Source organism: Glycine soja, chromosome 20, assembly GCF_004193775.1.
Source record: "Glycine soja cultivar W05 chromosome 20, ASM419377v2, whole genome shotgun sequence".
Lineage (NCBI taxonomy): Eukaryota > Viridiplantae > Streptophyta > Magnoliopsida > Fabales > Fabaceae > Glycine > Glycine soja.
The window spans coordinates 26,844,241-26,916,329 of record NC_041021.1 but is presented as its reverse complement, the minus strand read 5'-3'; the positions used below and the strand labels follow the sequence as shown (position 1 = coordinate 26,916,329).

The 72,089-nt window shown below is 32.4% G+C and overlaps 4 protein-coding genes and 1 pseudogene across 8 annotated transcripts; 2 read left to right on the top strand and 3 right to left on the bottom strand.

The window, feature by feature from the left end:
- Positions 1 to 6,936: 6,936 nt before the first annotated feature.
- Positions 6,937 to 12,475, top strand: LOC114402833. 3 transcript variants are annotated; one of them, XM_028365523.1, is made up of 3 exons: positions 6,937 to 7,312; positions 10,919 to 11,517; positions 11,912 to 12,475. In XM_028365523.1, the coding sequence occupies exons 2-3, from the start codon at positions 10,923 to 10,925 to the stop codon at positions 12,298 to 12,300; spliced, it is 984 nt and encodes a 327-aa protein (XP_028221324.1). In that variant the 5' UTR covers positions 6,937 to 7,312; positions 10,919 to 10,922; the 3' UTR covers positions 12,301 to 12,475. The 3 variants fall into 3 exon arrangements, with proteins under 3 accessions (XP_028221324.1, XP_028221322.1, XP_028221323.1); XM_028365521.1 differs by having other exon boundaries at positions 6,951 to 7,312; positions 11,894 to 12,475; XM_028365522.1 differs by lacking the exon at positions 6,937 to 7,312 and adding an exon at positions 8,370 to 10,754 and having other exon boundaries at positions 11,894 to 12,475.
- A 19,500-nt stretch (positions 12,476 to 31,975) lies between these two features.
- On the bottom strand, positions 31,976 to 33,057 carry LOC114401942. Its single transcript, XM_028364511.1, has 3 exons — positions 32,984 to 33,057; positions 32,483 to 32,882; positions 31,976 to 32,380 (listed from the first exon to the last, which is right to left on the bottom strand). The coding sequence occupies exons 1-3, from the start codon at positions 33,055 to 33,057 to the stop codon at positions 31,976 to 31,978; spliced, it is 879 nt and encodes a 292-aa protein (XP_028220312.1).
- A 27-nt stretch (positions 33,058 to 33,084) lies between these two features.
- On the bottom strand, positions 33,085 to 34,476 carry LOC114401941. The gene is made up of 2 exons (XM_028364510.1): positions 33,935 to 34,476; positions 33,085 to 33,673 (listed from the first exon to the last, which is right to left on the bottom strand). Exons 1-2 carry the CDS (start codon positions 34,474 to 34,476, stop codon positions 33,085 to 33,087), a joined length of 1,131 nt encoding a protein of 376 aa, XP_028220311.1.
- An 8,071-nt stretch (positions 34,477 to 42,547) lies between these two features.
- LOC114402679 lies at positions 42,548 to 51,729 on the top strand. 3 transcript variants are annotated; one of them, XM_028365328.1, is made up of 4 exons: positions 42,554 to 42,810; positions 45,331 to 45,397; positions 50,186 to 50,705; positions 51,268 to 51,729. In XM_028365328.1, the coding sequence occupies exons 3-4, from the start codon at positions 50,193 to 50,195 to the stop codon at positions 51,349 to 51,351; spliced, it is 597 nt and encodes a 198-aa protein (XP_028221129.1). In that variant the 5' UTR covers positions 42,554 to 42,810; positions 45,331 to 45,397; positions 50,186 to 50,192; the 3' UTR covers positions 51,352 to 51,729. The 3 variants fall into 3 exon arrangements, 2 of the variants coding, with proteins under 2 accessions (XP_028221129.1, XP_028221128.1); XM_028365327.1 differs by having other exon boundaries at positions 50,080 to 50,705; XR_003664496.1 differs by lacking the exon at positions 50,186 to 50,705 and having other exon boundaries at positions 42,548 to 42,810.
- Positions 51,730 to 64,452: 12,723 nt separating this feature from the next.
- On the bottom strand, positions 64,453 to 65,757 carry LOC114401939 (annotated as a pseudogene).
- Positions 65,758 to 72,089: the final 6,332 nt, after the last annotated feature.

Genomic DNA, 72,089 nt, shown 5'->3' with positions numbered 1-72,089 from the left:
TTATCCATGGATTTTGTTTTGGGGCTGCCAAAAACAAGCAATGGTAGAGATTCCATTTTTGTGGTTGTTGATAGGTTTTCTAAAATGGCTCATTTTATTCCATGTAAAAAAGTTGATGATGCTTCCCATGTGGCTGATTTGTTTTTCAAGGAGATTGTGAGACTCCATGGTTTGCCAAGGAGCATTGTTAGTGATAGGGACTCTAAGTTCCTAAGTCATTTTTGGAGGACTTTGTGGAGCAAGTTGGGCACTAAATTGTTATTTTCAACCACTTGTCACCCACAAACCGATGGGCAAACGGAAGTTGTTAATAGGACTTTGGGAACTTTGCTTAGGACAGTTTTGAGGAAGAACTTAAAAACTTGGGAAGTTTGTTTACCCCATGTTGAATTTGCTTACAATAGAGCTGTTCATAGCACCACTAATTGTTCTCCTTTTGAAGTTGTTTATGGTTTTAACCCATTAACTCCTCTTGATCTTTTGCCTATGCCTAATGTTTCTGTTTTTAAGCTTAAAGAAGGTCAAGCAAAGGCGGACTATGTGAAGAAGCTTCATGAGAGAGTCAAAGATCAAATTGAGAGGAAAAATAAAAGCTATGCTAAACAAGCCAACAAAGGGAGAAAGAAGGTTGTCTTCGAACCCGGAGATTGGGTTTGGGTGCACATGAGAAAAGAAAGGTTTCCGGAACAAAGGAAATCAAAGCTTCAACCAAGGGGAGATGGACCATTTCAAGTGCTTGAAAGAATCAATGACAATGCTTACAAAGTTGAGCTGCCCGGTGAGTATAATGTTAGTTCCACCTTCAATGTCTCTGATTTATCTCTTTTTGATGCAGATGGAGAATCCGATTTGAGGACAAATCCTTCTCAAGAGGGAGAGAATGATGAGGACATGACCAAGAGCAAGGGCAATGATCCACTTGAAGGACTTAGAGGACCTATGACAAGGGCTAGAGCAAGGAAAGCCAAGGAAGCTCTTCAACAAGTGCTATCCATACTATTTGAATACAAGCCCAAGTTTCAAGGAGAAAAGTCCAAGGTTGTGAGTTGTATCATGGCCCAAATGGAGGAGGACTAAATGACACCACTTTGTTTCAATTTTTAGAGTGTTTAGTTTGTCTAAATAATGGCCCAATCCTTGTAAAGTTGGCTGACCAAAAATATGTTTTGGGTTAATCAACTAAAAGGGCTTTAGTTAGGTTTAGTTCAAGTTGTAATAAGGGCCCAATTGGCAACCTAGGCATCAGCCTTTTGGGAGACCAAATGGTGGCTGACTTGTTGGCTGTTGGGGGTGACTTTTGGTTGCCACAATTTCAGTTACACTCAGCCATTAAGTTTTTTTTTAATTCCCTAGGTTAATGGCATTAAGTTATTTTAATTCTAGGTTAGTGGATCATTACTAAAATTTGTTGTAAAGCTTCTATATAAGCTGAACCATTTTATCAATAAACACAAGTTGAGTTTTATTCAGAAAATTAGAGTTTATCTCTTTTATCTTAGTGAGAGTGATTCTTCTAAATTCTTGAGTGATTCAAGAACACCCTGGCTGTATCAAAGGACTTTCACAACCTTTGTGTGTTGCCCTCACTGGAAAGAGTGATTCTTTGCTTCCTTTCATCTTCACCCTTGTTCTTTCAAACCACAATTCCAGAAAATCCACCTCTGCCCAGAATTATCTCGTGGCCATAACTCCCATTTTACGCACTCAAATTAAGTGATTCTTGAGCCTAAATTGACTTTCAAAATGAGACCTTTCACCTCGTTTTGGAATCACCTCATTTGGAGCCCTGTAGCTTCAATTATTGCCATTTCTATATTTCTGTCCAGCCACCACTTAACCTACATTTTACCATCCCATTCATTCATTTTATGCCAAGAACCATCTTATTTTCCATCCTTTCCTTAATCAATTTCCACATTTTCCATCAAGGTTTAATCCTAGACGATCCTAAGTCAGCCCTTGTGCCATGAGGGTTCATATCACAATCAAAATATATTAGACTACTGTTTTATAAACCAACTATATCCTTTTACCCAACATCAAACATGCCTGAACCATATCTATGATATAATTCTATAAACTATCTCCTATATTAAATATGATTCCTTTGTCTACCCAAATCTAAAGCAAGTGCATCATTTCAATTGCACCATATCTACCTAAACAAATTGACAGCAAAAACATCTGTGAACTTCAAAACCTGCCTTTGTATAATTCAAAGTAACCCAAAATCCGATTTTCCTTATTGTTCCCCCAATATGTGAATTCATTGTAGCTTAAACTTCAGACCACTAATTGTTCAAATAGCACAGAAACATAAACCCAAATTAACTATACACTACGTGAAAGAATAATTCAGGACTACGACGTGAATAGAATGTCTTGCAACATTTTTTATTTATCAAAAGACCCTCTTGTGAACATGCAATAATTCATGTGTCTCCATATATACACCACACAATATTCCATAAGGGGAACATCTCATCATGTTGGCTTCCCATTTGCAAATTGTGTAGTACCCTATACATAGAGTTGATAGTAAATTTCTTGGTAGAGTCTTCAAGCCAAAGCCATTTATTTAGTTGCAACTTTTAATACTTAACATTTGTCAACAAATTTTCCTGGTTATCCACCAAGTTACTTTCCCACTAAAACCACCTCATGTGTCACGTAAAGTCCTACATCCAATTTTCACCAACCCAATTCCTTATGTTTTCAATCATTTCATTTTGCTATTATGAATTAATAAACAATCTAGAATGAGTGTTAGCTAAGGACTCTTCTCCTAACCAGTTATCTAACCAAAATCTCTTATGTCCACCTTCTCCTAATTTCCAAGACATCATCTTGTCATACCATTTCAATTGATTATCTCCTTCGCAAACCCTTCTCAAATCTCTTCACCATAGAGAATACATTTTACTAACCTTCTACCCTATAAAGCTCTTCCACCCACCATATTTGACTCCAAGACATCACCTTATAAATTACCCTTTTGGTGAAGTAGACTCCACCTCTACTTAGCAAGAAGAGCAAAATCAAACATACTTATATCTTTAATTTTCCAACTCACCTAAGGTATTTCATTTTTTCAATCCTCACAACCCCATACAAAAAACCTCTTTGAATACTCACTATTTTCCAAACAACAACTTATGACATTTTGAAGAACGGTAAGAAGAACAAGGGTAAAAAAGCTTACACAGATTTTGTAAGACACATCCTTCTAGCAAATAAGAATATTCTATGCTTCCATGAAGAAAATTTCTTTGAGAATTTACAAATGATGGTCTTCCATGTTTCCCCCTGTCTTAGGTTGGCCCCAATTTGGATGCCTAGATACATGAACGACAAGGACAACAACCTACAATTCAACAAGTCAACATATCTTTCTATTGTGTTTCCTTCCACCTCGATAACACCAAATATACTCTTAAAGAAATTTACTTGGAGCCCAAATGCAAGTTCAAAACACCACATGATACTCTTAAATAAAACGTTTCTCAAAGTCTCGTCCCCTATAAAAGTTGTACAATCAGCATATTATGGTAAATTTACTATAACTTTTTGCTTTTCCAATAAGAGAACCTAAAAATAGATTCTTTGAAACAACTTTCATGATGCCGCTAAGACCTTCCACCCCAATTGTGCATAGGAATTAAGCCAAATGATTCCCTTGCCTAAGACCTTTCTGTACCTTAAAATCATTAGTTGGGCTTCCATTCACAAGAATTGAAACATTACTCGAAGTCAAACACCCTTTTATCCATTATACCATATTCTCATAGAGTCCCAATCTTTGGGGCATGTAAGTAAGAAATTCTAGTAAAGGAAATCATATGATTTTTTCTTAGTCTACTTTGAATATCATTGTAACACTCTAATTTTCATAATGCTTGATTAAGTGTTTTAATTAGATTGCAAGAGTGATTAAACTTAATTTAAATGTCTATAATTAATTTATTAATTATGAGATGCTAATTTATGGCGATTATATCTGTGTTTATATTTATGTTAACGCTTAAATCATGTTGAATGTGTGATTAGTTGGTTCATAGTGTGTTTGAACCTAGGTGAGTAAGCCTTGAGTGATGGGAATGGGGTGAGTGAGTTTAGTGAGTTGTAACCTTCCCGAAACCCTTGCATAATTTGAATGAACCTCATAAACACACCTTCTTGCTTCTTTCTTTCTTTCTTTCTTCTTTCTTCTTTCTTTCTTCTTTACCTTGTTCAAAGAACATGTTTGGACCAAGTGGGAGAATGTGATAATTTTAGTTTGTACGATTTGAAAAATCAAATGCTCCATCAGTTTTGAAGTTGAAAAGTAAAATATTGAATGGTTACTAATGGGTGATAATGACTACTAATGAGTGGTAATGGCTACTAATTGGTGGTAATGACTACTAAATGCATTTTTTATCATAGAATGCCTATATATAGCACATGTATTTGGTTTCTGAGCTCACCTCTTTTCAATTTTGTCTGATGCACCATCTATAGAGACAGAGTGAGAGCTTGGAAGAACCAAAACAAGACAATTTTTTCATGACAATGGCTGGAGGTATATTTTGATTTTTGTTTTTTTGCATTTGTTAATGACCTGTGTTTCGTTTTGTAGTTTGTAACATCACAAGTTAAATATTTTAGTCTAACATTGAAAGCATAACAATTTAGCAAATAGGTATGGTCAAATGATATCAACATATTTATAAAATCACTTTTTCAAAACAAAATAAAATTCAAATCCTTGATCAGTTAAAGCAAGAGACATAGAAATATAAGACACAAAGAGTTTTATATTGGTTCGTCTCTACCACTAAGACCATGTCCAGTTCTTGGCATCCCACTAGTTCCACTAACTTTAACAAAGTTAAAAGTATTCTTCATGACCACTTATGACTCTTACAAAACTAAGTTTATCTCCAAGCTTAAAGTACACCTAAAATTTTTTGTTCTACCAAGCCACTATTAGTTTTAAACAAATTAGAAAATTTGTTGGTGCTTGTTTGCTCACTAACTAATTCTTAACGTCTCATAGATGATTATACAAATGAAGTACTTAGTCTTTTCTCTTAGAATATACAAAGAGTTTTGAGAGCTTTATAAATTTTTAAATTTACATAGAAATGACTTAGAATAAAAAGGAAAAACCTATTTGAATTCTTAGCACATTGATTCATCACTTGAACTCTTCAAAGCTTCTCGTATTTATAGACAATCTTCAACAAGTATTTGTTGTCTCTAAATGGCTTCATTTTCTTTGTTGAAGGCTTGTGTCTGAAGAAGTGTTTGTTGGAGTATTTAATGCTTGCATTAAATTCACATCCTTTACATTCTAAAACACCACTCCTTTTAGCTTTCTTGAAGCACACTTCAACATAAGTCAATGTGCTTTTGCTAATAGCATGTTTGTCACAGATGTAGTAGACACATCTTTTAAGATGTTGAACTTTTAAAATATTGATTGTTCTCTTACTTCTTTGGACTTTAACAGATCTTAGGAAGAATATTTCTAAGACATTTTTTACAAAACGAATCTCAGACACAAGAGTATTAAATGAAGTCTTCAATGTTTTATCATAACTTAATTACATTTGGCTTCCTTCGCCTAATCTATCAAGCAAAGATACAATGTGTTTGTTTGATTGCATGCAAGACTTAACTTTTAAACTTCGTAATTATTTGCATCTAATCAAAATTATTGAGAATCTTAATTCTTCTTATGACTTAACAATGGTGATAAGATTTCCTTGTTTGGATAACACGAAACCTCAAGATTAGAAGTCAAAGGGATATCAAGCCTTGAACTAGTGAAGATACTAGTTCAAGATTTAATGGTTCAACCGTAATTGAACCAGTTTTATATATAAACTAATATAAAATTATTAAATTAGGATCTTAGAAATTATAAATTAATATAAATGACTAATTATATGTTTCATGAGATAAAAATAAATAATAGTTGACAAAATATTAGAATGTGGGTTTGAGCCTAACTCAACCCTAAAAATTAGCTCATAGTGTGAGTGTTGTCCCTCACTTATACACTTTATATTGGCCTTATCTCTAGCCTATATGGGACATGGATTTTTCTCAATATGCCCCCTCACATTCAGCACATTTAGGTTTGGTGCATGGATAATATGATGGGTGACCCTTTTAATGGATTTAGGATAAACTTTGATACTACTTAGAATGTGGATTTTGTCCTAACTCAACCCCAAAAGTTAGCTCATAAGGTGTGGGGTATATTGATACTTATGTAAAATATTTAAGTATGTATTTTATTTATCTTAAAAGTATTTTAGATTACATAAAAAAATAAAATACAAAAAAAATTGAAAAAGACTGATTTAACACCAATTCTCTCTAGTGGTACAACATTGGTTTTCACCAGGTCTGGACTAGTTTGATTGATTCTCACCTGTTTTTTTTTTTTTTTTTTGGAGTGTTTGGACCCATCACCAAAATGATTCCCGGTTCAACCATTTGAATAGACAAGTCCGTTCCAATTTTCAAAATATTGGTTGTTAGTCACTCAAATATGGAATATGTTTTTTTAGTCGTTGAAGAAAACAAAAGTGTATTTTTAATCCTTCGAAATCGTTAAATGTTTTTTTGTCATCCTTTAGTTAAGACATCGTCAAGTGGCAAACAATTTGTCAATCAAGTTATCAACGCGTTATAGATATGTTTACTTATGTGGATTTTATTTTTAAATATGTTTTTTAGATTCCCAACTTGTGTTGAAAATGACTGAACCATATTTTCCATATCTCACTTGTTTCCAAAAGTACAAATGCCATTAGCTTCTCCTCTGGACTATGCAAAATAAGTTTTTGGAGAAAACAATGAAGTGGGGGTGCCTTAAAGATGTTTGTTTAACCATAGAAGGATTTTTTGGTGTTGGAGGGAAGATTTGTGTTTGTGAAAACCCAATTTTATCCATGTGTATTTTTATCTTTTAAATAATAAAGTATTTAAAATATTTTTGAACAAAAAAGAAAAAGAAAAAATTATAGAAGATGTGGCAGTCACAAGACTTGGTCATCAAAAGATATTTCAGTTACACTGGAATAACAGTCATTCATAAGAGAAAAAACAAAGCTGTTTCTAAAAGATAAGGTCATGAAACCGCAAATCTAAAAATAAGGAGATTATGATATAGTGGAATCAGTTGATTGCTTGAAGATCAAGTTGTGCTTGGTCTACACAAAAGGAGACTCACAATCTCAACAGGGGAAAAAAAAGAAGAGAGAATTCGATGAAGGACACGGAGAAAAAGACGGTTTCTTCACAATTGTTCCAAAAGGTGATTATGTTGCTATAATCAATAGCCTCACACTTGCAACATAGTTCGATAGCACCTTATTCCCAATTCTGGATCAATTCCAAGCCCTCAACTTTCTTTTGCTGTTACGTGTTTTAGATCAAGTCCTTTTTTTTTTTTTTTCTTTTCTCTCGGTCATTTAATTTGTTATTATGTTTGGCTTCTTCATTTAATTTTTGGTTTCATGAATTCATGTATGTATGCAACCAAAATGTTATTTTCTGAACAAAATACGTACATACGTTGTGACGACATGCTTTCCTTCCTACCGTGGGTTAAAAAGCACCATTTCTTTTTTATTTTAAGATTAGGAAATTAAAAGATGTTGTTTTGGCGGATAAAAAGAAAGTTCAACTTTTATAGGATAAAGAAATAATGATAGCTCTAGGATACAAGAGGCACGGACGGTTTTTTTCATTCATTAAGTTTATTTTTACTTTTGTTATTTTATTTTTGAAGTTAAAAATACTAAAATAATAGTAACAAAAGGTAAGGTTGTGTCCTTTGCACTATGTGCCTTCTTTGTATATGATAGTTTAGTGTTAGTTTTCTTTCTTTAAAAAAAAAAAAAACATGAGTAAAAGGTCATCGTTTAGTTTCAAGGGACTTGTATTTGTTTTGTTCCATTTTCCTTGATAGAAGGTGATGAATAATTTTTCTTGTAGTATAAAAATTCTGAGTTTACGTTCTTTGTTAATTCATATTGCTTGTATTTTCAAATAAAAATAACGTTATTTTAAGTTTGTGACAATAGATTAGCACTCCTACCTTTTGATGTTGCTTAATCATAAAAGTTTATTGAATAGTTATTTGCTATCCAAAACTTTAGTGCATAGAGTTGTTATTTTTTTTTTTTTTAAATTCATTCAAGTATCAATCAATAGCATTAAGGAATAGCAATTCTATCTTCAATGTTATTGGATTGTGAGGGTTTAATGACTAGTCATTTTGCTAGCTTAAATCCTTGTGCTATTTTTTCTTTTAATGAAAAAATAAATAAAATTTCTTAAAAAAACTCAAATGTGTTCTTTTAAAAAAAAAATAGTTTTTGGGGTAAAATAAGTATTTATAAGATTATATAGATTTTGTGCAATTAATTAGAGGTGCCATTTTTAACGGGTGTTGTAGGATGCTCAGACCTTTCCTACATGTAATTGACTCTTGAACCTATTTTTGGTTTCATTGACCATTCATTTTTTAAGAATTTTTCATTTTTTTTCCTCAAGATAAAAATATTAGTGGCGACTCCATGTTTTAATAAATTCATTTGTCGTCCTCGTCATGATCCCAATTGTGACATATGACGACTTCACCTAGAACTTTGAGAGTCAGGCCTTACAAATTGCGCAAAATTATAATTTTATAAATATATTTTTTACCCTTTTTTGTTGAATTTATTTTGTTGTAAACATTTTCCCTTTTGTTTATTATTTTTCCTTTTTGTAAATATGGTTTGTGTTAACCCTAGGGTAGGAGATTATTATTTTTATATATAATTGTATTTTGTTTTGTTCTTTATGTTTAGATTTGGGTAGTTGTTAGGGTCACAGGTTTGTATGTTCCCACACACACTTACATCACACTTTTTTTGGGCTCCATACCTAAGTCTATGCGAGTCTTGGAGTAGAAGGTACCTCAATAATTGTTATTGAGGGGTTTGATGCCTACTTGACAGTTGTTGAGTTACCACTAAGATCGTTATCGATATCATGGGTCTCTCAGATTAAAAGGACATTTTCCCTTCTTTTGGTTGATTCATGGGTTGGATCCTTGTTTGTGTGATAAGGGCAATCATAGAGCCAATAAATCTTTAGGAATCTAGATCCACCCTTGAAACTTTACATAAATACATTGACTTAGTGATCTCCCAAAGATTATGCCCATGACCTTTTATTAATATCCTATCCTAGGTTTTCACCTTAAGTAGTCACAAGGGGAACATATCCTTCCTCATTTTTGTACCTATTCATCATAACATGCATTTAGCAATAACAAGATATTAATATTCTATGCATAACATGCATTTTCCCTCTGCATCTAATGTCTTAACCATTAGTTAGTCATGCTAAGAAGAAGAATCATGAATACATGCATACTAGGAGCATGTAGATTACATCAGTTTATATATATCTCATCTTACTATTTATTTTTGTTAGGAATAGATAGTTGATAGTGTTCAAAATGGAGGATTCAAAGTCATACTAGCAAAAGCATGAGAATTGATGTATTGAAAAACGACATCAGTTCGTTTTTGCTAGCTTGTTTTTTTTTTATTGTATCACATCGATTTTGGAGAAAACTGATATTGTATAGTTGTTATAAATATCATTTTTGTAACTGATGTTAAAAGTAACTTACTTTAACGATGATATGTGATTTTAATATCATTTTAAAATTGATGTTCAATGTCTAAAATAACCGATATTAAATATCAATTTTCGAATAGTGAAGTCTCCCACCAAACAAACAATGCCTAAGTTTTAAGGGTTTGAATATGTCATTATAGAGATGCATCAATTCTCAAAGTATGATACCGAGGAAACAACCAAATTATTCTTCAAGAACATAGTGAAATCTTGGGGGATACAAAAGGAGCTATCATAAGTGACAAGGATATTCGCTTCACATAGAGAAGCTATAGACTAAACAATTTATCAAGTTACTGGAGATAAAGTTAGTTGCATTTGTCTACGAGCTTTCACCCATAAACTAATGGGCACAACGAACAAGTGAATGCATACTGCTACCTTATGGACTCTATTTATGAGAGTCTTCAAAAATGGGAATTTCGTTTTTTTTACTACTTTCAGCATTCGGCCTAGAGTTTTTTTTTTTTTCACTTAGTCTCCTCCTTTTTTTTCATTTTCATAGTACTCTATATTGCCCTTATGACAGAACTATATATGCCTGCAATTTCACAACCAGTAACATTATTTTCATTATTTTAAGTAGCTCAATCAATTAATTTTTTTACTTGAATTAATAACATCTCTTTGTCAATTATTCGAAGAAGAAAAACAAGAACCTTTCTTTTATGATTTTCTTTGAACTGTTTCGTTTTGTTTCTTAATACGATTTCATTTCATTTTTTTCTCGAAGAGTTTCCTCGAGTGGTTTCTTTTTTCCCATTATCTTCCGTCGCAATATTCAGAGGTTAGTTAGATTCTTTTTCTCATTAATTATCAATTAAGTTTCTCAATTAGACTGGTAAATTGAATAGCAGTACTCTTATCCTTAATCATACAATAAGGCTATTCCGATAATAATAATAATAATAACTACTCTACTAATTAATATTTCTTTACTTGTTTTTCTTGTGGGTACGTGTGTTTTCTGTTTCCAAGTTTTTTGAAGATGGTATCATTATGCATAAGGTAGCCACAATAGTTTTTCTTCTTGCAGTTTATGGCATGGCACATTGAAAGTAAGTCTCTTAATTACGTTGATAAAATATAGCCCTACTCTTATCCTTAATCATACAACAATAATTATATACTATTAATAACTACATTACTAATATTTCTTTACTTGCTTGTTTTAATTCTTGTTTTTCTTGGGGGTGTTTTTATTTTTCCTTTCTTCTTGCAGTCACATGGCAAGTGGTAGTTCAAGTGCGTTGAACTCAAATTCAAAGGTGGCGGAGGGTATATGGAAAGCAGCGGCATCACTAAGGTGCAGGAAACTATTGTGGCGTGCGTGCAGGGAAGGATTACCCGTGAGATCTTTGTTGTTACAAAAGGGCATCATCAAAGACGATGACACGTGTCCATGTTGTGGCACGTGCAAGGAAACAACCACACACGCTTTGTTGCTATGTGAAGGGGTTAAGCCCTTTTGGTTAGGGTCTCCATTGGGGCTTAGAGTGGACTCCTGGCACAATGTGGCCAATATCACCATGTTACAATGGGTTGATCAGTGTGTGGATGTTTTGGACAAGAGAGGAATGGGCATGTTATGTGCCATGGTGTGGGGTTTGTGGAACAAACGCAATGCTTGGGTTCTAAAAAAGAAGAAATTGGATTTCGCACAGGTTATGGCCAAGGCCTTGTCTGTCTTTGTTACTGATGAGTGGGTCCCACCTTTGGATTCCAAAATTAAGGCCAACTTTGCTGCTTCTGTGATAGAGGATGTTGGGACCGGATTGGGAGTGGTTTTTAGAAACTCTAAAGGTGAACCTATGGCATCAGGTACAATTTCTTTTCTTTTCTTTATTTTTTGGTACAAATCATATTTATCTCACATAGAGAACCAATTCTGTTTGAGTAAATATGATTAAAACTCTTTCTTTGAATATGTTAAGTATGGTTGAATTACAATTTTGATTGTTTATCTTTGTTATTTCAAACTAGTTTGCCCAGAAGGTTTTCATGTTAATTATGTCAATTTTGAATGTAACGAAAACTTTTTAAACTTGAATTTTATTTATCAAAATGGTATTTTTTGTTTGTAATTTTTTCATATAAGCCACCAAACTGAAACCTAAATATAAATAAAGGATCAAAATTCTAAATTAATTTCAACTCTTTCTTCGACTATTAGGCGTATTTACATTAAATGCTGCAGGTACATATTTTATGGCAGATGAATGTTATGATTCCGAAATTGCTGATACACTCTGCTACAAGTGGGCTATTGAGAAAGCAGAGGAGCTCTGGTTTCCTGAAGTTATTTTCGAAACCGATTGCCAACAGTTGTACACTCAGTGGAACATATTAACACAAGGAAACAACAACACTAGTGATTACACTTCCTACCTGAATGAAATTCTAGATGAGTGCATAAACATGATGCAGGGCACAGAATCATCTCTGACATTGGTGGTTCACAATGCCAATAAAGTGGCACAGTGTTTAGCAGCAGTGGCTTATGATTATGGTGAGAGAATTTGGGTTGAGGATGTGCCTAATGAGGCATCAGAATGCTTGCAATCTGATGCTGCAGAAATAGCCAATGTTTCTTCCAATCAATAAAAAGTGAACATTGTTTTGCAGGACTAGAAACTTAATTCTGCAATTGATTTTTCTCTTAATAAAGAAAATTTTACATGTACAATTTTAGGTATGATATGTTGTTGCATTGAGATATAATTGGAGTTTGACCATGTTTTGACCACACAAGTTTCTTTTCTACATGATTTTATCGTTATTTACGTTTTACATTATATTGGTGACATAGTTATTGTGGCAGTGACATGTGGACTGTGGTAGTGCCATAGTGGAGAGTTGTAACCATTTTTATCAAGGGTTTGCTAACCAATGTGTGTAACGTTAAGCACGGATTTATGTGCAAAATAATGGGGATAATTGTCCCACAAAATATTTTTTTTACTTGAATATATTGAAAATATTATTTTTGTCTTCATAAAATAGGTGTTGTCTCAAGACAATTATTTTAAAAAGATGAATGTAAAATGTTGTAAAAGACAAAAAATTGGTATTAATTTTATACAGTTTATCTTTTTAATTTTTAATGTTTTCAATTTCTCTAATACTATTCACAAAATAAAATTTTTGGATCCATCCTTACCTTAGTACATTGGTTAAAAAATTAAAAAAAGAAAGTATTTATTGTGGAGATCACAAGAAAAAATAACAAAAGTTTCTAACGGAACAATTTTACACATTTCAATAATAATCTCTTTTTTCAATTCCTTAACCAATGTTCCAGGGACATAGATTAAAATTTTCCTTTTCTTAATCACATATCTACCGGATAGTAATAATTAATTGAGGTTGGTCCTAATAAAATAGATTATCATATTGTTTTGTATGGAGGAAACATACTAATGGAGGGGAGGGAGGAATTCTCTTAATCTTTAGTTATTTGGATTAATTTTAGGAGCACATGGATGGGGAATTAAGGAAAGAAATATTTTTTTTATCTAAATTTTGTTCATCTCCAATATTGGGAGGATATGAAGAGGAGGAAAAGGGAATTTAAAATATTTTATTAGAGATAAACATTAGTTTAGTTGATTAGAAGTTAGTTATTAGTTTAGTTTGTTACAATTTAGTTTGTTAGTTACAAATTAGTTTAGTTAGTTGCAAATTAATTACAAGTTTTGTTATATAAGACTCAATGTATTCATGTAAAAATTGATTTGCTCATTTTGAGTATTATCCAAAGTGATATTCAATCTCTCTTTTCTCTTTTTTCCATCTCTCTACCATGAACTTTATCATGGTATCAAAGCAATATCAACCTCCACCCATATTTTTTTTTCGCTGCTTCGTTTATTTTTTTTTTTCATTCAAAGAAATGGTCTTGACAACTATTTCTGCTTATTCTGGTTTGTTCCCAAGGCATTGAAGAATTTGGACTTAGCATTCAACTAGGCCCTTTCCATCAAAAGATGTAGGATCTATGTTTTTAATGCATTTGTTTCCATTATATTCGACTACTTCTGGTGGCCGAATTGTTGTTCCTCCTGCCAACAGGAAGTCAGAGGCTAACCCTTTGAAGCAGGTACCATTTGAAAAACCTTAGTTTAGTCTCAGCTAGATTAAGAAGAAGGCAATTCCACCTCACTGTTTCCAGCGCTCTATTCTCTGCTCATTCTCCTATGTTGTTTATGACCTCACCATAGCCTTCTGCCTCTATTATGTTTCCACCCATTACTTCATCTAGTGAGTACCCTTCCTCAACAATATTGACTAGTTGAAATTTGGTAACAACAATAGCTTTCTCATTTAGTAAGGATGTGTTCTCAGAATTGATAGTTCTTGACTCCAAATGAAGTTTGTGTAAGTTTCTCCATGTCTAGCAGTGCCCCCTCCCCCCCCCCCCCCCATTTTTTTGCCTACAAGGTGTTTGATTAAATGCTTTTGAAGATCTTGGCTTATTGCTTGTTTTGATGATTTTAGCTTCTGTCATGAGTGGTTAAGCCTTGGTTATTGTTGATTCACAAAGTGTTTGTGAAAAGTCCTCATAGAAGACAGATTTTATGATTCTTCTATTTTGTTGATGTAAGCTTTTGTCCATGGTGATTAAGCATTATTTAAGCTTTTGCCATAGATGGTTAAGCATTGAATTGCTGTTTTGCTTTTGCTCTTGATGGTTAAGCCTCATTGCTTCTACCTAGTAGTGGTTAAACTTTGAGGTATAGTTTCTGCTTGGTGGTTAAGATTTGATAGTTTCATTGATTAATAATGATTTAACCTTCTGTCAAATGGTCTTGTTATTGATTTCGCTTGATAGTTAAACTTTGATGCTTGTTTTGGAATCTTGGAAGAAGATTGAGAAAGCTGAAGTCGGTCAAAGATTTCAAGAAGTTTCTGTTTTGGCCAATGTCTTTCCGACATGTTTAGCTATATTCAAAGTTTTCAAACTTTATTTTCATTTCTTTTGATGTTGATGTATTGTCTTCTCTAAGCTGGAAGTGTTTTCAACACCTTCAAGCTGATGCTTTTGTTATTCATAATAAGGGTAATATACAAAGCATACCACAACTGTTCTAATGGACTTTAACTACCCGATTACAATGAATTGTCCCATTTACCCCTATTTATAGAATTGTGCATATCAGTACCCTCCCCTCAACACCATGCTTGTCCTCAAGGGTGAGCTAGCTTAAACAAGTTAGGAAAGTTCTTCTTCAGTTCATACCAAGTCTCTCACACTACTAAAAAATTACTTTTTTATGACGTGCATTCTAAGACAGTTATATGTAATCGTCTTAGAATGTCACGCGGTGACAGTTTTGTAATTAAGAAGAATTTTTTTTATGACACACATTCTAAGATGATTTTACGGAACCACCTTAGAATGTACTAGGGGGAACGATAACGATGACGAGTTTATATGTAAAAACGTCGTTGTTTTCGGCCCATGTAGTTTGGACCTGGCTTATAATAAAACGACATGTGTTGTTGGTGTTTTAAAAGATAGAAACCCTAGCCTAGTGCTTATCACCATTGCTAGGGGAGAAAGGGAGAGGCGGGAAAATGAGCGGAGCGGAGGGCAAGAAGGGGCGAGCTTCGTGATCAATTGCGTGAAGCTGGTGGAGGATAAGAAGGGGAAGAAGAAGAAGGTTTTCTCTGGAGAAGTTCCTTCAGGAGAGGATTAAGGTCGGCAGCAAGGCCGGTTCACTCGGCGATTCCATTACCATCACCAGGGACAGGAGCAAGATCACCGTCACCTCCGACAACAACTTCTCTAAACAATACTCTCTTCGCCATGCTTCTCTTGTATGATGCCATTTTTGTTTCTCATAGGAGGGGATTTTCTTATTATTATTATTATTATTATTATTATTATTATTATTATTATTATTATTATTATTATTATTATTATTATTATTATCGATTATAGCATTTCTCAAAAATCAGGGTGATTTACTTTTTCCGTATGATTATTCATCGTTAATTGATGTTATTTTTTCTGTTGGTTGAGATATTTCGGAGAATAGATCTAGGACCCTGTTACTGACACTGAGATCAACATGATAGAAAGCAGTTTGAAAACTTAAGCTAAAGCTCTTCTAGTCTTGTAGGGTTTTCTACAAAGTTATCTAACATATTCGTGAATAATTTTGTACTATTGGATTGGTTGATAGGTATAAGATTAAATTTGGTTATCTAACTTGGTATAGCTTTTCTATTCACATTGTCTCAAGGCTACATATAATTATTTTACTCTTACATTTTGAGTTGAGTTGGTCTTATTTCATTTCATTCTGCTTGTAAATTGCATGTGCGTGCTCATTAAGTACCCACCTTGATAATCATTATGTATTGAGACTTGAGAAATGCTAGCTCAAGGAATTCATTGTAGTATCTATCTTATTTTTTATTTTAACTTTGTTAATTGTTTTCTACCCATTATTTTCCATTGTGCATGTCACTAATGCAAAAATTGTGTCATCTTCAGTGGATTCTCATTCAACACAGAAGCCATAAATTTGTTTCCAGTTGATCTACAAACAGAAGTATGTATCTGAACCTCTCTCTGTGTTATGTTTTTGTTAATGATTATTTAAAAACTATACCAAGTTTTGCCTATTTGTTATTTATTATTCATGCAACTGCCTCAAAATGTAGTTATTATATTTTTCTTTTAATTAGATCCTACATTTAAAAGTGGCAAATAGTTCTAAGATTTAATTAAAAAAATTATCAACATTTGCACATAATATTCTTACTCTCACTTGTACATGTTCTAACTCTAATATTTTCTTAGATTCTTCAACTAGTTTAGAGCTTACAAATGTGACATAGATTAACAAATTTTTAATTAGATATATATGAATTATTTGTATTTTTAAATAAGTAAAAAATGATGAATTCTTAAATTTGATGTAGCATGATAGATTCCACGAAAGTAAATTAGGCAGCTCCAGGTTCAGGCACTTGGCTCTAGTTTAGTTGCTCCTCTTAAAAATAATAGAATCTAAGTGTAATAATTAATTGTTTATAAACTTAAATTAAAAAATAGGTTTTATTATTTTTTATTTTGAAGTTATAGAAAAAACAGTGAATTAAGCTCTATGTCCAGGCACTAGGCTCCAATTTAGTGGACTGAAAATTGGGTAGGCTGGTGCGTCTAATATTCTTAACTCGGGTATTTAAATTTTTAATATTAAAACAAAAAACAATTTTATCTTCATATTTTTTATTAACAAATATTAAATTTGAGCCTTTATTTTAATAAGATTTACAGATAAACTTATTAAAATAAGTTTTTTTTAACTTATCTCAATAATTTTGTTAATTTTATGAACATATTTTTATTTGGTAGGAGTATATTAAATAAGTTCTGAATGAAATTCTTTATTTAAATGCATCCTTAGTTTCTTTCCAAAGAATAAAAAAATGCATCCTTAGTTTATAATTTTTAAGGATCCTTCAGTTGGATAGACATTTATAATTTTAGGTGAATGGCGGTATACTGTAAGGCCAATGGAGGAAGTTCAAGTTTTTTAATATTTTTTTTATTTTTTTAACAAATACATTCTAAAACGGTTTTATGAGAAAATCGTTTTAGAATGTCTACATTCTAAGACGGTTTTCTCATAAAACAGTCTTAGAATCCTCCATATTTTTTATTTTTTTAAAAAAGAAATACATTCTAAGAAGTTTAATGTCTACATTCTAAGGCGGTCTTTTTTGAAAAATCATCTTAGAATTTTAAATTTATTTTATTTTAAAAAAAAAAATTATATTTTAAGACGATTCTTGAAAAACTGTCTTAGAAAAGCTGTACGTTCTAAGACGGTCTTTTTTGGAAAATAGTCTTAGAATCCTAACTAAATTTATTTTATTTTTTTTTAAAAAAATTATATTTTGAGACGGTTCCTGAGAACCGTCTTAGAATGTATAGCTTTTCTAAGATAGTTTTTCAAGAACCGCCGTAGAAAATTTTAACTTTCTATGGCGTTGACTACAAAGACGATTTGAAACCGTCATTAAAAGTGACTTAGAACCGATGTAGAATCATCTTTTTGTAGTAGTGCAAGTGGATTCTTCTTCTTACTTCCATTTCCATTATGTGGCTGCTCTATGCTTCTTTTGTATAATCCTTCTATCCAGTATTCTTTCAGGATCTTTTGGCAATTCTAGATGTCCCTACTCATCCAGTAGTTGTTGCAAAGATATGCTTGAATTGGGACAAGGCTTAAGTAATGATACATGGAATGTGGGATGAATTCTAAATGAGGCTTAGGGTGTAAACATCTAGTCCTACTCTTTGTAATATATCATAAGGTCCAAAGTATCATGGTGACAATTTTAACATAACCCAATGTCCAACTATAAATTCTCTATCGATCCTATGTTTATCAGCCAAGGTCTTTATTCTTTGAGTAGCCTTCTCTAAATTACCTTTTAATTTCTATAATATCCTTTCCCTTGCTACAAAACTCCTATCAATGGTTTCCACTTGACAACTTTGTGGAAAATAAGGAAAGTGTCAGTATTACAAAAAAAGTTTTTAACATCATCAATTTAACTTTGGTTGTGTAAATAAAATGTCATCATTAACATTGGTTTTACAGAAACCAATGTTAAAGACCGATTTTAATATCAATTTTTTTAAAAACCAATGTTAAGATTCCCATTTCAACATTAATTTTTTAAAAACCAATGTTGTGAATGCTAAGATAATATCGGTTTTAAAAAAACTGATGTTGACGTTTTTACAAAAGTCCCTCGCAAGCTCATTTCTCGATACCCCCCTCTCTCTCTCTCAAAACCCTAAGCCTCACCATCACCCCCCATTTCTCTCTCACCTTCCCAGCATCGTTCTAGTGCCTGTGCGACTAATTCATGTTCAAGCTTCAAGGTATGTTCTCTAGAACTAGAATAGGGTCAAGTCATCCCTCTTCACTACCTCAAAAAGAAATGCAAACACCCGCGCCTCAAGGTCAAAGCCCAAACCTTTCTCGACCAAAACCCCGAGTTGTTTGACGTCTACTACAACCACATCAAGCCCAAAACCGAACCAGTCCACTTCCTCCGCACCACCAACCACATCCACCGGTTCCTCGAAGAAGAGTAACACGTTTTTCGCGACAACAAGCCCTTCATCTCCACTCCTTTATTTTGATTTTGAATGAATCTGCTTTTGTTGTCTCAAAAAAGAGAAACTCATTTTTTCTTACCATTTTTTCGGCCTCTTCCCATCCGCTTTGGCAACTCAATTGGACCAATTTGATTGCAATTGAATTTTAGGTTTCCCTTTCTTCCACTTTGTTAAATTTTTTTTCCTCTTTTGAGTTGTTTATTTTCTAGTGTGTTGTGTATGACATGAGATGGCTTGTAATTGTTCGTAGGAAGATACATAGATTCTCACTACTTCTGGGGATCAAACAGTATGTTTGTGTTATTTATGCACGTAACAGTGACTTATTATTAGCATAGGACTTCATCACATAATTTTTTTGATGAGATTAGTTGAATCAAGTCTATATAGATAATGATTTGATGTGACTGAGTTAGAATCGAATAGGCTTTTGTGATCTTTATGTAAATGGATGTAGTATTTAATAAGTAGTTTTTATTCTGAGATGGTTTTGGTTTTGAATGTTCTTATGACATATGTTTACAGATGAAATTATGGGATGTTCAAGAGCAAAAGTGTCTTAGAGTGTTGACTGGGCACACAAGAAGTGTGAAATCCATGTGTTCTCATCCAACTAATTCTAGTGATGTTTCATTTTACCCGCGTTTTTGCTTAAACTACATAATTTTTTTCCTATACTTGTAGTGTGATGTATTTAGCTATTTAATATTCATTTTATCTCCAAATTTTCAAATATTATTGTCTCTAGTTCTAGAGATGGATCCTTTCGTATTAGGGACCTGAGATGCAAGTCCACTACTAAGAGTAGGCATGGAGAAGTTAGCATATGGTAAGTGACTGCTTTTTTATTTGTAAAACTCATGTAATGATTGTTTTCCTAATTTGTTAATGATTATTTTGTAATTATATTTTTTTATTTACCAATTGTTTTCCTACTTTTTTTTTATCAATTGTTTACTTCACTAATTCAATGAGTGGTGTCAAGCACATATTTCATCTCAAGCAAGACGAACTAGGACCAGGTTCAATGAGCATTACGTCTATTCTTTATCTTTAGGACCAGGTTTCTATAGCCACTGTTGGGGCGGTGGATAGGTTAGTTGGAAAAATTACCTATTGAAGTAAACATCTAATTTTTTGATATTTTTACTTCAATTAATTTATTTTACTAAGCAATTGGTTTATTTCAGTGTGTTGAAGTTTTGGGATACCAGAAATTTGAAAAGTACTGTCAGTCAGACATCTCCTAGTCCTTGATCAACTGAAAAGGTGGGTTGAAACTATGTTGTGAAGTGATAGTATCTTCTTTGAAAAATAGTTCAAATGTAACATCCCATTTTTCATAAAATAAATTAAAAATGATTTTATTTAAAATAAATAGAATTTTAGAAAAATAATGAGTTTTGTAATTAAATAAATAAGATAAATAATTTTATTAATTAAACTAATATTTTTTAGGTAAATAAAATAAATATGTTTTTATAAAAAATATTTTATTTATTCAGTTGAGAAGGGTTAAAATAGATTTTCTTTATCTAAAATGATAAAATAAATAAAAATATAATAAATAATAAGTTCAGAGTACCCTGACTATAAATAGAGACGTAGTAGGTCACTTTTTACATTTAGACACATATCTAGGCTCACTCTTCTTCTCAAATCCGTTTTTCCTACTTCCTTTCCCAAAACCATTTTTTTTCATGTATACACTCAAAATTGTCTCAATAAAATGACAATCCCAAACTGGTTAACCATTGGATCATCGTGAAATTTGAACGCGAGGTTCTAAACTTTATTATTAACACACCCACCGTTGGGATTTGCGAGTTAGTGTCTGTGATGGAATAAATGTCCTTCACACTGAACTTTTTTTTTCCCGCATACACTCAAACTTGTCCCAGTAAAACTACAATGGCGAACTCGTTAATTGTTGGATCATCATGAAATTTGGACACCATCTTTGGAAATCATTTTAACATATTATCACCATTGAGATTTATGACATATTGTTTTTGCAGAGAGAAATTAGTCTCGCACATTGATAGTGAAATGAAGGCTACAATCTCTTTTACTTCTCTATAGCGCTTGGAAATCCTAGCAGAACAATCAGAGAAAAAGCTTGAGGAATCTTAGACAACCGCTAGAGATGCCACTATCATTGCCAAACTAGACACGTGAGCCCACTTCGAGGTAAGGGATTAGTTTATCGCAATTAGGGTTAGAATGAACATGTGTAAGGATCCTTAGAGGATAAAATTGGGGTTTATTTAGGGATGTTTATTGTATTGAAATTCTTCCTATATGATTATGTGAAATTGTTTGAGGGGTTTTACTCCCCATGTTGTCAGAAAAATTTCGTATAATTTTTTTGTATTTTGGACAAGAAGTATTGGATTAACGTGATAAATTGTCATAATGAGATTATAACATTGTTGTTGAGATTAAGCATAAGTGCAAAGTTGAACATGTGTTGATTTTTTAGATACACGTAAGCATGTGATGGTGGATTTTGACATTGTGATATGTTAAAATTGTTGACATGAATTTGGTTGTGAATAAGTGTGTGGTTAACACTTAATGTGACAATACTTGTGTTGTGAGTTGAGAATTATACAATAATCCGACTGATGTTTACATTGAGAAAAGTGTTTATGCGCAATGTTAAAGGTAAAGTGTAGGATTCTTAGTTAGGAACCTAAAGTGTTAAATTGTAGCACAATGTGTTAAACGTGTTTGAAACATGAGTGTGTGGTTATGGGTATTATATAATTCATGAGCAGTGTCTGCGTGCAAAAATTATTTTAGGGGTTAGACCTAAACCAGGAAGGTGATGCCCTAATGGATTCTTCGGAGTCTAGGTCTTAGGGGTAAAGACATTCGGTTTGAGTGCTCTTTTAAGCCTATGTTGATCTCATATGATTGGAGTATTCTCACAAAACAGAGTGACCCTAATTGATTACCTTATGATTTTACTTAGTAAGAGTGACTTGACATACACATTGTGTGGTGTGTCTTGTTACGTACTCTTAAGCGCCCCAGTGTGGTTTTTCACTGACATGGTCCCACATTGCATATAGGTTTGAGTCTTAGTATAATTGTTGTATAATGTCTGCTAATTGTTTATTATGAAATTCATGAGTGTTATTACGTCTTGACCCGAGTGTATGATTCATGTGTAATGTGATTGGTGATTGAAAAATGAATTTTAAATGATAAAATGGTGAAGTGACATAGATTGTATTAAGTTGAGCTATGTTATAAATACTTCTATAATTTATTTTGATCATGTCTTTTTTATTTTTACTTTTTTTAGAAATGTGATAACTCATTTCCTATGTGTTATTTGTGTTTGAATCTTGTGATGATCTTGAAACCTTGTGTTTGTGGAAGCAGATGACTAGGTAGATGACTTTAAAGAACATTATGCAACAAGACACTGAGACACAATGCTCTGATAGGATGTGACATTGGGGATGAATTTTTATTTTAATTGCATGATGTTATTTTATTTTATTTTACCTCACTGATTTAACATTTTTTTTTGTAAACTTTGATGGCCTTGTTCTGAGCTGGGTATGCTTTTAATAAGTTTTATTTGGTAATAGTGAAGTGAATGTGAACCTTTTATCCACATGAATTTGTTTATCAGTATTTTTATATGTTTTATTTATTTATATGTATGTCGTGGTAGAGGACACAACAAAGCTTATCACTATCATGACATACACTTTTATTAATGATTGCCACTAGCTTGTATCATAATCTTGTTATTTGTTGTCCATGCTTAAAATATTACTAGTTGCCCATGTTTGTTACTTCCAACTTTTAATTGTTAACTTGGGAGTTTGGAACTGGTTAAAAGTCATTGTTGCATATCATTGGGCAACCTTGTTGAATGTTCTTACATATGTGCTATCCTCCAATTAGTTAAGAGAGTATACAAAAAAACAACTTTCTAATTTCTAGGTACTTCCAGTCTTGTTTTCTACTCCTTTTTTATTTATTTTTGGAACTTAATTTTTTTTCTTAAATGCATTTATTTGTACATCTGCTTCATATTAAGTGATTATATGTGTTGTGGCATGTTTTGATGTCCATGGAACTTTTAGAAAAAAAAGGATTTCCCTTACTCATACGTTGATATTGTAATGGTAAGTTCTAATGTTTCATAATTATTTGTGTTTCAATTTCATGTATTTGAAACATCTGCTAAATTTTTGTATGAATGTGTATTATTTACGTTGACATTGAGTAAGTCATTCATATTTTTAAACTAGATGTTAACACCAACAAGTGCAATAATGGGTGCAGGGCTTGGAAAGGTTTGTCTTGCATTTTTTTATACTATTTACCTTAAATGTCATAATGTTGAAACTAAATTGAATTTCAATCGGCTTTGTGCTTCCAAGTTAAAAGGGCTTTTGCATGAAGGGGGATACTAGAGATAAAAGCAATAATTCTTGGGTTATAGCTAATAATGTAGTTTTCAGGATAGTTGGTTGTGGACAGAGCTGATAATTAATTCTGATTTAATTCCCCTTATTTGTTTCCTAGTTCAAAATAATATATGTTGAGGTGTGAGGATATTAATTAATAAAGTTAACCTTTTTTAATAATTAATGTCATCATTCCATTTATATTTCTATTGCCATGTAAGATTTAAGCAGCTTTAGTAGTATAATGTGTTTGCTATCATGGCAAATTATGATCTACCTTATATTCTTATTCGAGCATCATTTTTTTTGTTGATATAGTTGGCTGAGGATTCATTCTTTGTCAGACATGGTGCAACCTGGTGATTTCTTAATTTTCTTACTAATTATGAAATATGATTTGTCTTTAATTTTAGGTATTTTTAATGTTTTGAGTATTTTTATATGTATGCACTAAAATTTTGTTCTCATACCTCTCATTTTTTTTTGTAGATTCATTGTATATAATTGCATAGAATATATGCTAAATCTGAATACTTAATTAAAATCAAATGTGTGTCTCATGTAGATTCATTGTATAGAATTGCATAGAATATATGCTAAATTTGAATACTTAATTAAAATCTAATGTGTGTCTCATAAGAAAATCAGAGTAACTAAATGAGTGGTTACTTTTATTCTATTTTATATTTATTTTATTGAAAAAAAATTAAATTCATGCATGATGATACTCAAATAAACCAAGTTAGAAAATAAGACGATTCTTTTAAGAAAGAACCGTCTTAGAAAGACACATTTCTAAGACGGTTCTTAGCTAACAACTGTCTTAGAAGAATATCCTTCTAAGACAAGTCTTAAAAGAACTGATTTAGACGATTTTTTATGGAACCGTCATCAAAAGTCTCCAAAGTCAAGATTTTTGACAACATTGACTTCAAAGACGGTTACGTTACAATCGTTGTAGAAGGTCTTTTTTTCTAGTAGTGATAGTTTCTCCTCTTTTACCTTTGAAATGAACGTGCACGCCAAGATAGCCTTTTCTATAACTTGTGTGCAATCTTCTAGTATCTTCTTATGTAGCAAACCCCAAGCATTGTGTTTGTGCTATAGTGCCCTCATGATGGCATAGACCATACCCATTGCTTTTTTATCCAAAATATCCACGCATTGCTCAATCCATTGTAACAAAGTGGTGACATTATTGTGTAACAACAATTTCACTCTAAGCCCTAATGGAGACGCAAACCAAATTGGCTTAACCTCCTCACATAGTAAGAATGCATGGGTTGTGTCTCGTTGGACTCACCCACTACAAAAAGTGTTTTTTCGACGACAAAATTATGTCGGTAACACTACAAGTCTGTCGCTAATTGGAAGTTTTCGACAGGTTTGCAACGGACAAAAATTTGTCGGAAAAACGGTCGTAGGAAATTTTAACCAACATAATTTTTTTTGTCCGTGGGAAACAATTTGTGGGAATTCTCCGACGGACAGTTTTCGTCAGAAATTTCAAACTGATTTTTTCTGTCGAAAATTTCCTAAGGATTCTTTCGAACGAAATTTTCGTCGGAAATTTCCCGTGGCTCATTTCTAACATATTGTTGGTCACAAATTTCCCATGGATAATTCCCGACGAAATATTCTGTCTCAAATCTCTCATGGATCATTTCCAACAAATTTGTTGGTTGCAAATTTATCACAAATCATTTTTGATGGATTTGCTGAAAAACCTTATCTACATATACAGATCAGCCAAGCTCCTCTGACTATTAACAAACATTAAAAAATAAACATTAATAGGTAAATTAAACAAGTATAAACAGTTGTGTATTATAATTTTAATGTACATACCAAGCGAATGGCGTGATCCTCCAAGTTAATAAAGCCACCTGTGTGCATACACCCACCTTTTTCAAATGCCTAATTTTTTTTGGCCTGTGCACACTTGGAACGATACTCAGGTGCATTCCAATGTGATAACAGATCATTCCAAACATGATCTCCAATCCAATATGACCTTTTATGTTCATTTCGGGCATCCCTAAACATCTCAGAAAGTCTATGAGAGGCCAATTTTTTTATTTCATTCTCTTCCTCAGGTCTCCAGACCAATTTTCTCTAAAGTATAACAAAGACATGAAATTTTACACAATTAACAAATACGAATTTTTGAATTTCAGTTAAAATAAAAAAAAAATAGCATTACTATCCATTTCAACCTTTGAACTAATTCATTAACAAAAGAATAATTTACCTTAAAACGCTGGAAAAAAAGTTCCTGATGATCTTTTGGAATCGCTCTCCATGTAGGCCAAGGCTGACCAAATTGTTGCCTAATGGACAAAATGACAGTCTTTGCCGTAACCTTAGATGGATGAAACCTAAATATAAAAAATAATTAATCAAAATAGTAAAATATCATGTGATGTATCATATATAATGATAATCATATAAATTTTGTAATACTTATGCTCCATTAATTAGCGTAACCATAGGATGATCATTAAGGGGGGGGGGGCGGGGCTTCCATCACTAAATTTATAGCATCTTCATCTGTAGGCATGTTGCACATAGGCGGGGATGGGGAAGGTGTGGATGTAGGTATTGGGGAGAATCAACGGAAGATGGAGATGGTGTGGATGCAGGTACTAGAGATGGTCCATGTGCATTAACATGAGATGAAGATGGTCTAGCTTCAGTTGGAGGTGGAGATGGTGTAAGTTCAACATCGGGAGGCCTAACTGGGATAGACACAGAAGACGGGGATGGGGTAGATAATGTCAGACTATCTCAAGGTGGTAATAGTCTAACTGCATATCATCTTTTCTTCGTAGTTGTCCCTTTCCCACTAGAGTCATGTGACGGGAGTTGAGGAGGGTCAACACTACTTGATGACATATCTATATATAGAAAAATAATATTATAACATAAATACTCAAATAAAATATTGGGATGAATGGAAATTAGATAACTAACGAACTTTCATATGACAACAAAAATAAAATACACTAACAAAGTTTTGAAGTATTATAAGAAAACAAATATGTCACTAATAACAAACATTATAACTGACTAACAAAGATCAACGTCTAATCCTCTTCAGAATTGTAAACTTCAAAGTCATCTTCTAATTCCCCTTCATTGTCTTGTTCGATATTGTTTGATTATCCATTCAAATTAGTTGATTCTTCTTCATTTGTTGACAAATTAGCAGGGTTTACTTCTTCAACACCACCTCTTAAATCTTGTAATCCAAAAATCTTTTAACTTCAATGACTTCATTGACATGTGGCATTTCCTCAACATGGTAAGCACATCATCTTATACATGATCAGAATCTATGTAACCCTTGACTTTGTTTTAATTGCAACACACCAACCATGTTTGTCCCTTCTTGTTGTTGGATATGGCACATAATACACTTGTCTTACATTATGTGTACTGATGAATGGGTCAAATGGATTATAACTTTTATCCATTCAAATTTCCATTATGCCATATTTAGGATCAACTCTCGTTCCTCTACTTATTGGATCAAACTAGTATGACAATAAAATAATACTACTCGCTTAGGATAGGTTGCACTATTATACTCTAGCTCATATATGTGGCTCCTTCTGTAAGGCCCTTTACGGAACCCCATTATTTATTATTTTCTTCCCTTCACTCTATGCTTGAGTATGAAATTTGTACCCATTGACAAAGCATGTTTGCCATTCTTTAATGTAAGTCATGGGAGCATACGATAAATCCTTTAAGTGTTGGTTTCTTGCATTTGTAGGCTCATTTATAACCTACAAATATAATGAGTATGAACAATTATATTTTTTTAACATAAAGTAGCAAAATAAAATATACAATAACATACTTACTTTTTGCTGGAACCAAGTAGGAAAATCTGCATATAGATTATGAGTAGAGACATTTGACTGGGATTGCAAAAATGAATTATCCAAATATAATGTTGCACGATATTGAATCCCAAAGGGAATACATTGTGAAACTTACTGGAGGTATGATTTAACTTCAACACAATTAATCAACACATGAACATGGGCTGAGTCTTTCTCATCGTCATTTAACCAGTGAATTAACTCCTTCCCAGAAAGACAACCTTGTTGGTTAAACACTGATAACATCGGTGGATGCCTTTCAACTTCAATTGCAATTTGATTCCTAAAATTGCGCGACAACAACATAAAGTTGTTGAAATAATGAGCACAAAAATAAGTTGTCTCGCGGTGTATGTAAAACGCGCAAATGGATCCTTGCACCCAGGCCTTATTCTTCATTGCTTGTTTAGAATTGCCCATGAATCTATAAATTTTAAAGAAAACCCAGTCATTGTTCATGCGCATTAAAAAATGAATTTTAAAGAAAATACAATTATCATTTTAGTACATTTCAAATGGATACTTCTTTTTGTCCAAAGGTGCCACTCCTCATATCCATGTATATTTGGTGGTGGTAGACCAATTTTTGTGACTTTTGGCAATTCCCTAACCCTATGCTATACTTATGTAGGTGTTAACATACGTAATGGCTAATCCCTTTCTACTTCCCATTTTTGAAGGCATTTGTGTTCCTCCTAAAGGCATGATCATTAGGTAGGAACCTACGATGACAGTCAAACCAAGAAGTTTTCCCCCGTTTGCCAACTGAAAGGCCTTTGTGTTCTCCATGCAATATGGACATGCTAGTCTACCATGTGTCCCCCAATTGGACAACATCCAATAAGGAGGAAAATCATTAATAGTCCACATCAAAGCTGCCTTCATCATGAAATTTTGTTTTCTTAAAACATCGTAGGTCATAACACTACTCCATAATTTCTTCAGATCATCAATCAAGGGTTGTAAATAAACATCAATACCAACCGTTGGATTAAATGGACCTGGTACGACATAACTAAAAAACATATAAGGTTTAGTCATACACATTTCTGGAGGAAGATTGTATGAGGTAACAATGATTGGCCAACAAGAATAAGGTGAAAATGATGCTTGAATATATGGGTTAAATCCATCTGTGGATAAACCAAGTCGCACATTCTGCATATTAACAACAAAATCTGCATGTTCCCAATCAAAGTGCTTCCACGCTTCACCATCAGATGGATGGCGTAACATGCCTGAAGATCTTCTATCCTCATAGTGCCATGACATTTGGCATGTAGTTTGTATTGATGCAAATAGTCTTTGTAACCTTGGTATTATAGGCAAATACCAACAGTCTTAGCATGATACCTGAGCTTGTTACAAAATTTACATTCGGTTAACACTCCATCATTGTCATAATACAACATGCAACCATCCACACAGTAGTCAATCCTCTTAGCCTCCAATTCTAACTTTAATACTAACCTCTTTGCATCATATTTTTTTTGGTAAACCATCTTTTATAGGTATTGCATCCAAAAACATTTTTGCAATAAACTCCAAGCATTGATTGGGAACATTCCAATTGGACTTGCAAGCGAAAAGCCTTGCGGATATTGATAATTTTGAGTCTGCTGCCCCTTCATACTATGGTTCATTTGCCTCCACCAATAAATTGTAAAATCTTTGAGTATCTTCATTTGGAGGTTCGTTTGTATTATTTGAGTTTGGAGCTTCAAATGTTTGAGGTTGCCTCAGAGCATCACACACCATGTCTTGCATTAACATAAATTGTTCATGTTGAGCCACATATTCTGCACTAGTAGAAGCATCCATGTAACTATTCCCTCATTTAAATCAACATGTAGCATGTCTTTGCCATGATTAGTCCAAATCCAATAATTAGGCTTGAACCCATTTTTGTAAAGGTGAACCTTCACAACCCTATCCTCCAAAATCCTAGTGCAATCGCATTTAACACAGGGACCTATGATCCACCATCATTGTCATAACAATCTTGCTAATTTGCTTACAAACTCTTCAACCCCCTCGACAAAAGACTTTTTCAAACCACTTTTACCACTGTAGCATCTACTATACATCCAATGACGATTCCAAAGAATATTGTTCATATTTTGTATATTTAAGAAAAAAATAAGAACCTTGATGTTTGGTCATACATAATCTTAGAATGATCTCTATTATATATTAGTAGCAACAATTGTGATCATACTTTAGGTGGAAAAAAATGGCATACATATAATATTTGACTTTCTAAATGAAAAAAGTATGGAATATAAATAACATAACCATAATCACAAATATACTTAACACATTTATTATAAAAATTTTTAGGCAACTACAATAAAAAAATCTCAACTAACCTGAATAATAGAACGTACATGTCAGTAATGAAACGATCACCCAAGACAGACTAACTATGAAGCTGAGAGTAAGAGAGAAAGAAAAGAGTTTTAAAATCATTATTTATATATTTTCAACACTTTATAATTGATTAAAATTTATTCAAATGAGACATTGTACTAAATCTGATCAATTAGATATTTTTACAATAAATTATGAATTATTCGTAGCAATAATAGTATGTTGTATAAATTTTTTATATACTTTTATTTAATATGTTATACATTTTTTAAATAATAAATTAAATAAATAAACATGATATATAAAAATTATATTTTTGAATTTTAGTTTTCCAATTTATAATTAAATAGATAATAATTTTACATTAAAAACATTTTTAAAATAAAACTTTAATGCTTACTTGTAAAAATAAAATAAAATTTACAACAATAGAAATTATCTTATAATTAAAAATGATAGCTCTTTTTTATAGTATTTAAAAAATATATAGTATGGAAAAATAACGTTAAATTTACACATACACTTGCTACATATAATTAAGTTTATAAATTTACTGGTAAAAATCCTACAAAATTTACTCACAAATTGAATACTAATTGGTTGTCCAATTATATGTTGTTAATAAATATAATTGAACAGAATAAAATATATTGATTACGTTAAAAAAATAATTCATTAGATCTAATTATCCGTTAAAAAGTTTTAATTAATTATGTTAATTATTTAAGTTTATTGATTAGTCTAATATAAAGATTTTAGTAATAATAATAATAATAATAATAATAATAATAATAATAATAAGTCTAATGTAAATATTTTAATATAAATAACATAAATTTTGTTTATGAATAAAAATCAATTTGAAATCAGCTAAATTTATTTTTAATGTCAATATGTAATTTTTTTCATAAGCATAGTGGAATACATTAATTGACTTTAAATTGGAATTTGAAAAATTTTAAAAGGTGTATTTTCTTCTATTTAAATTGAATGACCCCAGTGTAGTTTAGGATATTGCTCTTCAATTAGAAAAGGTGAGTAATTTGTCCTTCATTAAAAGTAGGATTTTCTCTTTTAGTTATAAAAGTTGTCCAGTTGTCTATACACTGAATTGTTTTTTTTTTTTAAATGGATCATCTGAAATGTATTTATTTATTAAGAGAGACAAAAAGAAATTGAAGAATTTGATTGATCGCGAAACAGTTATCATTTCTTTCATATTATCTTTGTTCTAAATTTTGTTCTCGTTCTAAACTTCTAACTCATGCTTTTTCTTTCATTTGCGTATTAGTGTTATATTTTGTGTTATTGATTTGTTTCATGATCTTATTTTTTATGTATGAATTTCATTTTCCATTTATAGGTTATTCCTACAAAGTTTGTGGATAACTTCATTTCTTTAAAATGAAAGTGTATGTATATATCTTGGTCTAGAAGGGGGAAGCGCTATATTTGCAAACTTATAGGGACTATGAAAAGGCATATTGAGCTATATATCTAGGTCAAGGGTAATATAAGTTTGTGAAGGATAAAAAAAAAATAGGTTAATGGAAGTGTCATGAAATATGATCTTTATGTGTTATAGCCCAGTAAGCACAAGAAGCAATACAACAAACATCACGAAGCACGAAGGGGACAAGCAAGAATATTTCCCAAAGGCCACCACGCAGAATCACCAAACAACAGCATCTCAAGGATTTTGTGTAAACTAATTCTATTAGGAATCGGTGAGGTGGCTGGATAGGATTGGATAAGGAAGAATATGGTTGTCTGTCATTTCTTAGTGTGTCTGCCAGTGCTAAATTCTGATTTTCAAATTTCAACATTTTAATTTCCTATATATAGGAAAATTGAATGTAAGAAAGACATACAGAAAATAATACAATTTTCCTTTCTTACCTTTCTTTCTGGAGGTCCCTAGTCCTCGAAACTAGGCTAATTCTCTTCTCTGATTATTAGAAAATATAAAAATTCCTAGAATATTTGAAAAATTTGAAGTATCTATTGAGAATAGTTTAATTTGTGTCCAAAATTCTTATTGCATTTCTCTTGATTTTCCCATGGGTGCTATTCACACACATGCTAGATCATTGCATCCATCACTTTATCACTTTAGTTTTTATCAAAAGGCAATTAAGAATGAGACTCAGAGTTCACGATCTATGAAAACAACCAAGACAAGCAAGGTTATCAATATCGAGAGTCTACGCAGACTCGTGAGAGCTCTACGAGTCGACTCGTAAACTCGACTCGTAGACTCGTAAGAGTCTACTTCTTACAAAAAATGGATAAGTAAATATATTCAAAAAGCACCAATTTGCAAACAAATGACAATAAGCTCATAGTTCATAGTTCATACTTCATATTACTCTATTACAAAACAAGTGTTCAAAATTAAAGCATTTAAATAATTAAAAAAAGCACAAATGTCTTCAAAGAAGCATGTCCAATCCTCTAATAGGATCATCTCCATGAATATCATCACTTTCATCACCATCTCCATCATCATCAAGGTCTTCCTCAGACTGTTTATCATCATCATTAGGTTCCAAGAAAATTAAATTATCTAGATCAAAAGCATCTACAACTGAATCATTTGAACTTCCTCCAACATCTCCCACTAATTTAACATTGTCACCATGACCTTCAGCTTGAGGTTGCTCATCCTCATCATTATATCCCTCTTCAGTTATCCATTCATTGTCAGATTCAATCTCATCAAATGGAAGAGCAATACTTTTTCTATTTTGTTTACTTTTTAATTTCAAGTTATACATGACATAAACAAAGTCATTCATTTTCTTTTGTTGTAATCGATTTCTTCTCTTTGTATGAACCTATAATTAAAAATCAAATTTTAATTACTATCTAAACGAGTAAACCAAATAAGTAAAATTATCAAACAAATAAAATAAAGTCATAAGGTTCAATTGAAATACCATTTCAAATGAGCTCCAATTACGCTCACACCCAAAAGAGCTGCAAGTCAAGCTCAAAACACGAATAGCAAATCTCCTCAACCCTGGAGTTCCATCACCAAACATCTCCCACCATTCTCCAGGTTGCATGATTTTTCTACTGTCCTTTGCCTCTTCCATAGAGAAAAGCCCTCTAGCAAAATGAAACTCAACAAGTTGCAAACTAATTTTTTTACTTTCTGCAACATCCTTGACCAATCTTCTCATACACATGTGCAACCCTTCTTTCACCTGAGGGTCATCATGTCTGAAAGTAGGTTCATAGTGCAGGTGAGGATTAAGATAATATGCAGCTGCATGGAAAGGCCTGTGAAGCTGATGATCCCACCTCTCATCAATAATTTTCCAAACAGGCTCATAGCTACATAGTAAATAGATATCAAATATGCTATATTAGAAATAGTTAAAACTTAAAATAATACACAAGTAAATTTTAAATCTAAGAAAGTTTAGAAATTATACCTTTTCTTGGTGTTATTAAAGTTGCATTTTTTCTTCTCTTTTGCATTTTCCATCTCCTCATATATGAAACCCATGGCGGGTTTTACATCTGAATCCACCAATCAAAGGGCCACCATAAGAGGGGCAGCAACTTTGAGGCACATGGTTATGTTCTTCCAAAATCGACTATCCAAAGCCATATTCTGTACTTTTCTTCCCTCTTGTGAAGTTTCAAACTTGCTTGTTTTCCACTCTTCAGAGCTAAACATGCTCATTAATGATGCTTTCAATTCATGAAGGCAAGCTAAAGTTAAATAAGTTGTGGCAAATCTAGTCATACCAGGCCTAATCAAGTCTCTTCCATTTGTGAACTTCTTCATGATGCTAATCAACATTGTTCTACCATAAATGTAGGTGGTGATCCTTCTTCCCTTCGTTATAGTAGTCTGATGAACCTTCAAATGTTTCTCAAAATCTTCAAATATTAAATCAATGCAATGAGCAGCACATGGGGTCCAATACAAATTCTCTCGTTTATGCATCAACAATTCTCCAGCTGCTTTGTAATTTGCAGCATTATCAGTTATCACTTGCACTACATTCTCCTCTCCAACAAAATCCACTACATCATCCAACATCTTCAACACTTTGTCAGCTGTTTTTGAGATGTCTGAGGTATCCAATGAATAAAGAAATACAGTCCCTTTTGGACTGTTCACCAAAAAATTACAAATTGAACGTCATTTTTTATCGGTCCACCCATCAGACATAATTGAGCATCCAGTTTTCTTCCACTCATTCCTAAATTCTTGAAGCATTACATCAGTTTTGGCCACTGCTCTTTTCAAAAGCTTTTCTCTGATATCATGATATGATGGAGGTTTATAGCCAACCCCATATCTCCCAACCATGTCACAAAATTTTGCAAAAGCTGGATTTTTAATAACATTGAATGGAATGGCACTTGTGTACCAAAATTCAGCACATTGATCATCAACTTTATCTTTGTCACCTTTTTTATATAACTGATCTAAAGTTGCTTGAACTCCCTCACCACCACTAGCCTGAACAAATTTTACTTTTCCTCTTCCTTTGAAAGCAAGCATCCCTTTCCGTTGTATTCCACTTTGACTACTATTTGACTCCACTTCCACTCCCTCAGTACCTTCTTCATGAATATTGTTCAACTTTCTTCTCTTCTCTGATGCATTTGCAACCTCTGCAACAACGTTCATCATAAGCATCTTAACTTCTTCAGGCACTGAAGCACAAGGTTCAAAATCCCATCTAGTCCCAGCAAGATGATGCTTAAATCTGAAAATTCCCCTATTGTTGATCTTTGAGCAGTAGTTGCACTTAACTTTTTTACCATTCCCTAAAACATCTGTCCCATGCTTCCACCCAATATCAGTCCTATTTCCTGGAGCATTTTTGCTTCTGCTTGCTGCACCTGTGGATGTGCCTGTATTGACATTTGATGAATCTGATCCATTCCCACTCCCAGTCCCAGACATACTAAAATGGAACAAAATTAGCAGCAAGTAGCAACAACAATTAGCAAGTAGCAGCAGCAAGTAACAACAGAATTAGCAGCAAGTAGCAAGTAAGTAACAGCCAATTAGCAATTACTGCTCAAAGGAATAGAATCACCCACAGAATCCAAACATAATATGAGTACTCATTGCCTGCTTGCTTAGGTTAATTTTATAATTGTTTCCTTATTTAAGTTGCTATATATCAAACGTGGGAAGGGAAACAATAAACTATTCAAGTAAAGATTTATGAAAAAATCTAATTAATTAATTTTTTTACAGCAGCTTAGATATAAATTTGTTGCAGACTTGCAGTAATATATGCAAATAAGCTCAAAATATATGAAGCAGGAGATCCAAATTTGGATTCAGCAGCTTATTGAGGTCTTGGTTTAGCTTGTGGCCGACCTCGATCCTCTTTCCTAACAGAAGCAAATACAGAAATACTAATTTGGATTCATTCAAATTCAAGTGATTTAATTCAGAAATTCTATGAAATTTCAGAAATTCAAGTGATTCATTCGATACCAGCCTCAGCCTATGCCTAACACCATGAAATTTCAGAAATTCTTACGTGGGTTGTGCTCGTCGTGGACCTCGTGCTCGTGGGAGTTTGGACTAGCAGCTTCCAAATGAACAAGGTTGTCTCTTGTCTGGTTGTCTGCTACCATCGTGGACCACCGCACGCCACCGCGTCGCACGTCGTCTGCTATCACGTGTTGCGCCTTCCAACAGAACAAGGTTGCCCTCCAACTCTCCTATGGGATGACTCGTGACTGTGTGACAGTGTGAGGTTTTGAGGGAGAAAGAAAAAATACATGAGCAAGCACGAAGGGAAGAAAATCCCTAAACCAGTCACAGCAAAAACGACGCCGTTTCGTGGGATTTTTTTTTCAACTAAATTCGCGCAACTCAGACCAGACTCGCGAGTTTGCACGAGTCCACCGAGTCTGCTCCGAGTTTGCTCAAAAATGAGTTTACTATCGAGTTGACTCATGGGACTGAAGTAAACTCGTAAACTCTTAAGAGTATACGAGTTGACTCTAGAGTTTGACAACCATGAAGACAAGGCACCTTGGGGGGGGGACCAGTACCATTTTTACATTTATAAAAGAACACCTATAACATTCATATCATATTAATCATCATATAAAAAAGAAAAAAACAAAAGAGAGCGGAGAATGCACATTACACTTGCACAATTACACTTACACAGACATTCATTGTTGCAAAACATTGGACAATGGCAAGTAGCATGCCACTTTGGTGACCTAACAACAAAACTAAGCAAATGCCACTATGTGATTTGATTCCATTATTTAAATCATATCAAATGTATCAAGCAAGTTCTGATGACACTCCAATAATAATAATATCTTAATAAATATTGCCTCACCCTAGTAGTAATAGGTACCAACCACAAATATTTACCTTACCCTCATTCATGAATGATTCCACCATGACCAAACTCCTAACAGAACAACACACGAGCATGAAATCTTAATTTTTTTTCTTCATATTCTTCACCACAAAAACATGTTGTTTGCAGTGGCCACAATTGGTTGGTTAAGATATGCCATGTGCATGGGATTCATTATGAAATTATTATTATTGTTTTATTATTATTGTAATAATAATTGTTATGATCAAAAGTGGTGGTCGTGATGATGAGATTGATGATATCATTGAGTGATTGAAGGCTTTGTGTGAGTTCAGAACAAACATTCTTCTTGCTAAACAAATACAAGGATCTCATTTTTTTACATAACAAATTCAGAAAAAAAAAACAATATCTCTTCACCTTTACGTGCAAATGAATCATCCAACCAATCACACGGACTGAGTAACCACCATAGTGCACGAGCTCTCATGTTCGACTTTGACCAACAAATCACACACTATTGACTAAACAACATAAAATCATCTGAGCAACGTTTTCATAGCAACAATGTCAACATAGAATGAATCAAAGAAGGAAGGGAAATAAAATTAAACCTCAAATGCCGAATGAGAGCGAGGGCTGGGCTACAACGAGAGCAGCATGGGCTAAGAGCAGCGAGAGACAAGGTTGGGCTACACTGGCGTGGGCTGAGAGTGTCATGGGCTAACATGTTGGCGGCGGAGGCGCAACGGAGGCACAGATATCATGACCCACCCTTGGGCCATGACCGACGCACAAACTATGACTTCCTTAGTCTGGCTAGCCTACCCTATACAAAATAACCTGTAAAAGAACACATAATATATCTAGACAAATCTATATAAATATATCTTATTCCATCCATTTAATATCAAGGTCTTGGGTCGCAACACAGACCCTTAACATATTGTCCAAAATATCCACAAATAACAGTATTGATTATAAGTACTATCAAGTGTCTCAAAATATCATAAGTACATCCTCATCATATCTATAAGAGAGAATCATTATAAGGGAATTCTCTTTAACTCTATTACTACCCTGGTCCCTATAGATGCATTATACTGGAGTTACAAACAAAATATCCATCAGACGCAATGGAGACCTACCAAAAGATAATTAAATTCCTGGGTACATCAGCAAATCCCAAGAAGTCAGTTACTCCACTATTGTGTATCTAAGAAAATGAAATAAAATAGGGGGTAAGTCACAAGAACTTAGTGAGAGCATAATATAAAAAGCGGACAGGGATGAGAGTACAATTTAGCATGAGTCTTTACATCCCAAGAAATTTTATAATGACATTAAATAAATAAATAAAAAAAAATACACTTGCTTTAGAAATCAATGTACTCAAAGAATATAATCTCAGAACTACTCATAAAATGGTATCCCAGAATAAATACTTTATAATCAAACATTCATTCCACTATGTGCACATAGACCACATTATCTCTTCGTTGTGGTGAACGGTAATTATGTAACTACGGCATTTAGCTCGTAGGCTGCATTATCTCTTTGTTGCAATGAACAGAACATATAAATATACTATGAGTAATTGACTCATAGGCTACATTATCTCTTCGTTGTAGTAAACGACAATTATAATTATATTATGAGAAATCAACTCATAGGCTACATTATCTCTTCGTTGTAGCAAATGGAAATTATAATTATACTGTGAGAAATCAACTCATAGGCTACATTATCTCTTCGTTATAGCAAACAGAATTATAATTATACTATGAGAAATCAAATCATAGGCTACATTATCTCTTCGTTGTAGCAAACGGCAATATAATTATACTATGAGAAATCAACTCATAGGCTACATTATCTCTTCGTTGTAGCAAACGACAATTATAATTATACTATGAGAAATCAACTCATAGGCTACATTATCTCTTCGTTGTAGCAAACGGTAATATAATTATACTATGAGAAATCAACTCATAGGCTACATTATCTCTTCGTTGTAACAAACGACAATCATTCATGAACTCAGAATAAATAAAATTAAGCAAATAGTTCAACATTCATCCTTATATATGTTATCAAAATCTCAACTAAATTTCAAAGCTCACTAAAGATATATGTATATTCTGAAGTTTACTTGCTTCTCCAAAAAGAACTTTAAAACGTCGCTAAGTATATTAGCTACTCACCTAAATAACACAATCAATGGCTTCCACCGTTATTGGGAAGATTAACCACCGTATTTTTCACAAAATCTACGCATTTAAAATGAGAGAACAAGAGATTTGACAAAATCCCCAATTTAGCAAACCTAGGATTTTGAGGAAACCACAATAAATCCGTAATACTTAGTTTCTAACCCTTTTCATACAACCCATAACTATTCAGTGTTATAAAATACTCATCTAACATAATGGGTTATAAATTTTTACCTTAAAGAAGTCGAATAGAAAAATCTAAGAAAATGAGTAGTGTTCCCCCTTTTCTCCCGTCACCTTCTTGTGCTTGGAAAGACCCAAGGATGCAAAAAGCTTGAAAATTTCGAAACAGTGAAAGGAGATGAGTGAAAGATTGAGATATGAAATTTTTGGGGAAGAAGAGATAGGAATTAAGAGGGGGGTGGGCTGCTGCAAAAAGAGAAAAAAGGAAGTTTGGGAAATGGGGTAGGGGGGGGAGGTCTTGGGAGTTTAGAATGCTGGAGGGGGGTGGGCTGCTGCAAAAAGAGAAAAAAGGAAGTTTGGGAAATGGGGTAGGGGGGGGGGAGGTCTCGGGAGTTTAGAATGCTGGAGGGGCGGTGGGTTTTTATTATTTTATTATTTCTTTCCTATATATGTGAAACAGTGCATTTTAGTAGAGGCAAGACTGAGGCACGGGGTTGCAGAGGCACAACGGAATGTCGCAAAGGGAGTGACAAAGGGTTAGGGTTGGGGGTCTTTTATTTGAGGATAATTTAAAATTTCAACGGATCTAATTCCTTCGGTAAAATCTGTCGGAAATGAATGTTTTCTGACAGAAAATATGCCTGTGGGTAAATTTCGTCAGAAATTCAAAACTTTCTAACGGAATTTAATCCTTCGAAAAAGTCCATCGGAAATTCCAATATTTTCGACAGAATAAATCCCGTGGGAAATATTCCATCGAAAATCTTTTTTTAGTGACCCCAACATAGACATATGGCATCTCCAATTACTCCTTTTTCTGACAACAAAGATTTCACGGGTAATGCCTCCCTATAAGCATTCCACGCGAGGCCTTTGAATGTTCGAGTTGTCTCTGCTTGCATTATACCCTCCCACACCTTTGAAGAAGATGCCATAACCATAACTGTGTGAAACAAGAACAAACAATGCATGCACTCAAGAATATTCATAAACTGCATCAAGAAAATTAAAGAAAAAGAAGACATTGAGAAAGAAAATAATCATGATCACTGCCCCCCGAAAAAAAAGAGAAGAAAATAAGTAAATATTATTAGTGTAATTATTATATACTATTAATACCCTCACACACCTTCGAACTATGAAAGTGAAACAAGAACAATACAAGAATCATAAACTGCGCACACACATGAAGAAAAAACAAGACTTTGAAAAAGAATTAATCACCCCCAAGATAAAATAAGAAATTAAGTAAAGAAATATTAGTAGTCTATAGATAATAATTATCAACGTAATTAATTGTTAGTAAGAAGAAACTTGTAATCTAACCTCTGAATGTGATCGATGAAGATGATGATGGACAAAAAGAAACCACTCTAGAAAAATGTCAAGAGAAAAAAAATAAAATAAAATCATTTTGAGGAATACAACATACCCCGTATACACTACTAGAAAAATGCAGTTTAGCGATCGAAATTAGAGACCACGAGTTGCTATTAGCGATTGGACACCAAAATTAACGACTGGACACATTTTGTTGCTGCGACCGAATATATAGTTGTGGCTAGTGACTGGATGTATTTTTCTAGAAAATTTAAGAGGCTAAATTTTTAATTTATTATAAATCATAATCAATATATAATATTCTTAAATACGTTTTATACTTGAAAAGTATTTAAAATAATATATTAGTAAGATTTCTAATTTGACAAATCAATATTTTCATTATTTTGTAAATCATAATAATTATATAATATTTTTAATTATACTTTGATGATTTTTAATAAAATTAGCAAACTAATATTTACATTATTTGATTAATATAAATAAATCATGGTTATCATTAGTCTTTTAATTTTTGTTTTACACAAAATAATTTTTTGTTATATATAATCAATTAAAAATTATAATAAATATATAACCTTTATATTATGAAAATATGTCATAACCAAATTTTGTAAAATTACCTATTTTAAAATACTAAGCATAAGTGTAGCACTAATGATTCATTAAGTAGAATTTTATGCATTAATGAAGACCCAATAAGATGCAATGGGTAACTTATGCATTCACTAAAAGCTCAAATTGACTTTAATTTAAGGCTTAATTAAAAAAAAAGAATAGGTTTCCCATATTTTGTCAATTTCACCAAATTGGTCTCCCTATTTTTTAACTGTTGACTAATCATTCACCTGTTCAATTTTAAACATAAAGCTAGAAAGTTGACCAATATTTTCTTAAAAAATAAGAACTTTAAAAAAGAGTTATTCTTTTTAATTTATTATTTTTTTATAGTCTTATATATTATCATTTAAAATATAATATAAAATAAAGCTTATATAAGTATACATATTCTAATTTATGTGAAGATAAAATTTAATCTTATATATTATATTTTAAAGATAATATATAAGATTATAAAAATATAATAAATTAAAAAAATAAACTTTGAATTTTAAACTATTTTCACATAAAACTTATATTAATATTATATTTTGCACCAAATATTCAAATTTTCACATGATTGTAATGATAAAGGAGTGTGTCATTCACTCCAAGGACCAAGGTTCTAGTCCTTTCAAGCATTATTGTTAAACTTCTTATTTTTTAAGAAAATATTGGTCAACTTTCTAGTGTAATCAACATTTAAAATTTAACCATGAACGGTTAGTCAACAGTTAAAATCAGCTGAGGATTAAGATAGTGAATTTTGAAATATATGGAGAATCAGATAGTGAATGAAAAAAATAGGGGGACTGATTTGGTGAAATAGGCAAAATAGAGGAACAAATTTTGCAATTAAGTCTTAATTTAACATATTTACTAACCAAGGCCCAATAATGCTTTATTAAGGTTCAATGTGGGCAATTGCTTCGTGCACCCAACAAATTTTTTAAAATTCTGAAAGTACCCTTGCGAAACATACGGATTACGAATCTGTAAGCTTACTCTAATTAATTATTAGATCAAAATTAATTGTTAGCAAATTATATATGTAAACAAATTAATTATTAGATAAAAATTAATTGTCAAAAAATATATTATGTAAATTTACATGTACATTAAATATATATTAGAAATTTTAGTGTTATATATAGTAACATTAATTATTTTATAACATAATTATCCTATTATCTCATTGGTTAGAGCGTCGTACTAATAACGTGAAAGTCATATGTTTGAAAAATGTTAGGTGCACGAAGCAATTGCCTTCAATGTGTAACTTATGTATTCACTATTTTCCAATATGACTTTAATGTAACATATGCACTAATGATTGATTGAAATTCAATAAGACTCAATCAAGGCCTAATATCACTTTAGTGTAATTGAAACCCAATAAGACCCACTATATGACTTTAGTGTAACATATTCATATGCACTAATGATGGCCCAATCAAGGCTCAATATCACTTTAGAGTAACATATGCACTAAATTGAAACCTAATTTAGGCCCAATATATGACTTTAGGGTAACATATGCACTAATGATTGATTGAAACCCAATAAGGCTCAATCAAGGCCTAATATATGACTTCCAAAAAAATACAATAACCAAAGCTTAACAATTAATTAAAAGTTACTAGTGCATGTTCGTGTTTGATGCACAACTTAACCACTTTTTTTTTTTTGAGAAACCACTCTCGCTTGATTATGTAAAAGAGTCAAGCTCAATTTTTTATTTTCATATATTACATTTTAAGATCAATTTTTTTAATTGTCTTGTATAAAAATAATTATTAAATATTATATTGATAAAGTTATAAAAAATTAAGAAAAATTAATAAATATAATTAAGTTAGGAAATTTTAATAAAAATAATTAAATTATAATTTTAGGTCAGGGAACCTTAAGTTTTGTTTGGCCCAACTTTTTTTGGACTTAAAAGCTACTTATAAGTTAAAATAAAAAATATAAGTAGAAGATGCTTATTAATTTTCATTTTTATACTTTAAAAACTCCTTTTAAATTAAAAGTTAGACAAAATAATTGAGCGTACAACATATAAATATTAAATTTTCTAAAAATGACACTTATTTTTTTGTTATTTTATCTTTAAAAATAAATAACTTTCTTTAAGAACAATTTTACTAAAGTTCAAGCAAGCTTAAAAGACTAAAAAAACACTCAGTAAAAATAAAAACAAACTTAATAAAAATAAAGAGTCTTAATATAAACAATTTTACTAAAATTAAAACAAGCTTGGACTTAAAAAAAAACTTAATAAAAATAAAAACACACAAACACAATAAAAATAGAAAACACACTCGGTAAAAACACACTAAAAATAGAAAACACACAACACACACAAACGCACATCACACAAACCCACAACACACAAACTTTCTTCCTTTGGAGTGTTAGCCGCCACCACACCACCGCCCAACTACAGATCCACTCTTGTTCTTGGTCGCGGTCGCAAATCCAGGCTCATGTGGCCAACCACGCCAAAGATCCGCACTACAGAACACCCCCCAATTGACTCGTGAAACCCTAACCTTCTCACACACACTTGCCACACCTTTGCTTGTTGCTTAATTGGTACTTTTTCTTTCTTTTACTGATTATGGAATTTAGTATTTGGTTTGTTTGATTTTGTATTTATTTAAGTTTTAATTAGCTTGCTATTTGGTTTTTCATTCTATAGTAATGAATGGTTATGTTGAATTAATGAAGTAAGTTTGCGGTAGTTTGAAACTCTGCATATCACCGAAACATGTTGGTATAGATCCTGATAGATTGTTATCTGCAAAATCCAATAAATGTCAAAAAGGTAGACCATGGAGCTCATCGGGAATTCTTCATGTGATTGTGTTACCTCTTAACAGTAACTCTGCAAGTAATGGAAGGTTTTTGGTTATATACCTTGGCCTAGACCCAAAATACCTATTGTTTCCTAACGACAGTTTTTCCTGCCAAGAGATTATTGTTGCTCAACTCTAAGTTAGAAAGATAAGGCAGAGATCATATTGAAGTTGGAATTCCACCTGACAAATTGTTGTTAGATAGATCAATGATGCTTAATCCTAGCATACCCATCCCATCGGGTATAGTTGTTGTCAAATAATTGTTAGATAGATAAAGATACCACAAATGTCAGATCCCAGTTAAGGATAGTGGAATGCTCCTATTCAGGTTGTTATTTGAGAGGCACGAGAATATCAAATTTGACATTTCTTTGCCAATATTGGCTGGCATTGTTCTGGACAACAAGTTTTTCCTTAGATCAAGAGCACTGATACCAGGCCAAAGTGGAATTGAGCCTATCAACTGATTGAAAGCAAGGTTAACCGTGATAATGGCATAAGGATCCAATAGAAATAAAAGTTCTACATATTGGGAAGGTGAACACTTATTTTGTTGTGAGAAAGATCTAGCTCCAAAATTTGGGAGGAGATTTTGTAAAACCAACGGGGTATCTCTCCAGAAATTCCAACGTTTTCTAGGATTACATCCTACAAGAATGTTAGGTTTCTGAGTCAGTTATGAAATGTAGGACCAACTCGACAACCATGAATTTCCACAAGATACAAATGCTTAAAATGAGTAAAACAGTCTTGGGTCACTTTGAAGGCAAATGAGTTTGTTTTAGATGATGCAGAGAAAATGTTTAGGTTTGAGAGATTATGGAAATGGATATTTTTCATTGTGCCTTCCCAGTTGTTGTCGAGTAGATATAGAGTTTCCAACGAGGTTAGTTGACCAATACTTTCTAGAATTTTCCCATTCATCATTTTGCCTTCCAAGCAAAATGCTCTTAGATTTGATAAATTTCCTATTGATGCTGGCATAGGACCTGAGAGTGAGTTGCTAGACAAACCAAGAACAAGAAGATCTTTGATTTGCCCTACAGAATGGGGCAATTTCCCAATTAGGTGATATGATGACAAATCTAGATACTGCAGACTTTGGTGTCAAGCAGACCTTTGATTTGATGTCAAACTGTCGCAAACTTACTAATATTGTCATTCTACTACATTACTTAAACATCTACATGCTGCTTCTACTAAGTGTAGTCTCTGTATTAGGAATTGGGATATGACATAATATGAGGCAATGTTTAATTAACCATGACTGTCGTGTACCAGTCTATCATTATCAGCTTGAACATTACTATTATGGTGATGCAATGAGATGCACCTTTTGGCTAATCTAGATTATATATATAAAAAATAAAAAAGAATGGAAGAATTAATAGATAGAAAGAAGCATCAAAATGAGATAATGTAAAAGCTTTATATATATACTTGTGTATAATAAACAACAAAAGACTTTCTTAATAAAGAGTATAAGAAACATTCTAACTCTTAGACATTAAACTTGTGAATGTATAAATCTAGGATGGCCCCTAACCGTACATTATTCCACTACTTGATCGTGTAAGCACTTATTAATAGGATTAAAACACCTATCTTAAAAGGGGGCTTGTATCAGATGACTAATCTCATAATTGGACCTGATAAAGAATATTATTGGAATCACTAATTTGTTGATTGAAGCAGCAATATCTGTTATGGCCTGGCTAAAGCAACCCCTCCTCTTCCCAAAAAAAAAAAAAAATAGGACACGACACAAGATGTACATCTTATATTCCTATGAGACAAAACTCTAGTCTCCTTAGAACTATACTAATAAAAGTCTAGTACTTGATGGTCATGAATGGCTCCAATTCAAAATCATGATTTCCTATATAGCAAAAGGATATATGTATTCTATCCACAAATTTTTTTATGTTTAATTTTATAATATTCATTTTTTTTCTTTTATTTTTTAGATACTTCTTTTTTTTATTTTTACTGTACTAGTTTTGTAAAAAAACATGTAAGTAGATATTATTAAGATATTTATTGAAGCGTACACATAAGAAAAGCTAGCTAGCACCCTCCTCCACTCATTGGTGAATGGTGGAACTAAGTGCCTTCCTCAAACCTAGTTTTTCTATTTGTGCATGTGTGAGAATCATTCATTAGACACAGTTTAGTCATAACTATGCATATAGTTATCGAGTTTCTACATTCAACTGATTTATCTTCACATTTCTTTCTACATGATGACATGAAGGAGTTTTAGTTGTCAATGGTTGGAAATGGCTTGAAGACTGCAATATTATTGTGAAGTTCTCCAGTAGGTATTTTGTTAAATCACTTTTCTCTTAATTAAGTTTAAGCATCTTCATGATTTAATTGTTTGTGATATATACTTGATTTGGTTAGTTTACTAGTTTATGTTGACCCCTCTTAAAGAGTGAAAGTTGCAGGCTCAAATGCTCTTCATAACTAAAACTATACATATTTACTTAATTACTCCTATAAACGAAAAAATAGTTGTGTTTGACCCTTGAAAACTTCTAAATACATGAATACATACTATACTAAAGGGGGACTTTAATTAACAAAGAGATGAGGTCAAGGTGATCCTCATATTATATGATCATATATCTCAGAAGTCAGAATGAGACAAACACGTTATTCAGTAAATATGTTGTTTGCATTTCCATTGAGCATTATGTGGTACAAAGGAACTGCATTGAACTGTGAGACTTGAGTACTGAGTAGTATGTGGTGACTTGAGTATTGAGTAGTATGTGGTGACTTGAGTACTGTCCACATGTGGATACTTCAGACATGATTCATTCAAATTTCTCGAATTCTCCTTTTTCACTATTTTTTTCTCTAAAATTTTATAACACCATCTTTGGCATAAACATTTAGCTTGACAAACATTATGAGGGATCCTCATCCTTATCCCTATCTGCTACAAATTTGAAAAAAATTTCAAACTTGGTGCACAAATTGATGGGCCAATACTGTGATTTATGACATTCATGTCAGATACATGTTCAACCAATTGAATTAGATTTGTTTGTTCTCCAACTATATATTTAAGGGTGTTACTTGGTGCACCCAGCATTTTTGCAGGGGCACCCAACACCCGTGGTGAAATGGCAAAAATGTCCTTCACCCTAATACTATAAATACTCCTAGTTATCCGTCTGTACAACGCGTTTCCTTCTCCTCTACCTACGATCGCTTCTTCATCTTCCTTTTCCTTTGATCCGCTTGTTCCTCTTTCGGTGTTCATGTCGCTGTTCTTCTTCTTCTTCTTCTCCAACAAAAAAAATGACATTTTTCTGAAAAACCCTCATAAAGATCATCAATCCGTATGGTTCATACAGATTGCCAATCCGTATGTTCATACGGATCGACAATCAGTATGAACCATACGGATTATTGATCCGTATGGGTTTTTTATTTGTTGAATAATTATTTTTTTCAATTTTTTTTCTTCTAAATTTGTTTTTTTGGTTGACATTTTCTATTTGTCAATTATTATTTATATTGTTTCGTAGTGTAATGTTGTTTTGTAATGTTAGTGAAATTTTATAATTTTTTCTGATTTATATGTTAAGTATTGATTTTATTTATGAAAAATATATTAGTTATTACTAATATTAGATTAAATTGCTAAAATTAAGATTAGATTGGTGAAACAATTAATTTTCAATATTGTTGTATTATATTTGTCTAACTTTTAAAAAAAATCGAAACAAATATTTAAAAGATATTGAATTTGTTACTTATGAAAAATATTGAAATCATAATTAAAAATAATTTAAATTTTTTAGTTACAATAAATATTTAAACAAAAATATTTAATAATTAAAATTTGTTATAAAAATATTGAAACATAATTTTTAATTGTACAATAAATCTGTTAGTTATAAAAATTATGAAACCAAAATTTAAAAGTTAAAATATGATAAGATTTTTAGTTTAAGATAATGATTGAAATCAAATTTAAAAATATATTTGATTTAGAAGTTATAAAAAATATTGAAACCAAAATTAAATTTTAAAATATGATAAGATTGTTAGTTTAAGATAATGATTGAAATCAAATTTAAAAATATATTAAATTTATTAGTTATAAGAAACATGGAAACCAAAATTTAAGATACGATAAGATTGTTAGTTTAAGGTAATGATTGAAATTAAATTTAAATATATATTTGATTTTGTAGTTATAAAAAATTTGAAACCAAAATTTAAGATAGGTTGTTAGTTTAAGGTAATGATTGAAATTAAATTTAAAAATATATTTGATTTTGCAGTTACAAAAAATATTGAAATCAAAATTTAATATTTAAAATAGGATAAGATTGTTAGTTTAAGATAATAATTGAAATCAAATTATAAAATATATTTAATTTTTTAGTTATAAAAAATATGGAAACTAAAATTTAAAATATAATACGATTGTTAGTTTAAGGTAATGTTTGAAATTAAATTTAATAATATATTTGATTTTGTAGTTATAAAAAATATTGAAACCAAAATTTAAAATATGATAAGATTGTTAGTTTAAGATAATGATTGAAATCAAATTTAAAAATATATTAAATTTGGTAGTTATAAAAATATTGAAATCAAAATTTAAGATTTAAAATTTATTTATTAATCCATATGTTTTAATTTTTTAGAAATTTTTTATTCATTTAATTTATTTACAAAATTTGATAATTAAAAAAGTTTTATATTTAATTGAATGATGTATTTAGATGTTTATTATAATGATTAAAAATTAAATAAATATGATATTTAATGGAATTTAGATGTTTTTTTGTAGCAATTGATAATTAAATAAATTTGATATATTTTTACATTTGTAAATACTTATTAAACCTATCATTTTTATTTATAATTTATCTATAAAAAGAAATTAATTATTATATAAAAATGATCATTGCAAAATTTATTATTTAAATTTACATATACATTAAATATAAATTAGAAATTTTAGTGTTATATATAACGACACTATTTGTTTGTAAGATAATGTGTCTATTAGCTTACTTGGTTTGAGTGTTTTATTAATAATGCAGGTCACACAAGTTTGATCTCTTCTTGGACCATTAATTTTAAATTAAATTATAAATTATATTTTTGAAAAAAAAATTAAAAAAATCCTATGGGCCATGTTCGGATTGGCAATCCATAGTCCCAATATGGATTGACAATCCGTATGTACATACCATTTTTTTTGCTTACCTCTCCTTCTCCGACGATGAAAACTGATCAAAAATCACTATATACTCCTAACAAACCGCCCTTAACAAAAGCAAGTTACACTAAGTGATGAAAATTTTGCGAAAAAAAAAATGATGCTACAAAAATGAAAAAATCCTGCTTCTATTTGTAACCCTAAATACCATAAGGGTATTTTTGGCATTTTGGAAAAATGTTGGGTGCTCCAACAAAAATGCTGGGTGCCCAAAGCAATTCCCTCCAATATATGTTCTATGTTAAGCTAATGAGCCTTTTAGTGAAAAGAGTATTTTTTTTTCCCCTCTCTTGGAGCCTTATGTAAGGAATTGAAGTCTATTGCTCATGAAATCCACTTTGTTTTGTGTCTTTTTGGCAAATTAAATATTGATATTCCTTGATTGTCTTTTTCTTTTAAAAGTAATCATACAAAAGCAACATGCACGAAAAAAAAAACTATGCGATAAATGTTAGAATTACATTATCTAATCATCTTGATCCCCTTCGATAAAAAAAATTTATCTAACACGTATTTAAGAATTAAAAAACAAGTATATGAGAGGCTTGAAAATAAATTAATTTTAACATACATAATTATATTTGTTAATAAATTATAAGACTGCATTTTTTATGGGATATATTAATTAACATGCGGCACCAAATTCTATAAAATTGCACAGTTTAAAAAGCATTACAAATAGTAGAATTTATTATTTTAATCATTATATTTAAATTAAATTCTCATAAAATAAATCAAAAAGACAAAATTTCATAAGATTTAAAAATTTAATATACATGATCAATAAAAAACTTCATTAATATTTTGAATTTTATAAGTAAATTCTGTATGATCTCATTTACGACATAGTTAAGAAATGTCATTAATATTTTAGATTTTATAAAAAAATTATGTAACTTTTAAATATGTCTTTTATTTCTCTAATTAAGTAAATTTTTCTCTCATTTATTCAGTAATTACTAATTTGGTAAAAAAAAAATTAAACCCTTGTACTCCATAAAAATTTGTCTGGAGAGACTATATCATAACTCATAAGATATATATAATTATTAACCCATTAGTCAAAGTTGGTCTAATGATAAAAATTTGAATAGTTTACATCAAATCTTAAGTTTTAATTTTATTATTGTCGAAAAAAGTTATTATTATTATTATTATTATTTTGGGACCGTGGAGATTTGTGACGTTTATTTTTGTGAATGGATTTCCTTTACAAAGTGATGGACTTCCAAAAATACTTGATCCTATGCATTTCTTGGTTTTGCGTAGCTTCTTTTTGGATTGATTTGCTTCCTCTGCATATCTTTCTTAATGGACCATAAAAAAAAAATTGGGATGCACACTATCCTCCTTTTTATCACATTAGTATTATTTTTATCCAACCTGCATGCATACACCGCTAGCAAATATACAAAACTAGGGTAAGTTTTTTAAAAAAAAACTTACTTCAATGTGCTGGATTATTTTTTTTTTTCAATTTGTTGGACTGTAATACTTTATTATTAGAAAATTTGAATAATTTTTTCTTGGATATCAAAATGATAATTTCTTAGATCTTCTTGATGTAAGGTTTTGATGTGCCTCACACTTATATAAATGGTGGCTTCATTGATGTAATAGTATGTCTCTTGTGTGTTTGTATGAACACACTCCATTAAATACTACCAAATCATTTCATTTCATGATTATATTTTCTTACTTCTTGACATTTCTTAATGGAGATTTGTTGTTGGTAGTTTGTATCAATAGAGATTCCTGAGAACCGAAGGTGGATGTATTAGAGGTTGGATGCTAATAAATGTTGGACAAATAAGTTTAGAGAAGGAGTGTTTGAATTTGTATAGTTTGTTACTAGTCAGGACATGCTTCAAATGCAAGGAGAACAAACAAGGTGTCCCTGCAAGAAATGCAAATATAATGTTTTCAAGTTTGTTGATGATGTGATGAGGGATCTTTATGAGGAAGGGTTCATGCCAAATGATTATTGGTGGACAAACCACGGTGAAGAGTTACCACAATTTCCTCTAATAGTGCTACAAGGTTCATACTACGAAAGTGGTGGGCAAAGGGAAGAATTGAATCCTTATGAGCAAATGATCATGGATCATGCTGGACCATCAATTGGCCAAGACAAAGAACAAGAGGGCATAATTGAGATAGAATGCATGGAGGAAAATCCTAATCCTGAAGCTCTAAAGTTCTTTGATATGCTTGCATTTGCGCAAGCACCATTGTGGGAAGGATGCAAGCATCAATCAAAATTGTCAGTTTCTTTGGTCTGTCTTAGCTTGAAATCTGATTATAATATGTCAGAAGGGTGTTTTAATCGTATGGTTCAACTTATGGGTGACACCATTCCAAAAAACAATACTATGGTTAGTAATTTTTATCAAGCTAAGAGGTCAGTGCAAAAATTAGGTCTCAGTTGTTTGAAAATTGATTGTTGCCTAAATGGATGCATGTTGTATTACAAAGAAAACCTAGATAAGAGTATACATAATTGCTTTATTTTTTTTGTAAAAGTGATTGGTACTTGACAGTTAATAGGAGAGGGATTGAAAAGATGTTTCCTGTTAAAAAAATGTGGTACTTTCCACTCATTCCAAGACTAAAAAGATTGTACTCTTCAATGGCCACTGCATCTCACATGAGATGGCATAGTGAGAATCAGAAGGACCTGAATGTCATGTGTCATTTGGATATTAGATGATGTTTTCTGCCATGGACTTAACTTATACTATGTAAATTATAGGTAGATTACAGGTAGATTACTTAGGATTTGTGTAGAAATATTTTCCTTATAAAGTGGCTTGTCTCATTCGGGTTTTCATTATACTATAGGCAGTGGCTTTCTATTGTCTTTGCTAGTCCTCTGACTACTCAGATTTATATTTGGATATAATGGCTTGTCTCATTCGGGTTTTCATTATATTGCAGGCAATGGCAGGTGGTCTGTTGTTGAAGCTTCCATTCAACACCATATTTCAGTATCTCCAGGTTGTCTGTAGTCGATGTTTGTAATTGTATGTATTCATTTGATGCAACAAATACTGAAATATGTTATTTTGCACAAGGCCTCGGTCTGTATGTCTGCATGTTTAGTGGTAATTGACCATGAAGGTGGATAAAATTATTGTAACTCCTGATTTTCATGTATTTGTTCATTGCAAGATATTGAGCCACTTCTTGTTTTATTGCAATTTTTAGGTGTTTAATTAGTAGATTTGTCAGTGTTGATTAGTCATGGTTAATTGCCTTTTGTTTTCTGCAGATGTTACAAACAATTGCAATGTGAATAAGGTGTATTGGTCCACGTGCAATGTTCTATGTTGTTGTTGTAGTGTTTGACTATTATGTTCCTTGGAAGGAAATGGTATAAATACAAAATATGCTTCCTTAGTTCTTCATTTCATGAAAGTTTTAATGTCGTATTGACTTTAAAATTGGTTTAGAGGGCGAGCCCTGGTGCAGCGGTAAAGTTGTGCCTTGGTGACTTGTTGGTCATGGGTTCGAATCCGGAAACAGCCTCTTTGCCTATGCAAGGGTAAAGCTGCGTACAACATCCCTCCCCCATACCTTCGCATAGCGAAGAGCCTCTGGGTAATGGGGTATGAAGTTTTTAGAGGGCGAGCCCTGGTGCAGCGGTAAAGTTGTGCCTTGGTGACTTATTGGTCATGTGTTCGAATCCGGAAACAGCCTCTTTGCATATGCAAGGGTAAGGCTGCGTACAACATCCCTCTCCCATACCTTCGCATATCGAAGAGCCTCTGGGCAATGGGGTACGAAGTTTTTTATTGACTTTAAAATTGGTTTACTTGGTTGTGCAATTGGCTAAGGGGAAAGGGTTTATCAATAATTTTCAATTGCCGCATGCTTGCATCAAATATATTTTGAGAATTTGCTTGTAGCTTCATGTGTAAACAACTAAACATAAGTAAAGATTTCATTTCTGGTTGTGCCAAAAATGTTGTCAGTGCTTAGGAAACTAGAAAAACTTTGCTCTTGACTTGAAAGTTGTAATTTCCATTTTTTATTCTTTGGGTAGTGGTTAACAAATCAGGTAAAAAATGTATATGGACCTATACCATTTTGACAAATACTAAATTGTATTCATGAGGAGCATGGCAACAATGTCTTCATATAGGAAAGTTTAGAGTTTTGCTAAAAAAATATGGGTTAAAATGACTTTAGTCTAATTGTGCACAGGATAATACCTTGCATATCAGCAAGTGTGTCCTTTAGGAACGGAGGGAGTACTAATTTTCTATGTTTTTTCACTACAAAATTTATAGAAATAAATATAAGTTGTTGGAGATCTAAGATATCATCCTTGGTGAGAGTATCTGCATACTTATTGATAGTGATTAGCTATTCAAGTTAGTGAGAGGTTATTTTGTTGCTTTTCGCCAATAGGCGTCCACATATTAAGTTATTTGATGTAATGACAAATAGTAACTAGGTTGACTGATATGGTATAGTTGTTGTTTAGGTTGCACAAAGTGAGGAACTCACTAAGAATTCTGACATTGGGAGGCCAGCAATAAAGGCCTCTAAGTTTCTTTCTCAGCAAACACATTGTTCCCATTCTGGTAGGAGTGTTGTCGGAGATGTTCTAAAAACACCAAACTTTTGAAAATCTAAAACCATCAATCTTGGTCGAAGAGATTTAGTTAAGAAGGTTAGTGCTAAGACTCGAACGCCTGAACAACTAGCATACTTGAATCTGAAGGAAAGGAGTAACACAATAACCTTGAGTTTCTCTATAGTTAAGGGGAAGCAACAGGTTAGCAATGAATAAATTTCTTCAATTTTATTCGAAGTGCACAAGGCTTACTTTTAATTTACATTTATTTTGTTTCTTTTATTGTTACTTCTTTTAATTTATTTATTTTCATTGTCTTACTATGAGGTTGATGCTCAAATGTATTTGTGGAAATGGAACACTCGTATAGTGATATTAGGTGTAGATGGGACAATTACAAGGAGAGGACACATCTTAGTAAAAGGAAACTATTTTCGAAATACATATTGTAATAAGATGACAAACTTATGGTCAACATTAAGACTGTTAATAGTTTGTTGCTTTTTTCATTGCTAATTTGATCTAGCAAATAAACATACTTCATACTTGGTATCTGCCAAAAAGTGCTACTCAACAATGTTGTTGAAGTACCAACACCGAGTGAATCAACAACTCAACCTCAATCAACTATACTTTTTGTGTCCTATTATCACTGAAGGAAAAGTAGACAAAAGGGACTCTGTCTGTCTCTGAAATGCATGTTTAGAGTATCAATGGTATACCAAGATCAAAGCCATATTTTTGTTCAATTGTTTGGTGTTGTGTTCAAAGACCATACAAATCTTATTAATTCCACTTCTCTAACTTTTGGTTGCCATTTTGTTTTATGTCTTGTCCTACGACTTCTTCAAAATTGGTATGTTGATTACAAAACATATAAGATCAACACAGTACAACCATGAATACATTAAGTTTGGTGGTGTGCGCAAACAATTAATCTTATGTATTAGTGTTTTTTAAAATGCACTTGCCTATGTATTTTTCACTGAGGTCACCAAACTTTGGCTTACAAGTTCCTTAAATGTCTTCTTCTTAGTGATCAAGCTTATAGGTATATTTGTTTACCTAGGGCATGGACTCATTCACTTACATGTTGAATTCTCTGTTTAATAAACTTCTGTTTGAAGTCAAGTTAGACACACAAAAGTTAGAGTTCCTATAAATTTCATCTCAAGATGAACTTTGTGAAGCACACTCTAATGTATAATAGGATTTTGTAGAAGGCATATATTTAACCCTTTATATATATATATATATATATATATATATATATATATATATATATATACTTAACTGTCATTGATTGTAAGGGATATTCAGATTGACTGTTTTGTTAAACTGTTAATTGGGCTAGACAAACCAGATCAACCATCAGCAGTCCAATGACAACGATTGAATAAGAATCTTACTAAGCAGGTAAAGAATCATTGTTGTATTTGTGCTATTAGTTTCCATACCTTTTCTATAATTTCTTTTTTTTTTCATTTAATTCTACTCGATGGTTTCATAATGTTAAACTTTTTCTTTTATTTTATGCCTTACAGTCAGATGTTCTAGGTCAATTCATGCCTTTATTAGGAATCGATTGGTCACAGACGGGAGTTGCTCATTTATTCTCAGATATCAAAGTTTGTCCACATGAAAATAGAATGTTCTGTACTTAAATGTTGAATGCATTGATTAGTGCGATTGCGTGTGTCTTTAGTTGTTTTGGATTACTACAACATCAAAATAGAATGTTCTGTAATGTTGAATGCATTGATTACATATGTCAAGAAAAAAAGGAATAAACATAGAGAACAATTAATGTCTTTACATATGGACTGTATTCTTTTTTTTAGGTGTATATTCAAATTGTTTGTCCATGTGTTTTTTTTTCTTTCATATGTTAGTTGGGCTGATGATCAAATTATTAAGGGTTGGATGCTTTGGTTTACATTTGATTATTGTAATTTTGTAGCCATTTAGCTTGAAATGCATTCTAAGCTAGTATTAATTTTACATTCTAAGACAGATTTTATACAAGAACTATCTTAGAATGCATGTTTTCTAAGACGGTCTTTATATAAGAACTGTCTTAGAATGCATGCTTTCTAAATAACCATCTTAGAAAATATGAATTCTAAGAAGGTTTTTATACAAGAACCATTTTAGAAAGCATTTCTAAGATGATTTTTATACAAGAACTGTCTTTGAAAGCATTTCTAAGACGATTCTTGACGGAAGCTTGCTTGTGGAGCTTCTATGGAGGTTGGATCTTTGACCTTCAATGAGGTTCTTCCATGGTGATTTTCCACCATGGAGATGCAGCGGAAGGCAAAGGAGAAGAGGAGAGGGGAGACACCATCCACTAGGGAATAAGCCATGGAAGAAGGATCTTCACCACCAAGAATGTGCCTTGGATAAGAAGCTTGAAGATGATGCTTTAATGGAGGAAAAGAGAGAGAGAAGGGAGGAGCACGAAATTGAAGGAATAAAAGAGGGAGAGAAGTGGACCTTTGAAGTGTGTCTCATAAGACTTTCATTCATCAAAGTTACAACAAGTGTTACACATGCTTTTATTTATAGACTAGGTAGCTTCCTTGGGAAGCTTTCTTGTGAAAACTTCCTTGAAAAGTTAGTGCTTAGCTACACACATCCCTCTAATAACTAAGCTCACCTCCTCGAGAAGCTTCCTTGACAAGATTCCTAAAGAAGCTAGAGCTTAGCTACACACAATCCCTATAATAGCTAAACTCACCCTCATGCCAAAATACATGAACATACAAAAAAGTCCCTACTACGACTACTCAAAATGTCCTGAAATACAAGGCTAAAACCCTATACTACTAGAATGACCAAAATACAAGGCCCAAAAGAAGGAAAAATCTATTCTAATATTTACAAAGAAGAGTGGACCCAACCTTGGCCATGGGCTCAAAAATCTACCATGAGGTTCATGAGAACCCTAGGGCCTTCTTTAGTAGCTCTAGCCCAATCCTCTTGGATTCTTCAATCCAATACCCTAGGGGGGGGGGGGTAGGATTGCATCATCCCCTCCACCTTGGAAAAGATTTGACATCAAATCCCGAGGTTCTTCATACTCTGGGCTCCTTCCCTTGACACCTGTAAAATGAATAAAAACATATATATTAGTGGTGTTGGGTGTGTTAGAATAAGGTAAGGTCTGAAAACCCTTTTCATGGGCATCTTCCCATGAGGGAACATGGTTCCTCACCAACTCAATGAGTGGTGCTACAAGTATAGAAAAATATGGGACAAACCTTTTGTAAAATTTTGTTAAGTCATGGCAGCCCCAAATTTCCTTTATACTTGGTGGAGTAGGCCAATCAGGAATGACCTTTATTCTCTTAGGGTCTGTGGGAACCCCTTGATCACTATTTAAAAAATTAAGGAAAATAATGCAATAAAAAGTATCTTTTTTAGTATTTTCATGTTGATTATTCCTACAAAAAAGTACGACAAACATGCGATGTCTCATATGAGCACCTAGGTTTGTATTAAAACCAAAAATAAGAACAAACCTACCTAATGAGTCCCTATGTACATGAATCATGAAGATGTTGGGTGCATGATGATTTTACAAAAGAGGGTTGCAACATTCAACACATTCATCATATCACTTATTTTAGGGATTTGGTGCCTAATAATACCTATTTTGGGCACCAAAAAAGCACAAGGATTTAAGCTCTTATGAACCAAACCCTCATTCAACAACTCCTTTACTTGAGAAATAACCTCAAGCCCAAGAGGTGTGACAGTGCTAACAAGTGTCTCTTTACAAAGGAGAAGATGTGGAGGTTGTCTAAGAGGGGAAGTTTCTTTAATATTTGTCTTTATTTCAAAATGACTTTCCTTCTTAGCTAACCTCTTGGAGAAGACACTTACCTCCTTACACTCCTCCTTAATCATTAAAGGTTGTCCTTCTTCTTGGGGGTAGATTTCTTCACTAGATTCTTCCCTTTTTGCTTCTTCACTCATAATCATGGTTTTCTTAGTGGGGCATTCAGAAGTAATGTGTCATCTTCCAAGACATTTAAAGCACTTTATGGAGCTAGTCTTCTCTTGCATACTAGCCTTAAGGGGTTGCTTTTCTATTGTCTCCCTCTTATTATATTTGGGCTTAGAAGGTGTCACCCCTAAGATGCCTTGACCTTGGTCTTTCTTTGGATAAGAGTGGGAGCCATAAGATTTTGAAGTAGACTTCCTTTTAAGTTGTTGCTCTACCCTTATTTCTCAATCTAAGTTAGCCTCTTCATTGTCCTTCCCATGGAAGTATGAGAGGTTAATGTTAGCCTCTTGAGGCTTTCTTTCCTTTTCTCTCCTATGGGAGTGAGGTCTAAGATGTGACCTATGTCTTCCTTCATAATAGTCATGAAGTTTTTCACTTAGGCTCTTACAAGAGTTATGACTACTATAGGAGACATGTTTTTCTTTTCTTAACTCTTTTAGTATTTTTCTTCTTTTTTCTTCCTTTATTTTCTCTTTTTCATCTTGACTTATTTCTTCTACTCTTTTTTTCCTTTTTTTTTTTCTCTTGTTTTTTTTTTCATAACTTGAGGGAACTCAACTCATCTAAGATTCTAGATAGAGGGTCCTTATGACTAGTATCCTCACCATTAACACTAGTTGAATGATGACTGATATTGGTTCCAAAGTTGTGGTTCTTTCTTGTTGGGGGTTTGAAAACAAAAGGTAAAAAAAACTATGGTTGAAACTAGCCAAAAATAAACACTAAAAAAGGTGTGAAAGATAAGGTAAAAACTAATTGGTAAAAGGCAAGCTATCTAGGCGGTTTGACAATGGAAGGTAAAGGAAATAAGCTATGAAAGTAAGCAAGAAATGTAAACTAGGCAAATCCTAAGAGTGTTTGGATGACTACATTTAAGGTTTCCAACAAAACACTCACAATCCTAAGGGAAAATTGCCTAAAATTATTACACACAAATGGAAGTAGGGTGACCTATTGGAGGCTCCCAACTTACTTCCAATGAAAAGCCTTTTCGTTACAAAATTTGAAAGTAATGAAAGTAAGTAAATTGTCAATTACAAAATTACCAAAAGGTCCTCAATTTTGGTGGTTGTTCTCTCTTTGGTGATTCACTCAATTTGAAGTGCTTCTTAGTCCAATAGCTCTTAAGGTGGTTGGCCCCTTGCTTCTTGACCTATATTCTTCAAGGGATGGCACCAATCCTCCTTTGCAATTCCTTATATGGCAACTCACAAACAAGGAAACAAAGACACAAGAAATAACCAAAGACCAAAAAATTGAAATGAAAGTTAAACCAATGGAGTTTTAACAAGACAATTTTTCAAGGATTATTCAACAATTAAAGCAATGAAAAGGACATAGAAGCAAGCTAAGACTCAAAGAGAAACTTAGAATGACTCTAGAGTAGAGTAAAAAAAAACTAAAAAAAAAAACTAAAAAAAAAGACTCAACAAACCTCTAGCTTTGACACTTGTTTTCACACTAATTTTCAATTGAAATTTCGAAACAAAGATTGGTATAAAATAGGCATCAATTATAGAATAAATTTTGAGCCAAAACAACAAGCACACTTCCCTTTCACCTTTTTTTTTTCTTTTCTGGATACTGATTTTTCTGCCAACTTGTGTGATCTTTTGTATTTTTTTCTTTTATCCAAATCACTTGATTCTTTTTTTCTAAATTTTTTTTCAGATGTATAGAAAATTCAGTAAAACTTTCAGCTCAAAATTCACAGTGACCAATTCTCAATAATTTTTACAAGTTCGTATGTCCAAGCTGCCAACACCAGCAATTTCAGACTTCGAATTTTTTTTTAGCATGGAATATTGATTGCCTTGGGCTTACTTTCAACCTTCCTATGTATGTTGAACTCACTAGGCTTGTTTACCACAGTTTTAGGAGTTTAATATTCACTTAGGATCAAAATTTCAGCCAACAATTCATTCACCAAACTCAAATTCACAATAGACACAATCATAAGGAAACCTAAAAGTTCAAGAAAAGGTTCACAATCAAAGACTCTCTAAGAATTTTGAATGAACAAGTTAAGGACTAATTAATATGCAAGATTTGACTCAAATCAAATAATAGGCTAAAAGAATTGCATACACTCATGAACAGATGAGTTAGACAAAGAAACAAGAAAAATAAAATTCAGCACAACATAAGAAATCTTATGTGATAAGTTTCATGACTAGACATGACTTCTATGACAAAACTACAATAGGTGAACAAGTCACTGTAGATTTTTGAGGTTTTATTCTACTTTAATGTTTTTGTAAGAATTTTATGGTTTAGGTTTCAGTCACAAAAAATAGCAAGACAAAACTCAAAGAAACCTAAACTCAACACAACTCATGGTTCAAGAACATGAACAAGAAATTTGAACCATAGAAAATCAAATCTAGCTTCTATTGCAAGATTAATCGGTGGAAATTCTAAAGAATCATGTTAACAACATTTAGCACAAGACATGTGAGGAGATGCATGGAGAAAAATGAAAAAACAACAATGGAAAAGAAGGTAAAACAAAAAAAAATTAATGGAGGTTTAAGGAGCACCTACTTGAAGCTCTTATGCTCTGATTACCACTTGACGGAAGCTTGCTTATAGAGCTTCTATGGAGGCTAGATCTTTGAGCTTCAATGAGATCCTTCAATGGTGATTTTCCACCATGGAGATGTAGCAGAAGGCAAAGGAGAAGAGGAGATGGGAGACACCATCCACTAGGGAATAAGCCATGGAAGAAAGAGTTTCACCACCAAGAATGTGCCTTTGATAAGAAACTTGAAGAGGATGCTTTGATGGAGGAAAAGAAAGAGAGAAGGGGGGAGCACGAAATTGAAGGAATAAAAGAGGGAGAGAAGTGGAACTTTAAAGTGTGTCTCATAAGACTTTCATTCATCAAAGTTACAACAAGTGTTACACATGCTTCTATTTATAGACTAGGTAGCTTCCTTGAGAAGCTTTCTTGAGAAAACATCCTTGAGAAGCTTCTTTGAGAAAACTTCCTTGTGAAGCTAGAGCTTAGCTACACACACCCCTCTAATAACTAAGTTCACTTCCTCGAGAAGCTTCCTTGAAAAAATTCCTAAAGAAGTTAAAACTTAGCTACACACAACCCCTATAATAGCTAAACTCACCCCATGTCAAAATACATGAAAATACAAAAAAGTCCCTACTACAAAGACTACTCAAAATGTCCTGAAATACAGGGCTAAAACCCTATACTACTAGAATGACCAAAATACAAGGCCTAAAAGAAGGAAAAACCTATTCTAATATTTACAAAGAAGAGTGAATCCAACCTTGGCCCATGAGATCATAAATCTACCCTGGGGTTCATGAGAACCCTAAGGCCTTCTTTAGTAGCTCTAGCTCAATCCTCTTGGATTCTTCTATCCAATGCCTTTGGGGGGTAGGATTGCATCAGTTCTTGTATAAAAACCATCTTAAAATGATCAATTTTTCTAAGACAGTTTTTATAGGAACCGTCATTGATAGTACCCACTTTCAACAACGTTGGCTATAAAGATGGTTCATAACTGTCATTGAAAGCTGTTTTTAACCGTCGTTAAATGAATTTTTGCAGTAGTGCTATCTATTGCTATATATTATATATAATAAAAAGCTAACACCAATACTTGTTAAGATGCATGCTTTCCAAGAGTAATTCATAATCATATCGTGAAGATTATTATAAGCCTTGAAGTTAAATATTGTATGTTATTATTATTATGATACATTGTTGTTTAATTGTTGAGTATATTTTGTAATTAGTTAGAGTGTGAAATGTTAAACTGTAGACATGAAACATGGTTGTGAATGAGTGTGTGATTGATATTTGTAGTGATATTACTTGTCATGTGAGTTATGAGATATACAGTAACCTGACCAGTGTGTACCTTGAGAGAACTTTTATGCGCAGTGTTAAAGGAAATTGTAGGATTCCTAGTTAGGATCCTGAAGGGTTAAACTATAGCGCAATTTGTTAAATATGTTTGAAATATAAGAGTGAGGTCGTGAGTATTATATAACTCATAAACAGTGTCTGCGTGCAAATAAAAAAAATATTTTAGGGGTTGGACCTGAATCAGGAAGGTGAGGCCCAAACGGATTCTTCGGAGTCTAGGCCTTGGGGGTAAAGATACTCGGTTTGAGTGCTCCTTTAAGCCCATGTTGATCCCATGTGGTTGGGGCATTCTCGCAAAATAGAGTAACTCTGACTGGTCACCTTATGATGTTACTTAGTGAGAGTGACCGAGTATACCCATTGTGTGGTGTGCTTTGTCATGTACTCCTAAGCGCCCCAGTGTTGTTTTTCACTGACATGGTACAACATTGCATATAGGCTTGAGTTTTAGTATAATTGTTGCATAACGCTTGTGTTTGAATTTCATTGAGTTAACAATTGTGGTTGATGTTATTTTATGGAGTGTGTAAACTTGAATGAGTGTGAATAATGTGTGCGATTTTGTGCAGTAATGTTATTTATATAAATTCAACTTTAAGTATTATATGTTCACATGTTCTAATGTTTTTTTATATACGAATGTGATAACTCACTCCCGGTGTATGTTTGTGTTTGGGCTGATTGCCACTTTTTTTCAGGTCAGCCTTCATATGATGAGTGACATGCTAGAGATGGAGAGACTTAGTCTGTGATAGGGATTATGATTTACTGAATGATATAATTGTGTTATACTTTTCTAATTTAGTTTCTTTTTATTATTTATTTAGAGTGGACGGCCTTGTTTTGAGCCGGGATAATCTTACCTTTTATTAAAAAAAAATATTCTATTATGTTTTCACTAAGTGAATGTGAACCTTTACCCTTTTGAATTGATTTAAATTAAATGTGTTTAAAAAGAAAAATTATTAATTAATTTTGCATTTTTTTTCTTCTTTTATTATTATGTGTTTATAATATTTTAAATAAATTTTGTATGATTTATTTAATTAGTTAGTTATAATTGTAAGGATAGAGGGTGTCACAATTACCCTCTTTTTTGGATTTGTCTGCCCGTAACCACTTTGGGTTGGGAGCATCTGATATGATAGGTATATGTGTGTTGGTCCCTGCGTCGGTGAAAAAATTGGTGGCTTAGGGTCAAATTGAATCAAGTTATTTATGTTTTTTCTCCCATAGTGTAGAAGCCTAAGCAAATCCCAATAAGATATCAAATCAAGTAACAAAAATAAAATACCAAAAACATAAATAAGGATTGAAGATAAATGAACTACAATAATTCATTACTTTTGTTTTGTGATAAAGTTAATGTTATTGAAAGAACGAATATGCTTTAACGTCGAATGTTATGGTCCAATACCAATGTTATTAAAAGAATATTTTGTTTCAATGATTCTATTTTTACTTAATGATGATAAATAAAGTCAATATCAAAAAACTAAACCAAAAACAGAGTATGTGGTAGAAACTAAACAAAAAATAGCACAAGTTTACCTGTTGGAAGGGCAAGCCATAATTAGTTCGTTCAACTTGTCTTGGTAGCTGAATTTATTGGTAGCATAACTTTGACCAAAAAAAAGGTAGAGATTCAAAATGACACCATTTGCTGCTAGGAAAAATATATATTAGATTGATAAATGGTAAAAATGATTTACAAACTGAACATGGTAGATAACATTTAGATAATCTAACCTTAAAAGTAGGAGTAATCTTGTAGCAGTCAACATATAAGAAAATTTATGTACAATAAAGTAAAAAAACCTGAAATGTAATTGAACTTAAGAAAACGTGCAATGTAGATAGATTATGATTTTTGTGAACTATTATAAGAAAAAAATACCTGTTATAAGTTTTGGAACACCTCCTTGAAAACTACATTAGTTGTTGTACTCAAGGGCTTTTTATCTTTATCATATATCATTACTTTTAGTCCATTTTTGTTTTGCACCTAAAAAGTGCTACATACAACTGGCCATGACTAAATACTGGTGTAGGCAGATATAGTCCAACACTTGCTAATAATTGTCCTTGTGATTTATTTATGGTCATTGCATAAGAGACAATTATTGGGAATTGCCTTCTAATGAGTTTGAAAGGCCAAGGTGATTGTGATGGAGACGTTGCCAATCTAGGAATGTACACGGTGTTGCCTTGGCCTTTGCCTGACATGATTTTAGCTTCAATTATATGGTCGGCAAACCTTGTGATAATTAGTCTAGTACTGTTACATAGTCCTTCATTTTGATCTAAGTTTCTTAACAACATTATTCGTGAGTCAACCTTAAGCTTAATCTTATGATTTGGAGGCCTAGAGGTTGATAAAGAGTTTATAAATTCGGTAGTTATTGTGCTAAACCCTTCACTTTCTATTGTATCAGATTTTTCAATTGAATCTGAGCTTAGGTATTCTCTCTCTTCACCTAAAAGATGGAAAGATTGAAAAAACAAAAATGAATAATAATAATAAAATTGAATTCCTTGAATTATAGGTCTGTGGGCTTTAAGTAAATATACTTGGGATCAAAGATAATACATAATCGTTGATGTGGTCAACAATTTCATTAGTTGATGCTAAAATAGCCCTGGGTTGTAGAAACTTTGAATCCTTGTAATGTTGCCTTATATTAGGGTATGTAGATTGAACTATAGCATCAATTGGATCAGTGTAATTCAGGATAAACAATTCTTTAGGTATTTCTATTGTACCATATCCATCATTTGCTTGGCCTAAAGTCCCATCTCCAATTTGAAGAATCCATTTTGCAAAGTTTGTAACTTCAGTTGCATGTGTAGTGTCTGAATTTGATTGTAAGCGTAAATTCTTAGTAAGTTTCAGCACATGACAGTGACTCCAAAGGTAAGATGCATTTATAGTTGTATGTACTATGTCTGAACGGGTTCTCCTCGGAATCATAGGTAAGATTTGTCTAAAGTCCCCACAAAAAACAACTATTTTTCCTCTGAAAACAGTGTCATTATTGTCACTAATTTTCATGATATCATTTAAGGTTTTGTCTAGTGCTTCGAAACAGAATTTGTGCGCCATTGGTGCTTCATTCCATATAATCAAACTTGTAACTTTAAGAAACTCAGCTAAGTCACTCCCTTGGGTTATATTACAAACTGAGTCATCTAAAGTTGGCATAGGAATCCTAAACTTTGAATGTGTTGTTCTTCCACTGGGTAGTAATAAAGATGTATATTCGTATAGGAAAAACATGCCACCCTTTTTCTCAATGACAACTTGCATTATTTGATTGAATATTTGCAGTTGTTCATCTGAAACATTTTTTAATTGAAAAACTTTTTGTAATTAGAATTAATTGATGGATGTATAAATTAATGTTTAGAGGTATATGGTTTTCTAAAAACTGAATAAAATTAAATGATAGTTAACTGAATAAAAAAAACTTTGTCAGTATAACTATTTAATAGATTAATTAAAATGATAATAAATGGAATGTATAAAGGAATGATACCAGTCAGAGCAAAGAATAATAGTTAGAATTCAACATCTAATTCAACAACATCAAAATCTAGTTCCAAGTGTATCAAACGATTTCCTATATAGCTTGGCAATTATGCAATTGTGAATGCCATTGGTGGATAATCCTTTAAGCTCTTCCCACTTGAACGCAACAATTTCTCAATCTCCAATAAAGTTAAATTTTTTAATTCATCATCGCTTAGTTGCAAAGCTATATAGCAACAAAAATAAACAAATAAATAAAGTGGATGTTGTATATATGTTTAAGGACTATCATATATATATATATATATATGTTTAATAGTTAATTAAATGTATAAATTACCTTCGTCATGTAATACTCTTCATTGATGATATAAAATATCATCAGCTAACCATTGCCATGTTTGCTTCTAAACCTCTTTTGGTTTATTAATGGAACCTGTGATTAGTATTGTAGCAAAAAGTTTTCTCAAGTAATGACTTGTACCCCAATCTTTTGCTTTTTAATTGCTTCAACATATTCCTTATCATCTTGAAGAAAGCCCAATGCAAAACAAGCATCTCTAAATGTAGGATACACAACATTTGCCATGTTCTTATATCTTCATAACAGGTAGGCCCTTTGCACACTGTTAGCATCATTCGTAGGTAACACAATTCCCCAAGGGTAGGTGAAATCCAAATTAACCTGCCAATTGTGAACCCTTTTTTGCGTGGTTTCCAACACCTATCTCTTTTATTATATACAAACTTTGTCACAAATTATGGATAGGTTAACTTCCTTGCTTCAGCATAGATTCTATTAGCATTCATCCAAGAAGTGAACATTGATTCTGATACAGTAGGTTTTGAAAGTACATCATTAATATCCTCATGATCATGATAGTAAACCGAATGTTGGCCAGGTAGGTGAAAAAATAGCCTTTCAACGGCTGGTTTCTTGACATGGATTGGAAAAGCAAAAATTCGCCATACTGCTTCATACGGTGATATATACCTGGAATATATAAACACATAATGTAATAAATGTGGGAAATGAATAATTTTTCTTTTGTAAAAATTAATTTGTGTTAGACCTACAATCTATGAAGTGTTTGATTTCATCTAAATTCTTATGAACATCTTCTTTGTTCTCAATAACAGTCGTAATTCTATCATAGCCTTTATTGATATATTTAAAGAGGCATTTAATTGATGTGTTTTGATTGCACCATTCAATATTAATGCGAGCTTGATATCTAAGTAGAAGTGTTTGGATTATACGGAACAACACTGCGGTTGTCTAAAATAACACCACCTTTTAGGATTGTGTTACCAGTGTCCCTGTGCCTATAGATTGGATATCCATCAGAATCAACCACAGTGCAAGTCTGGAATTTCTTAGGATAGAATCTTGAACACTTTCCATCCTTCATGCACAGTGATGATCGGTTGGCTATGCCACGTGGACCATGTATCATGTCTGCTTGGACTTGCTGGTAAAGTTCATTTTGCTCATTCTTTGATGGTATCTCAGCACATATAATGTTGTCAATATCTTCAGGTGTTGGATACTTGCTCGATGGATGCAAAAATAGGAGCAAGTGTGCATGTGGTAGACCTCTTTTTTGGAATTCAATGGTGTACATGTCTACCAAGAAAAAAGTCAATAAAATGTTAGCCAACATTTTATGTTAAAATTTGTTTAAAAGTTAAAAAAAATAATTAAATATCAATATATATAATGAATAAGGATAAAATAATTATTAATATTACTTACAGGCCAAAACCTTCCCTAGGAGATGGTGTTTTGTCAAATCAGCTAACATTTGTTTGAATTTTATTTTAAAAACTTAGGACAAAATATCAAGACGATCAACTGGCTGTAGATTCATTGGTGCTAGTAACCTTTGAATCTCAGGCAAACTTGGGTTGCAAGTAAATGTTATAAATAAGTCAAGGAAGCCTACATAACTACATATGGCCATACCATCGAAGTACAACTAATCCATGTACCTACGACTACCAACAAATGTAGAAGGTAAAATGACCTGCTTGCCTCTGTTTGACCCTTGAATAGCACCATGTTTAGATGTTTCACGCAAATCATAATATTTGTCGACCCATAATTTTGATTGGTTTCTTTTGATGAATGAAAGTCTCTCTGATTCTACCATGGTATAGCCATCAACAATAAATTGTTGGAATAGTCTTCTTGAATGTAAAATTGTTTGCGCTTCCATGGGTCTGAATTGGAGTCTAAAGCAAAACCATTCTCTAATAGTAAGTTGCACCTTTTTTTGAGATTGATTCATTGATGTGTTTCAGTGGAACACATCATGCCTATATCCATCCTCGCCGTATGGAAATAAAAGAGGGTATTGTAGGGCTAGATAACTGGTGTGTAATTCATTTATTCTCTGCAATTGTCCAGTTTGTGTTTTGAGAATGATATCCCGTGTCGAACCTATGTTAGCATCCCTAGTAATAAGCGCAACAACTTCAGAGACTATTGGTATATTGTAAATTCTTTCATCCTTTTCTCTATTAAAAATGAGCTTTAATTTAACATCAAGAACAACTTCATCTTTTAATCTATCCCTAGCCATTTGAAAGCATTTTGCATGTGAATTACAATGATCCAACATTTTTTATAGTTCAGACACTATATGTGGGTCAATATTTGTCCCACCTCTATGTATAAACAAAGAAATGAAATTAGTTAAGGTTTAGATGTTAAAATATCAAATGAAGTAAGGCATAAAAAACACACATTATAGGGAGAAAACGTGTTTATACATACTTGATTGTTTGAAGTCTATTTTGAACTTCATGTTCAGTGTCGTATATGTACAATTGTGCGAATTTTGGTTGTTTTCTAGACATTGGTAATAGACTCCCAATCCTACGACATGGCTAGCCTTGGATACGAATTGTTGGCGGTCCTCTTCCATCATTAATAGAGTCATCAAGTTTTGATCCAGGAGATGTAAATGCAAACATCATATTGTAAATTCAAATGTTTTACTGAAATTTTCTGCTATCAATTGAATTGTTATCAAACAATAAATATTGCAGCAATGGAGGTGGTGTTTGTAATAATGGAAGCTGGACCTTGCTGTTACCACAACACAAACTAAACTTTGGATTGGTACCATGCCTATGTTTAAGCATTCTTTCTCCATACCACATCATTGCTTGGCATTGTTTACACTGTATTATTGGATCTCCAATATCTAAATAGCCTGACATAATTAAATAAGAATCACTATTGAGGATACAATTAATCTGAAGTTTTAATTGTTTTTCAATTTCATATTCTTCATATTATATATAGAATAAACAAATTATAGTGTACATGGGTATGACTCACCTTCTGAGAATACTTGAATTGAAACATGATTGTTAGTAAAATCAATGTTATGGTCATTGATATTCAAATCAAAATTTGTAATAAAGTAAAACAATGAATCAAAATGACAATTAATTATTTATAATGCTATGAACTTGAGTTCATAACCTTCTAAAGAGTCAGATTCTAGTTTTGTGGATTCATTTGAAGTTGGTACATTGTAATTGTAGTGGCTACTATAATGGCTTTGACTAACAGAGTTAAAATCCTATGTGACAACACTTGAAGTCATTGCTAGTTTAGTTTTTTTTTTTCTCTGAAATTGAATATGGTTTGTACTTGATTGAGTGTTTTTGTGATTGTTATGCCTATTATAAGTAGATGAAGTAACATTTGTGGATGAAATTATTGCCTGTTTTGTAGCAAATTGGGTGTCCCAGAATTGGAACGCTCTCTATTAAATTTTTTTTTTGCTGCAAAATGTCCCTTCGTTTAGTGCTTTGCAGTATAATGTCTTGTATTATTATGATTATCCATCTGGTAAAGGAAATTTGGCAAATAAGGTTAGACTAAAAATGAGTCCGAGAATAGAGAGTATTACTTACCAGTGGATGAATATGGGATCATGGAGGGTAGTGTAGTTATACTTCCTTTTGTGTGTACACTGTGATAGGAAAAGGGGATGAATTTTTGGGGCATGGAATGGAGTGGAGCTATAGTAAAGGTGAGTATATGCATTGTATTAATCCACGTATACATCAATCAAATCAGGAAGAAGATGGTGTAAAGTGTGACCCCCAACCCAGCTGAGAGAGAAAATCAAATCAGGAAGGAGATGTTGTAAGGTGTGACCCCCAACCTAGTTGAGAGAGAAAAATCATGTATTGATCCACGTATACATTAATCAAAATAAAAAGAGAGAGAAAAATATGTAAGTAAATGAGAGAGGGAAAAAAGGCATTTTTTATCAAAAAATTTGGTGGTTGTTTTATTAAGTTTTTGTATAATGTTGTCCATTAAAATATTTAAGATTAAAAAATTATAAACAGTTGAAGATTGTGCAGATCAAAGACATGCATAGGAAGAAGAATCTAGAAGATAAGAAAGTGAAGTAACTGATCATGCAGCCAACAACGAGCCACTATTGTTTCTGCTTCTTTACTGGAAGCTTTTGTATAATGTTGCCTATTAAAATTTTTAAGATTAAAAAATTATAAACAGTTGAAGATTATGCATATCAAAGACATGTGTAGGAAGAAAAATCTAGAAGATAAGAAATTGAACTAACTGATCATGCAACCAGCGAAGAGCTACTATTATTTCTACTTCTTTACTGGGACTAATAAAACCCCGAGTCTGCATCAAGGAAATGGATGTGAACTCACAACCCAATTGAGAGAGAAAAAGCATAAGGGAGACTGGAAAATATCTAACCATTAAAATAATTATTTTTTTGTTCTTCTAAAACTCTTTGACATTTTGTTTTGTTTCAAATAGTTCACTTTTACAAAGTTTCTTTTCTTGATCTGTGGAGGCTGAAATCTTTTTATCACTTGTGGCAGGAGTAGGTGGAAGGAAGGGGCATCATAAAATTTCCTGGGACAAACACAATAAAAAATATTACTTGCGGCAACAGTTGAAGACAACCTTAACTTGCCATCATATGCTTCCATGTGGATCGTGACATGCCAAATTACACTTCTACCCTTCGAATAGGTAAACTTTCTCTGTTTTTTGTTTAGTTTTTAGCACACACTCTACTTTTTGTTTAGTTTTTGGATATTGAGTTTATTTATCATCATGAAATAAAAATAGAATAATTGGAACAAAATATTCTTTTAATAACATCGGTATTGGATCATAACATTGGGCATTAAAGCATGTAATTTCAAGTACACACAACCCAACTGAGAGAGAAAAAGCATAAGGGAGAGTGGAAAATATCTAACCAATGAAATAATTGTTTTTTTCTTCTTCTAAAACTCTTTGGCATTTTTTTTGTTTCAACTTAATAATAATCCAACTGCCTTTGAGTTATGATACTTGATATCGTGTTGATTATTTACAAATTTTATTTTAGATTATTTAGACTTTATAAATTTAAGTCAAATTAGAATTGATCTTCAAACAAATTAATTAAATATAACAATCAAATTTTAGTATGAAATTATCAGCTCAAAATAAAAGGTATAAACATTTACATTTCTGTTGAATTTTTTTTATCATCAGGAAATAAAACAAATAGAAGGATTTGACTATACTTTTAAAATGCAAGTATAGTTTCACAAATACTTGCACTTAGTGATGCTTATCATTATTGTTAAATTCAACTTAGTGTACTAATCAAATCATGTTGATAAGAGTAAGAGCTTGAGAAGAAGGGAAAATGGAAGAAATATTTAAATCATTCACTCAAATTTGCAACTTATAAAGAAACTAAAGAAGTTAGTCTCAAACCAAAGATCTTTCTTGTGTTTGGCCTAATGTTTAAGAACATCATTTCCACTTTGATTTTAACCATTTTGAAAGTACTTGACACGTATTATATTTTTGTTATGAAGGAAGTAAACTAAACAAATAGTTCACTTTTACAAAGTTTCTTTTCTTGATCTGTGGAGGCTGAAATCTTTGTATCACTTGTGGCAGGAGTAGGTGGAAGGAAGAGGCATCATAAAATTTCCTGGGACAAACACAATAAAAAATATTACTTGTGGCAACAACTAAAGACAACCTTAAAATATTACGCATGATAAGCCTTAATAAATTATTGAGATAATATTGAGAGTACCTCCACATCTGGTAACAAATTGTGTTACTTGATCAAGTTGTGCTTTTTAAAGATAGGTAGTTGTGCTTTTTAATTGTGATTTCATCCATGTTTTCTTTGATATTGATTTTCTTAGGACTTCATCCATGTTTTCACAGCATTTTATTTTCTTTTTTGCAGAAAAGAAAGAGGGGAACGAGCAACAATTTGAAGGTTGTACATTCAGGAACTAAAGAATTCAAAATAGCTAGTAATAAGAGGGATTTGTTTTTGGGATTTTCTGAGCACCAAGAGCGGCTACGCAAGAAGCTTGCACTTGAGGAGGGAAGGATATTTGCAGCTAATGAACAAGTTTCTTAACTATTTGTCCTTCAGATTTTACTATTTTTTTTTCTTATATGTAATTTACAAAACAAAAGTTGAAAGGAAAGATATTGACCTGATAGACGAGGAAGAAGCACAGATTGGTGGTGATCGTTCTAGTGCAACCTCGAATAAAGCTGAGATTTATAACGAGGAGGCACGGAAGAAAACACAGAAGCATAAACCAAAGAGGGTGGGGAGTGTCAATGCTGATGCAGAAGCCTTTGGTGATCACTCGAAAATTCTGATTGCTTTATGCATTCTGAAGCTAAAGCACTAGAACATACGAAGAAAAGAGATACAGGCCATCAAAGTGTGGCATTGGACAATGAGACAGGAGTTTCAACTATGTTGAAGATGGGAGATTCAGCTAAAGTTGTGATAAAACAAGACATGAAGGGAAGAGAGCATAAATATGGGTTTAACAACAATGAACGTGAGAAGCTAGAGAAGAAAAGGGTGGTGGATGATGAAACTGGCGACAAACATCAGCTGGATGAAGTCCTAAGGAGGCAAATTGAAACAAAAAACCGATGCCTCAATCAGAGAAAAATGTAGTTGTCACTTACTAGGTTTGGTGACCTCTGTCTCTGCAGAAAATTACATTAGCCGATGTTAATCAATTCTCCTTCATCATGATCATTTCGATTTGCATAAATGTCGTCAGCTTCTTCTTCTCCAACAACGTTACCAGTGATTTGAGTGGTCAAATGACTAACATAGGTGTCCATGTATGAATCATCATCTTCTACATTAACACCAATTGTTTCGCCATGCAGAACCACGCACCACCTTTCATCACAAGGGTCTTGCATGTAAAATACTTGTCTAGCTTGTTCTGCCATGATGAAAGGGTCATTGTGGTAACCAAGTTTCTTTAGATCTACCAGGGTAAATCCTATATCATCGGTGCGCACACCGGTGTTGCTGTCAACCCATTTACATTTGAAAACACATACTGTAAATTTCACATAATTAAGCTCCCAAATTTCATCAATGAACCCAAAGTAAGGGATGGAAGCTATACAAGGATTGGCGTCATTGACACTTGCAAAGTGTTGAGATTCAGCCCTTAGGGTGACCCCGCTGTTTTGCATTGTACTTTTGCCATCTTGTGCTTTTGTGTAAAATGAATACCTGTTTATGTCGTATCCTTGCCAGGTTATAACATTTCTTTTAGGCCCATCTGCTAGTTTTCTTAATGTTTCTGAAGCATTCTCATCTGCAAAGATTGTATCTTTAAACCAATCACATAAAGTTTTGTTATGCTTTTTCAACGCCCAATT

Bases quoted from the DNA above. Each gene is read 5' to 3' on its own strand.
- LOC114402833 (XM_028365521.1), top strand. From the start codon at position 10,923: ATGGCAAGTGGTAGTTCAAGTGCGTTGAACTCAAATTCAAAGGTGGCG. The intron at 11,518-11,893 runs GTACAATTTCTT...TAAATGCTGCAG, and splicing joins AGGTGAACCTATGGCATCAG to GTACATATTTTATGGCAGAT.
- LOC114401942 (XM_028364511.1), bottom strand. From the start codon at position 33,057: ATGGGTTTCATATATGAGGAGATGGAAAATGCAAAAGAGAAGAAAAAA. The intron at 32,883-32,983 runs GTATAATTTCTA...TTTACTATGTAG, and splicing joins TTTAATAACACCAAGAAAAG to CTATGAGCCTGTTTGGAAAA. The intron at 32,381-32,482 runs GTATTTCAATTG...TTTTAATTATAG, and splicing joins ATTGGAGCTCATTTGAAATG to GTTCATACAAAGAGAAGAAA.
- LOC114401941 (XM_028364510.1), bottom strand. From the start codon at position 34,476: ATGTCTGGGACTGGGAGTGGGAATGGATCAGATTCATCAAATGTCAAT. The intron at 33,674-33,934 runs GTACACAAGTGC...TTTGGTGAACAG, and splicing joins GATCAATGTGCTGAATTTTG to TCCAAAAGGGACTGTATTTC.
- LOC114402679 (XM_028365328.1), top strand. From the start codon at position 50,193: ATGCTTCAAATGCAAGGAGAACAAACAAGGTGTCCCTGCAAGAAATGC. The intron at 50,706-51,267 runs GTTAGTAATTTT...ATTATATTGCAG, and splicing joins TTCCAAAAAACAATACTATG to GCAATGGCAGGTGGTCTGTT.